This window comes from Heloderma suspectum, chromosome 5 (assembly GCF_057233095.1).
Source record: "Heloderma suspectum isolate Gila_16-S chromosome 5, 16-S_ref, whole genome shotgun sequence".
Taxonomy (NCBI): Eukaryota; Metazoa; Chordata; class Lepidosauria; order Squamata; family Helodermatidae; genus Heloderma; species Heloderma suspectum.
In genome coordinates, this window is record NC_139462.1 from 163663896 (window position 1) to 163735984 (window position 72089).

At 44.8% G+C, this 72089-nt stretch overlaps 2 protein-coding genes across 2 annotated transcripts in view; both read right to left on the reverse strand.

Annotated features, from left to right (window-relative positions):
- Positions 1–606: 606 nt before the first annotated feature.
- Positions 607–41194, reverse strand: LOC146344767 (prostatic acid phosphatase-like). Its single transcript, XM_084860421.1, has 11 exons — positions 41001–41194; positions 28667–28762; positions 26337–26423; positions 23574–23726; positions 20443–20541; positions 18261–18365; positions 15072–15204; positions 13941–14023; positions 10495–10601; positions 3602–3785; positions 607–751 (listed from the first exon to the last, which is right to left on the reverse strand). Exons 1-10 carry the CDS (start codon positions 41124–41126, stop codon positions 3632–3634), a joined length of 1143 nt encoding a protein of 380 aa, XP_084716547.1. The 5' UTR covers positions 41127–41194; the 3' UTR covers positions 607–751; positions 3602–3631.
- Positions 41195–49508: 8314 nt separating this feature from the next.
- The window catches only part of LOC146344768 (prostatic acid phosphatase-like), a 28185-nt gene continuing 5604 nt past the window's right edge, over positions 49509–72089 (reverse strand). Inside the window, exons 4-11 of the mRNA XM_084860420.1 lie at positions 71938–72089; positions 66781–66879; positions 60707–60811; positions 58366–58498; positions 55410–55492; positions 52444–52550; positions 51154–51323; positions 49509–50527 (exon numbers count right to left, since the gene is read on the reverse strand). The exon at positions 71938–72089 is cut by the window's right edge and continues 1 nt beyond it. Coding sequence (XP_084716546.1) covers positions 50190–50527; positions 51154–51323; positions 52444–52550; positions 55410–55492; positions 58366–58498; positions 60707–60811; positions 66781–66879; positions 71938–72089 — 1187 coding nt within the window. The 3' untranslated portion in view covers positions 49509–50189. The remainder of the gene's footprint in view (positions 50528–51153; positions 51324–52443; positions 52551–55409; positions 55493–58365; positions 58499–60706; positions 60812–66780; positions 66880–71937) is intronic.

Below are 72089 nucleotides of genomic sequence, written 5' to 3' on the forward strand. Positions count from 1 at the left end.
TTACAGAGGCTGCACACTGGGTTGACATGTTCACTGAGCTGTCCACCACAACCCCAAGATCTCTTTCTTGGTTGGTCACTGCTACCTCAGATCCCATCAGGTTATACTTGAAGTGGGGATTTTTTGCCCCAACATGCATCACTTTACACTTGCTTACAATGAAATGCATTTGCCATTTGGTTGCCCATTCTCCCAGTTTGGAGAGATCCTTTCGGAGCTCCTCACAATCCCTTTTTGTTTTGACCACCCTAAATAATTTGGTGTCATCAGCAAACCTGGCCACTTCACTGCTCACTCCTAATTCCATATCATCTGTGAAGAAGCACTGGTCCCAATACAGACCTCAGTGGGACCCCACTATTTACAATAGGAGAATCTACCATTCATTCCTACTCTCTACTTTCTGTTCTTGAACCAGTTACCAATCCATAAGAGGTGGATACCACATGTCTTCTAAAACAATAAAAATAAAACCCTAACCCTGATTTATCAGTACTGCTGCAAAATGAGTCCCTGTGCACCCAAGCTTTTTCAGTGTTCATGTTGTAGTGCAGGCACACATTAGCTATTGCATTTTCCCCTTGATTTTTATATTTTTATTTTGTTGGAAGGAAAACAATCTTGATGGTGAGGACCATATGAAAGCGCCATCTAGTATCCCTGCTGTTTTGTGATTTATTTGCCATCCTGTTTCCTTCCAGCCACGGTGTTGACTTGCTGTTCCATCCTTTCTTTGACTTCAGTCTTCATTCTGATCAGTGATGAAACACAACAGCAACATGTTAATAAGCCGCCAGCACTGTCAACATTTAGGAATATATCTTCAGGAAACATGAATACAGTTATTACAAGTTATGTATGCATTTGCATACTTTTTAGATCTATGTCTAAAAATACAGTAAATCTGAGAGCCAGCTCTGGCTGCTCCTGACAAATTCCCTTAGCAGGAATATAGCCCTTGAGTGGAAAAAGATAGCCTTGGTTGTTAATGTGATGGAAGACAAAGAAGAGGAGAAAAAAGCCACAATCCAGGGCATATTGAGCTGGGAGTAAACCGCACTGAACACAGTGGGATTCTCTTCTGAGTAGACATGCATAGGATAGCACTGCACATTTCTCAGCTGAGGGTTACCTTTCTGGAGGCTGGGAAAGAAACCCCATCTCTCCCCCACTTTATACCCTCCTCAGCTGATCCCATGAATGATGCTGGGTGGAAGAGAAAGTAACTTGACCCTGCCCACCCCCTCCGGCCTCCCCAAAGTGGAGTGAGAAGATTGGAGCCACATAAGAGGATAAAAGAAGGTCCCCTCCAAATTGTTCCAAGCCTTGTGTTCAATTGTGAGATGCATGGGGAGCATCTTTGCTCACCAAGCCACGAAGCCTGATGATAACAGGGAAGGCCAGTGGCCTTCCAGGATGTCAAGGGTGATGAGGGGAGCTATATTCCTTAAGTCTGAACCTTAAAGATCTGAGACAGAAGCAGCAGCCCAAACCCACTAAGTAGTAGTAGTAGTTGATGATGATGATGTTGTTAGTAATAATAAGAATAATTTAATTTCTTAGTCAACTTTCTCTTAAAAAGACCCAGTGCAACTTACAACAAAATGATTAAAACATACCATATACAAAACAGCTAAAAACAATTCCCATTAAAATACAAAAACATAATAAAACAACTAAAACATTAGTACAGGCCATAGCCCAAGCCACTAATGCATAAAAAGCCCATCATATGCCTTCAATGCCTAGGAGTACAAGGAAGTCTTGACCTGGTGCCAAAAAAGATGACAATGTTGGTGTCAGGTGGGCATCACTGGGGGAAACATTCCACAGTCCAGGGCGGGGGGCGGGGACCCCACTGAAAAGGCCCCTTTCATTAAGCTTGAATAATGTCATGTCAGTTTTATGTCTGTTTGTTTTTAAATACCACTTCTACCACCACCCCTACTAAAACACCAGAAAGACAGATGGATAGACAGAGGTATCACCAGGGCCAGTGCATGATTGGCATGATTGGTAGGCATGATTAGGCACCTGATGAGGGCCCACAGCTCAGCAGGGGCCCCTGGACTTGCTCCTCCTCTTCACCATTGCAATCTGCTTGCTCACCTGCCCCTTAATCTGGCCCAGACAACAGTGGTGGTGTGAAGGAGGAGCAGCAGATGCCACTGCCTACTTGCTCATTGCCTCTGCCTGGCAAGCGAGCTGCTGGTAGCAATGAGGAGAAAGAACAACAGCGGCAGCAGGTGACAATTCTGGTGAGAAAGTAGAGCCACCGAGGGAGAGGGCCCATTGAGGGTGTCTTTCCCAAGGGTCTTCCAAAACCTGGAGCCAGGACTGGGCATAGCACTACTACCGTACGTCTCATTCATTACATTTATTTAATAATATTATGTAATGGCATTACATCATCATTCCCTAGAAATGATATTGTGCAATGTCACAAATTGTGCTTGCTTACAACTTACCTGCTATGCACCCACATTTTCCCTTGGTCTTTTTTTTTTTTTTACTAAAACATAGGAGCATGGGATCTAATATAGATCAGGACCCTAGAGTACGGGGATAGGGGGCTTTGGCCTCGGTCTGCAATGTACGTAGTAATGTAGAGAGAGGCAGGCAAAGGTGACCTCAGAGCCTGCTCCTGCTGGACTCCACAGGGCTATCTGCTACCAGTTGTCCCCTGGGAAGAATTCCAGGATAGAGAGGGAGAGAGGCAGATGAAGAAGACCTCAGGGCTTGCCCCATCTTGTCTCCCCTCCCCACCCCCCACAAGGCCATCCACCATCAACCAACCTGTAGGAAGAATTCCAGGAGACAGGTAGGTAGGCAGGTGAGGATGACACCAGACCTGCTCCTGTTCCAGCTGGACTCTCCCTGCTTTGAAGGAGGCCATCTTCCACCAACTGCCCTGAGGGAAGGATCCTGATTATTTATTTCTTAAATGGTTAATATTGTTTATTGTGATCGTATTATTGTTATGTTACTTGTACACGGTCTTGGTAAGATTTGTATCCTGAGAGGCAGCATATAAATAAAGGGTAATAAATAAAGCGTAGCCTGACCTTGTAAGGCACACATTCCATAACTAAAGAAATAAGCATTGCGAATACAGTATATTTCTTCTGCAATATAACCCTTTGAAAACATTGGAGTACTGGCAGCATTTTAGCTTCAGGATGCTAAACTGAGCTTACACAACATAACTTTGCCAACAGTTACTCTCATAGGCTTTAATGGGGAAGGAAAACCTTAATAACTTTTGAAAGACTGGTCAGACCATCACCAAACCAATGAAAGGCATGCCTCCTCGACAAGCCTGAATAAAGTTCATCCGTACTTTTCACCAACATTTGAAAGAAATATGCCTTCCTGCAAATTGGAGTAAAAGGGGTAAATGTGTCAATTTTCAGCACTTTTTAACTTGCTGTACCTGTGGCAATCTTTATCTGAACAGTTTGAAATTTTGTGTAATTGTAGATGTCATCATGTAGATCGTGGATGCCCAAGTTTCAAGTTATTAGTTCAACAGGTGTCATTTTATAAGCAATAGAATTTTGACACTTATAATGGCAGAACCCTTTCCCCCCCTGAGACTCACCTTAACTAAAGGGGTATTCCCATGCCCCTTTTAACTATTACATTCTTTGTCCCGGTCATCTGGTATGATAGGGGAAACCAGTTCTCTAAACTTCTGCAGAGGGCAAGCCCTTGAGCAGCCTGGCATAGTGAGCGGATGGGGTATGGAACTGCTATTCCGATAGTACATCTCCACGGTGTGGTCGCTGATTTCATGGCACCCAAAAGAAGAAGACAGTTAGGTCATTGTCTTACAAGAGCATTCTCCAGTCATTTTCATAAATCCAGTTTATATTACAGAGGCTTAGTTAGCACATATTATTCTGAAATGAATGCTTTGAAAACTCTTTTAAATAAGATGCATGGAGTGCTATGTTGCTAACAAGAGGAACGCTGAAGGTGACCTTCTGATCTTGGGTGAACACAAATAGCCTTGCAGGGATTTAACTGGAGGACGTTATTTACTTAAAACAAGAACACCCAGCGCTTTGTCAACATACTGCGATGCTGTGTAGATTTAACATATACATGTTTATTTGGAAGTGAGCCCCACTGATTTCAATGGGGCATACACTGAAGTAAGTATGCAAAGGATTCCGTCATTAGAGAGCAATCCTATGCAGAATTGGATGAGTTTAAACCCATTGAAATCAAGGGACAGAGGTTAATTAATTCTGCACAGGATTGTAGCCTAACATTGCAATCCTATGTGTATTGATTTAGAAGTAAATCTTGCTGTATTTCATGGGGCTTACTGCCTAGTAAGTGTGTTTGGGATTGAAGTCTGTGGGAAAAATCCTATAGTAATCTACCTCACAACTGACTCCATCTCAGGGCAATGCTGACCACTCTGCCTTTGTCAGAGCCTTTCTTCCTTATATGGCAAGGAATGCTGGCAGCCTTCCAAAGGGCGCTGGCCGCCCACAGTGCGCATGCCTGGTAATGCAGCAAAGGACAGCCAATCAGCATTCGCCAAGTCAATCTTTTTTTGTATCTCTGTATAAAAGCGGTGTTGGTGCTTTAAAAGAGGCGGTAATCAGATCACTCCTGAAAAAGCCTAACCTGCACTCGGAGGATGTTAACAATAATAGACCAGTGGCCAACATCCCCTTCCTGAGCAAGGTGCTTGAGCGGGTGGTTGCAGGACAGCTCCAGGCACTCTTGAATGAAATGGATTATCTAGATCCATTTCAGTCGGGCTTCAGGCCTGGTTTTGGAACGGAAACTGCCTTGGTCGCCCTGTGGGATGACCTCTGCCAGGAGATGGACAAGGGCAGTGTGACCCTGTTGATTCTCCTGGACCTCTCAGCGGCTTTCGATACCATCGACCATGGTATCCTTCTGGATAGGTTGTCTGGGTTGGGAGTTGGAGGCAATGCACTGCAGTGGTTCCGCTCCTACTTGGATGGCCGATTCCAGAAGGTGGTGCTGTGGGATTATTGCTCTGTGCCATGGCAATTGTGTCATGGGGTTCCACAGGGCTCTATTTTATCCTCCATGCTGTTTAACGTCTCCATGAAACCGCCGGAGGAGGTTATCCAGAGGTGTGGGCTGAGGTGCCATCAATATGCGGATGACTACCTCTCTTTCTCATCAAATCCAGGTGAGGCAGTGCCTGTTCTGAATCAGTGCCTGGGCATGGTAATGGACTGGATGAGGACCAATAAACTGAAACTTAATCCAGACAAGATGGAGGTATTGTTAGTGGGTGGTTCGTCTGCCCGGCTAGGTGATATTCAACCTGTTCTGGACGGGGTTGCATTCCCCCTAAAGGATCACATTCGTAGTTTGGGGGTGCTCTTGGATCCACAACTGTCACTTGAGGCACAGGTGAACTCAGTGGCATGGAGCACTTTTTATCAGCTTAGGCTAGTATACCAAATACGCCCTTATCTGGACAGAGATAGCCTAGCTATCCATGCTCTGACAACTTCTCATCTGGATTACTGCAATGCGTTATATGTGGGGCTGCCTCTGAAAATGGTCCGGAAACTTCAGCTGGTCCAAAATAGGGCAGCAAGATTGTTAACAGGGACTGGCCAGCGAGCTCATATTATATTATCCCAGTACTTTTCCAGCTGCACTGGCTGTCAGTCCATTTCTGGGCCCAATTCAAAGTGTTGGTATTAACGTTCAAAGCCCTTAACGGCTTGGGGCCAGGTAATCTGAAGGATCGCGTCCTCCCATATGTGCCTGCCCAGACCTTAAGATCATTCTCAGCGGCCCTTCTCCGTGAGCCCCTGCCAAAGGAAGTGAGGCGGGTGGCTACTAGGAGGAAGGCCTTTTCTGCTGTGGCACCCCAGCTGTGGAATGAGCTCCCTAGTGAGGTTCGCCTGGCACCTACACTGTATTCTTTCCGGCGCCAGGTGAAAACCTTTTTATTTTCCCAGGCATTTTATCATTTTAGCTTTCTAGACTTTTAGCTTTGCTGTTTTAAATCTGTATTTTAAATCCCTGCACTGCTGCTAGGTTTTATTCTGGTTGTATTGTTATACTATGGTTTTAATGTTTTATATATTTTATATTGTTTTATTGTGTGCTCTTTGGTTTTAATTTTTGTGAACCGCCCAGAAAGCCTCGGCTATTGGGTGGTATAGAAAATAAATAAATAAATAAATAAATTTCGAAGATGCAGTCTTCTTGGCATCCAATCTGAGCCATTTTGACTGTACCACATCTTGGTGTTTTTATAATAAAGCCATCCTCTCAAATCTTGTCTCTGGTCCATGACCAAGAGCCCGACAGAAGGGTAAAATTCTGCAGCAAGTCTTACAATACAATCCTATACAACAGGGGTAAGGAGCCTCAGGCCTGCAGGCCGAGTTTCGCCTTCCCCAGATGACCACCGCCCCTTTTCCTGGCCACACCACCTCCTGGTGGTTTTCCAGCTTTTGCATGTCCCCCCACCCCCATGCTTCTCCATTCTAAAAGGGTTAGAGTGCCTCTCCTAAAGCTTAGTTACTGACAGTAAGAGCTTTAAGGTTAAATATGCTGGTCTTTTTGATATTTTGACCCCATCTCTTTTGCCTTTGGCCCCGCCCACCACTGGAATGCAAGCCCCAAGAGCTTCTCTGAAACTGAATTTGGTCCTCTGAAATAAGTCCCACTGAGTTCAATCAGACTTACTCTCAATTAAGTATGAAGTATTAATTAATTAATTAAAGTATTAATTAAGTATTACTTAATGCTTTAATTTCACAAAGTGGGCTCCTTCACACAGACCTTTTATCCTGCTATTGAGATTGCTCACTCATGGAAGTTTGCAGGTGCTTTTCATGACATCGTTAATTTCCAGGGCACATCCGGAGGTATTTCCCGGTTATTTCTCTCCAAAAGATCCGGAACTAACGAACCATCTTTTTAAGTCAGATTGTTACGCTATTAAAACAGCCACTAGGTGGTGCGGTTTCACTGAGTTCTATAGAACCTTGAAAATTAAATGCTTCCTCTCTCAGCAATCACGTAGTCGCTGTCTGAGAGCCCACGATAAACATGGAAAGGCTCCAGAACGGGAGGACTGCAAAGGTTTTCTTTCGTGTAAAGGCAGCCAGTAGCATTCTTGCTTTTAGTATTAGTGCATGTAAGTTGATTCATTGACTTGGTTTGGACGACGTGGCAACCCACCATGGGTGATCAACCAGGGTGGGTTGTTGTGTCGTGCGAACCCAGTGCCGTTTCTGCAGGGTGGCTTATTTTTCACAAACAAGGCACCCTGAAAACCCATGGCTTGTATTAGGGTTGTTCATACCCATGGTGGCTTGTTGTGTCATCTGAACCCAACAGGGCAATTTTATCGTGGGTGCCAGGAATGGCTAGAGAGCCACCTGACCAGAGCATAGGGATGGGGGAGAATTCCACCATGGACACCAATGAGGCCGGATTCCAAGAATCCGGCCCCACTGGGGTCCGTGGCGGAACGGAACACTCACCTCTGTGCCCCTCTGGAATCCGTGCATGTCTGCTCCGCTCCATGGCAATCCTGCGGAGCTGGCCGCCGGCTCCACTCCACTGGCGATACAGCTGGCCGCCATTGCCGTGCCGTATCGCTGAGTTAGGGTAAGTGAGTCTCCGGATGCAAATGGCATAGTGAGTGCCATTTGCGGCTGAAAAGCTGGTAGATTAGCCTAAATGCAGCTGTAAATGGCTGCATTTAGGCTAATCTACCAGCTTCACAGCCGCAAATGGCGCCCACTATGCCATTTGCGTCCGGAAACTCACTTACCTACTCTACCCCAGAGATATGGCATGGCAATGGCGGCCGGCCGTATCGCCAGCTGAGCAGAGCTGGTGGCCAGCTCCACAGGATTGCTGCAGAGCGGAGCCGGCCCGCACAGATTCTGGGGGGGAGAGACAGATCGCCTCCCCCCCCCCCAGCGGAACCCCCGCCGACTCAAGGTAAGGGGGTTTCGCACATCCCTACCAGAGCAGCAACCACCACCACCACCGCCACTCCTCGCAATCTCGCTCTTGACATTTCAGATCCAGGCCTGATTCTACATTCTAAGCCAAGGTAATAAAATCCACATAAGTGTCATGTATATTCAAATGTTGTCCTCAGAACAAGAAAATCAGTCAAATGTAAGCAAATTTGCTCATTTTGTACGTTAGTAGTGAATATGTATATTATAATTTGTCTTCAATAGTTTAGCCTTCATAGAATTTAATTTTATACTTGAGGGGCAAAAGTGTGGTGCCAGAAGGGCTTTAAGTAGCAGACGAGTATTATGGAGAAGGTGGCAGAGGATGCGGGGAGAGGTGATGATTAGAAAAGTAATGAATCTAATACAATTACAGAAGAGCTGGATATAGTCTTCATAACTGCAAGCATGTCCAAGCTAAAAACATGTTTAAGTTCCATTGACTGAAATGGGAGAAAGTTACTTAGGTTTCCGTGTGTGTTTGCTGGGGTGAGTGGGTGTCCTGCTGGATCAAGAACTGTATGGGCTAAGCCAAAACTGAATATGAATGCATGCAGATTGGGTAAAATATGCATGCATGTATGGATGCAAAACACCCACTATGATTCTCTTCTATACTACAGACTGAAGATGTACATTCCTATCTGTCTTGCAATGTGAGTGCGTATCCCACCCTCTGTCAATATGCAACTCATATGCATATTCTCACCTGCCATCTCAGGTTACCATTTGCACATGACTTCATGGATTGTAGTCTTTATGTAGTAGTGCCCAAACTCTGAGTGGATTTGCAAAAGCTTACCCAATAAATCTGGTGTGGGCAAAATGTGGTCTGCATATGGCCCACCTTGGCCATTTCTGCGGCCCCCACCCAGTCCCTGCTGCTGCCTCTGTCACCACCCCACCTAAAATTCCAGTGGTTTGACAGACTGGCAGGAGCAAAATTCTGTTGGGAAACAGGGAACCTTTCTCCTTGAGGTTTTTATCGTGCGCTCATGATTCCTCACCCATGGTAGTTTGTTGGTCCTTTACACAATGTTGTCATCTGTCAGGGGAGCTTCTCAGCACAGGGAGTGGGAGAGCAGTTCAGAGTCTGAAGAGGAGCCACCAGACATGGGGGAGGAATGTTCCCAGGCTATTCCAGAGATGGCGAGGCAGGCTCCTCAGGATTCAAAGGTGCAGCTGGAGGAAGGTCCCTCTTCACGCACCCCACACCCCATTAGAGATAGCGAACAGGGAGAGGTAGTGTTTGGCGAATCTGAATTAATAGATGCAAGGCGCAGATGCAGAGCCAAGAGGGAGATGGCCAGGGCAGAACTCAGGAGGTCTTCCTGACTGGCCCTGCGTGAACAGCGGCACTTAGAAGCCTCACGAGAGAGTGAGACCTCCCCCCACCCCTTAACTTAGGCTAGTGAGACCACCTTTCTTTCAAATGGTGGGCAACTTTTGTAGCTACCTTTTGAACCCCCTGAAGTCATTTCCTTGTGGACTGAGAGTCACTGAGAATTTGCATCTGTATGACCCTTTGTGGTAATGGAATTAAAAGCTGTAGATTGAAGCCTCTTGTCTGTGTTTGATTTGGCATTTGAAGATCAGTGGAGGCAAAGGGAAACCTGACATCATCCTCCAGGGCTTCTCCCATGCTCTGCAACCATTTTAGGGGGAGGGGGCTTCTAGCAAGGAAAGTCTAGTATATCTCTGAATGGCAGCATGAAACCTTAGTGTATTTGCATAATTCTGCTATACCACAGTGCCACCTAGTGGTTGTGGAATGGAACATTCAGAAAGGCAGAGAAAGAAAAACCAGAGAAAAAAACACGTGTAAAGGAGCCTAGTCTTAAACCTAGCAGGTTAAAAGCCATATGTACAAACCCCAGGGTGTATGCTCCCCAAGCAATCTGTTTCCAAACAGAATTGCTGTTCCTGCAGAGAATCAGGTTGTGCAGGGATTGCTCCCCTCACATACTGTGTCTCTCTGCATCAGGGCCAGCCCAAGATATGTTGCTGCCTGAGGCAAAGAACAAGATGGTGCCCCTCCCATTTCATGTACAAAAGCTGACTGGACTGACAGTTGAATCTTTCTTCAATACAGGCAATGGGTCAGCATCCTCCATCTCAATTAAAGGCAGCAGGCTAGCTTAGGGAGCACACAGCTCTGTCCTCAACACCTTGCTGCCACCTCCCAGTATCTGCTGCCTGAGGCGACCACTTCCCTCTGCTTAATGGTAGGGCCGGCCCTGTTCTGAAGAATGGGGCTCTCAACAGCCCACCAAACAACTGGTGGGCTGTCAGGAGCCCGAGTCTGCTGTGAAACAAGCTGCATGGTCCCCATATGTCTTGTTTTCCAGCAGCCACTTCCAGTTGGGGTGGGGAAGAGTGCAGCCCTGTTGGGTTCCAGGGAGCTAACGTGGCACTCCAAGCCCTGGCAGTTGCCCTCCCCTGTGATAAATTGTTGATATTATTGTTGATAATATTCCATGTATGAGTTAATACTTGCCCATCATCTTCTTTATATAATTCAATAAAGTGGCAAGCGGCATAGGGAGGCAGTTTTCCATTGAAAACATTGAGTGATTGCTGGAGGGCGGCTATTGTGGAATCGTGCTATAAAAAGAAAGAAAAGAAGACTATAAAACTCTCATGACAGAAGGTGTGCAATACTATACATGTCTGTGAGGAACTAAGCACCACTGAGTTAATTGGGACTTATTCCCAGGTATGTGTGTATGGGGTTGCAGTCTTACAAAGCACCCTTATGCTGTCAGACCGGAGTGTCTGATATCAGAAGTGTGGAGGGATGGGAGGGATCCCTCCCATTGCACAAATTCATTTAGACCAGTTCCAGACCTGGTCTAAATGTTCCCCTGTGTTGGGGGGGAGGTGATGGGGAGGCTGTGGATCCCCCACCTCTCCCTTCTCTCCCACAGGTATGCCCCGAACTTGCCCCTTTCCCAACCTGCCCCTTCCCTGAGGTTGGAGTTCTAACCCTGGAGAGGAAACCATCATGGAGATTTCCATGGTGGCTAGGAGGGGAGACCCATGCTTGGATTTTCCTCTCCAAGGTTGGAGCTCAGAAAGGAAAATCCACACAATTCCATGGGCCCCAAGACCCCCCCCCAAGACCATAGGATTGCTCTCTAAATAAATAGATCACTCTTGCAAGGTTATCTGAAGGAGGAGCTGAAGGAGAAAGAAATGTAAAACCACGTGAACGTAAGATCCTTAGATTAGTTCCCCATAGTCTTATTATCCAGCCATTAACACATCATTGCACATCCCTCTCAAAGAAATAGTTGTTGCAACTCATACTTCCACATATGAACTGAGGGCTATATGTGTACATTACATTGTATACAAACTATACCCCACACACAATCCCATCTGCCATAAAAAGGGTGGATGGATGGCACAGGCAGGCCTATATTTATTCAAGGGTAGATGCACTTTGCATACAGCGACATTGCAGGGAGAGCAATCCTGTGACCCGTAGACAGAGTCTGGGGGGCCTCAGGATAGTTCGGATTCCTGGATCCGAGATTGTAGACCGAGCTCCCTGCCCCTCCCTGCTGGCACGGAGAGAACCACAGCAGCTGCCTCTCTGAGGTCGCAAAAGTGACCTTGGAGGGATGGGGAAAGGGACATGCTGGTGGGCAGGGAGGGGACTGGGGAGGCCGGCTTACGCCATATTCAGAACCCAGCCCAGCCTCCTTCCCTCCCCCTCCTGGATGCCTAGGCTAGATGAGCAGAAAGGGCCATCTAGCTAAAATGCAGAGCAGGGGAGCACGGAGGTGACGATGGCCTCCGTCCCTCTTCCTGCCTGCTTTTTGGATGGCCATAAACCTCCAAATTCAGAGGTTTATGGCCATCCCCACAGGCCTGTGCCCTAACTGGTTCAATCTCTGGAAGCTCCAGACAAAGTGAGCCTCCTGGGACTCCAATCTGGGGCTCCAATCTGGCCCTCCAGGATTCCTCAGTCAGCCACACTCCCTTCCCATGGCCCCGTCCCCTTTCCCTTGACCACTGATCACTGGGTGGTGTCCCAGCATTTGCACAGTTTTTCCAATTTTCCCTCATTCCAAAAGGTTGAAATATATTTCCTAAGGCTTAGTTGTTGGCAGTAAGAGCTTTAAACTAACATATGATGGATTTTTTGGACATTTTGGCCCAGCCCACCACTGCAATACAATCCCAAACTTTTCCAAAACTGAATTTGGCCCTCAGGCTGAAAGAGGTTCAGCACCCCTGCTGTAGACCATGGGATGGACAGATCAGTCTGTATCACTTTCTCATGTGTTTGTTCATAATCCATTCTGTCTTGTCTCCACACTAATCTATGCTTCCAAAAAAACAAAACAAAAAAAAGAAACCCTGCATGAAAATGCACATTTAATAGGTATTTAAATATCTATTTTGGAATTAATTTTCCCACAAATACATTTTGAAAGGATTTTATTGCAAAATACACATTTCTAGATGGCTTTTACCTCAAAATGCACATTTTGATACGTATGTCTTTTTGAGCCTAGTGGTGTCACTCAGCCTTGCTATGAATCTTGCATTTTTGTGGTTTCTAAGGCTATATTCATGAGACTTGAGAATTGCCCTGAGGTTGCCTTCAATATCAGAGGGAACTAAGGCAAATTGCATGTCATGTTAATCACACTTTTGAAAAAGGGTGTTTCATGCTGCCATTTTCATTTTATAGGAAAAGCATCTGTGTGGGGTCCTGATCCAGCATTGCACACCCAGTCCAGATCAGGGGAACATATCAATTTCCTGCCAAAACCCTTCCCCAGCTGCTATTTTCTCCCAGTGATGCTGTTTATGGTGCAAGGCCCCAGTGGAGATCAGGAGTGCTGTCAGTGGTGCAGCCAGGTAATTTTAGACCCTGCACTTAATGACCCTGCACTTCCCCCTCGGGGGAGGGGCCATACCTCAGTGTGACGGAGCACATTCTTTGCACATAGAAGGTCCCAGGTTCGATCCTCAGCTTCTCTAGGTAGGGCGAGGAAAGAATCTTGCCTGAAACCCTGGACAGCCACTGCCAGTCAGTGTCAACCATACTGGGCTAGATGGGCCAATGGCCAGACTCAGTATTAGGCACCTTATTGGTCCTATGTACCTTATGGGGTGCCCTTTAGAGGGCCATGCTTATTACTTCAGTTGTGAAGCACACAACTAACATTTCTCATCTCCCTCCCTGCCCTTCCATGCTTCACAACTGCTTCTACATTCCTGACAAAAATACCCCCCCCCCTCACTCAAGCCCTATTTGTCAACCTTGATAAAAAGAAAAGGAATACTCTAAGCATGTGCTGGTCTGCATTTTAAACTCACTTAAACCACAGCATTATCGTGTCTACAGGAATAAAATGGAGTCTGCTTCCACTGCCCAGATGCTGAACACACTTACTTGGGAAGAAGTGCCATTTTGTTGTAGAAGAGGATAATATATATTTAAAGTAAAAATAATTAAATGAGCATCAGGAATGTACGTGCCCACCCAGCTACCTCCTAACTCTGAAATATTTAAAAATAAGAAGAAAAGATTCTGTGGTGAGCAGCATCAGACGAGCTGGGTCCCATATGCCCATGCCAGCCTAGGTTTTGATGCAGGGCCTGTTTGCCACTGCCCCCATCACCTGCTGCTCCCTGGATGGTCATTTGGGTCACTGTGGGCTGTGGGGGCCTTGGATTTCGGCCCTAAGTCCAATCCTAGCTGCACCACTGATTGCAGTGCCTTCCTGGGGCTCTGCACAGCTGTTTTTCCTTCGATGTAAAAATGGCACTGTTAAGCATGTGTGTGTTTTAGGTCTGATTAACATACCATGTAGCTTGACTCTAAACTGACAAGAGACATTTCCAAAGCCAATACTGGCCATTTAGGATGGAGGGGCTAGAAAGCGGCAGGAGGTTTGATCAATTTAAAATGTTAGTACTTACTGCTGAATACATCATCATTTTTGTTTCATCCCCAGACTGAGTGACGTTTGTGAATTTCTCCAGAATAGCTTTCACAAGGGCACCTTAATGAAAAAGAGAAAGAATACAAACACTGGAGAAACCAAGAAGCATTCTAAAATGTACTGGTGCCATTTACTTCCAAAAATAAATCCAAAGATTTATTTTTCCCCTAGGGATGGGAAGGCCTAACTTATTTCTTATTCAAAGTAATACTGAATTCTAACAATGCCTTCCAGTCATAATCAATGTGTCAATAAGAATAATGCTATCAGTAGATGTCAGGGCTGGCCCAAGGTATTTTCCTGCCTGAGCCAATGGCAAGATGGTGCCCGGCCACCATTCAACCTACAGAAGTTGATTGGAGTGGCAGCTGAAGCTTATTTCAACACTGGCCACCTGATGGCAGCAGGATAGCTTACAGGGCCAAAGGAGAGCAGGGGCCTTGAAGTGGTCCATTGATACTTAGCACCTGGACACTGTCACAGTCTTACCCACTGTGCTGGGATGTATTGCTTCTCTTTTTAAATTATAGCAATTATTGCTAAATTTGCATTTATACATATACATCTGCATATGCAAATTTGTGTCCGCCATTTTTGATGCTGCGTAAATGGCCACACTAATGTGAGTTGACCCCCCCCCCCCATAATTATAATTCTCATCATGGCCAAATAACATCAGAGCACTATTCATGTACATGGCAAACTTTTAAAAACAAACGAACAGAATGTTATGGGCAGTCATTCCTGGCCATGTCTTCCTTTTTGTTAGGCAGAATGCTGGCTAATTGCTCAGGATGGGTGGTGGATGCTTTTACAATACAGAGACCTCTCTGGGGTAAAACACTTATTCCTGCTGTGCTCTGCCCTGCTCCCCTGCTAGGATGAAGTAATCAAACCCATGTTTGAAAACAACAACAGAAATATCTTTTTCGGGCTGAGTGAAGGGTTTTCCAAATGCATATAAATCGAGCGTGGAGCATGCGGCCATGATGATAATGTGCCCTCCACTATGCATCTATTGTAAGTTTTAATAACTTCCAGAAATGGTTTCAGAGAAACAAACATACATATCATAGTGAAAGGTGCTATTTCTTTTTGGGTGGCTCACCTCCTTGTAGTCGTGATTTCTCTTCGTGTTTGTATCCCCCGAATACAGCATTTAAGGCAAGCTCCATTAGCTTTCTCAACTTAGCCATGGCATGTGCACCGGCCCAGTATGGTGTAGAAAGTTTATGCAATTTCTACAGTAAAAAAAAAAGAGAAACAGACAACTCTATAAGCCATTCCCTTTCCCCTCACATTCCCATCTCTTCTACTGTTTCATAGACCTTTATCTATATATCTTTTTAAAAACACCTTTCTATCCCACTTTTTGGGCCAACACAGTGTGCATAAGATGGCTCACAAGCACAGACTAAAAATATGACACAAGAGAACTTAAAAAAAAAAAGAAGAAGAAGCTAAAACCAGAGCCAATTAAAACATACAACAGCTATGGAGGGAAACTCAGATCAACCAAAAGTATGGCAAAATTAGAAAGTCTTGGCAGCACCTTGAAAAGCCAATGAGGCATCCTGAGGAAGGGAGTTCCACAACCTGAGGAAGGGAGTTCCACAGCCATCCTGAGGAAGGATGGTGCAGCCAAGAAGGCATCGAAGCCAGCTGAGCCTCCAACGGCAGTGAGAGCAAAGCCTTGGCTGAAGAAGACAGTGAGCCAGCCAGCTTATGTGGGAGGAACAGGACCTTCAAATGGTCTCAGATCCATTTAGGGGTTTGTTTGCTCAGAAATGATCTGGTAATCAGTGTAGCCTGAAGAAAAATCCGCGAGTTACTAAGAGATGGTAAACCCCAAATTGGAATGGAATGGAATACCTGTATTGACTACTGTGAGACAAATTACAGTTTGGAAACTGATACACGTCTTTTGGGGTTGGCAATGTGGTGCCCATTGGTGCCACAGGGCCCCTGACACTGAATCCTCCTGCCCCTCCTGTATTTTTTTAAATTTTTAATTATGTAATTAAACATGTAATTGGAAATCTCCAAAGCAGCCAACTGAAGAGCACTGGGTTGATAAAATTCGGGAGACTATATGTATAAACTTACTCAGAAAGTGCAGCAAGCAAGCAATCCTAACTTTAAGAAAGGTATTATAGCAACATGGTTTCCATTTATTTCCTGTGCTGAAGTTCTTCAAACTTTTGATCAAATTCCAACTAAGTGCAGTTGCCAATATATTTCCTTACTAATATAAGCATCCTCACAAAATAACATACAAACACTCGCACACATTCCTTTTATATGTTGTATGAATTGTGTGGTGCAGTGGCGCACATTCCTTTTATATGCTGTATGAGAGCCAGTGTGGTGTAGTGGCTAGAGTGTTGGACTGGGAGCCAGGAGATCCAGGTTCTGGTCTCCACTCAGCCATGGAAGCTGAGTGACTTTGGGCCAGTCACAGACTCTCAGCCCAACCTACCTCACAGGGTTGTTGTTGTGAGGATAATATAGAGAGGAGGAGGATAATGTAAGCCACCTTGGGTTCCTTGCAAGAGGAAAAAAGGGGGGATATAAATGCAATAAATAAATAAAATAATAAATAATTGTATTTTTACTCTTTCATTAGCCTCTTTTACTGTAGGCTCTTTTACTCCTACTTGGGCTCTTTTACTGTAGATGCTCCATAAGCATATTGGTTATAAACTAATAAGTATAATTAGTGTTTGCCTTTGTTTCTTTAGTGGTTTATTAAGCCTTGATTTATTATTATGTATGTTCTCCTTTTTGTTGCCTTTATTTTGTTAACTTTATTTTGAAATAAATAAAATTCCATGAGTGAAAAAAAAAGTTTTTTTTTAATTTACACTGGATGGCTGGAAGACAGAGCTTTCACCTCTAGCCACCCTGCCCTCTAATTTCCTCACCCTAGAATGCCTCTTGGCCACACATAGGCCCAGGCTATTCTTCAGAAACGAAAGGAAGAGGGTAGGGAAGCTGGAGGCCAGAGCTCTGTCAGGCAACTAAAGACTTAAAAACAAAATGGAAAGAAAGGGACCTCTGCCTCTGCCTGGTAAGCTTGGGGGAGAGTGCGGGCTTGTCAAGGGGTGGGGGAAGCAGCAACTGGTGGTATTTGTGGGGGCAAATAAGTGGTTTGGCATTTGGGGTTCAGACCCAGTCTCTGTCTTTTTTGAGGAAATTATTTGTCCTTTGTGAATAGCCCCAAATGGCATCCATTTGATGTCCATGACAGTTTCTCAGATTTACAAATGTGCCCATGGGTCCAAAAAGTTTGGAGATTCCTTTCACAAAGCTTAATAGTGTATCAAGATTTTTTCGTATAATTTTAAAAAATGGATTGTATATGAAGCATAGATCTTTAGACGGTGTTTATTTTTCTACTTATATTTAATGATGATGACAATAAATATAACTTCATTAAAAATTAAAGATTGCAGTGGGCAAGGGGAACACATGTGGGAGAAAGCAGTCCTTCAGCTATCCCCAGGCCCAGGCCCCTTTAGAGCTTTGTGTCAGGAAATGAACTGATAACCAGTGCAGATTGAACAAAACCAGGCTTACACGCTCTGAAAAACAAACCCCAGATGACACCTTGGAGGCTGCATTTTGCACCAATGGAAATTTCCAAACAGTTTTCAGAGGCAGTTCCATGTAGATTGCATTGCCAGGCCTCTTAGTGAAGGCCTTGGAGCTGAGGTAGTGTGCTTCCTCCCTCAGGGTGTGACGTAGTTCTTCAGAAGTTAGTGTTCCTTACATTTGGGAGGAACGCGTTTCTTTAAGTCACCAGAATTTCTTGTGTGTTCCTGGAGAGCAGAGCCAAGGGTGGACTGCAAGCTGACTAGATCATCTTCCCATCCCAGCCTACCTGGAGGGCCACTGGTTGATTTAATTCTACCTGCCTAAGGAAGCCAGTCACAGCCACGTGAGCTGTTGTCATCAGCTTTATGAGATTTTTGGTCATGTGACATAGGGTCCTTCCAGATGGACAGCTCCTACCCTTATGAATCCAAAGACCTTGTGCAGCTATTCTGTCTGTCCTTCCTTAATGGATTTTATGTGGTAACGAAAAAGATGGAAGAAATGGTGGGAAAACATGGGAGGGTGACAGATGGAAGATGACAATGCCTGGACACCTCATAAAATTCTGTGAATGAGGCAGGGCAATTGCACAATAAAAGCCTCATCTGATAGCACAGTCCTGAATGGCATTATTATTATTATTATTATTATTATTATTATTATTGGAGCTGGATGTGTTATAATAGTTTCTTTCAAGTACCTGAACTAATAAAGCATCATACGCATTCCAGAGTTTGTAATCGTTAAGATCCAGTAATGTCTTTATATCATATCCCATGTTAGTTGCCATTTGACTTAGAAATGTCTGAAAGATAAAAGCAGAAGGATCAAATAGTCCATAAATGCAAATCAATCTGCATAGACAGGGAGGGCCTCTCCCTGCGTTAGCTGACGTGTGATTTATCTGGCATATTTTTAACCTATTCTTCAAGACTCAATTCTCAAGGAAAGGAACAAAGTAAAAAAGCAATATCGAAACATAATACAATGCCAACATAAATAAACTGAATAAGGAAGCAATCCTATGGCTGCTAGACAGCGGCTAGATGGCCATAGGATTGTTTGGTCCTGGGAATCAACCTCAGCTGGGAATTGACCTCGGAACCCGAGCTTCGAGGTCAGTTCTCAGAAAACCGCCTCCCCACCCCTGTGGCCTTGCAGGTGGTGTGGATTGTCCCCAATTCCGTGCTCAGAAGAGCAGCACAGAGTGGGGCAAACGGGGCTGTTCCCAGGGTGGGGAGGGGCAGGAAGTGCGGAAGTGCCAGTATGACACTTCCTATACATCATCTGCCCCCCCCGCTCCAAAGTCCTGTGGCTAGACAGCCAAAATCGGCCATCTAGCTGCAAATGCAGGGTGGCTGGAGCGCAGAGGAGAGGTTCCCCTCCATGCTCTGCCTGCCCTGCATTGGATAGTCGGTCGCCTCTGAGTTTGGAGGCAGCTGACTATCTGCATAGGATTGTGTCTTAAAAGGATTAGCAATGTATAACAACCAATAAAATCAGCTAATAAATCAGCCACAAAAGGACCAAATAAACAGGTCCATCCCATAGGACCACAGTCCCAAAACCATGCAGTAACTACTAATGTAATGGAGGGCAGAACCGCAAATCTGATGGAGCCCTTCTGTTGCAGCTACAGATCCACAATCAATATCCTAGTGGGGTGGGGGTGGGGGTGGTAAGGCAAGTGCAAGATGGGGCAAGGACTACGAAGTTAGCTCCAGCAGTACCACTGACAGAAGGAGTGCTTAACCCTCTCCCTGCTGGGCATCTTTGCAAACAGAATCCTCATCACCTCTCTGTAGTACCCTTCGTTTGCTTAACCCTTCCCCCTGCTCATCACTTTTCAACTGCTTAACTCTTCCAGCTGCTTCTACCCATCTAGAGTTGCAGATGTGTGTTTCTCATTCCATTGAACAAAGAGACCGGGTGGGTGAGAGGAGGTTGCAGAGAAAAAACACATACAGGAGAAGGATTAAACACCCTCTCCTGCCCTCTGCGACTCCCCTTCAAATCACACCGGTCTCCTGCTACTTTGTAGCTGTTTTTTGGAAACCCAGGTTCTCAGTCCTGACTCTAGTTTGGCCTTCATGCTATGTGACATGGTGGCACTGTTGACTGTGTGGACATTTCCACCTAACATGTTTAGCATTAGGGTTTTGAGGTGCCACTGTCTCAGTTTCAGTGAAGTAATCAACTTAGGGCACAATCCTATAGGGATAGGTGACCGCCTATCCAATGCAGGGCAGGAAAAGCATGGAAGGGATTGTTCCCTCCGTGCTTCTCCTGCCCTGCATTTGTGGCTAGACAGGCGATTTCGGCTGTCTAGCTGCAGGACGGCGGAGCAGGGGAGGAGGCTGCCAGACGACACATAGGATGTGTTGTACTAGCATTTCCGCCTTCCCCACCTCGCAATGCCCTGTTTTGGCCGCTCCACGCTCCTCTTCGGAGTGTGGAGCTGTTCCGTGCTGCCTGTGAGGCAGTGTGGAACGGGGGGAAGGTTGGTTCCTGGAAAACCAGATATCCCATGGCTGTCTACCTGCTGACTAGCAGCCATAGGATCACTCCCTTAATTAATGAAACAGGCTTCATCCTGCACAAAGAGACGTATGGTAAATCTCTTCATTTTCCCTTTTGTGTCAGTCAGCCTAATTTCATCTAGGCCATGGAAGAAACTTTTATTTGCAGAGTGAATAAAAAGATTTGGAAACATCATCTTCATCATCTTTATCATCATCATCTTCTTCTTCTACTACTACTACTATAGTAGCATTGTGAAGAAACAGACTTATAATTTCTGGCAATGTAAATGTCACTTCAGGAAATAGAAGATATTTGGCTGTCAAATCAGACATTTAACATTAATTCTTTCCTTTTCTTACCATTTGCCCCTTCAGTGAACCCTGGAATGTTTTTTCTGCCAGGGTTTCCTTTAAAATGTTGTACAAACGCGGACAGCGTTTAACAGAATATTTCAACAACTAAAATAAAAATAATAAAATGTGTTAACTAATCAGAAATGCCTCCCAATACAGTCTGCTACCTGTCTCCTGACCATAATTCATCCTAACTAGGATTATTATCATTACTAGTATGGGGTCCTCTTCACACATTATGTATTTTGGGGGGATGTAAATGTAGACTCATTTTCCCTACCAGCAATCCTGTGGGGACCTGGGTTAATACCATGGGACCTGGGCTAATACAGTAGCGGGATGTGCGAGGAAGAAAAATTCTGATCCCCAAACTAGCACGCGCTGCCTCCAGTCCACTGAGACCCCTGTTCCTGAAAAAGGATAGGGGAAACCCAGTGGACAACTTATAAACCAAGAACCAGGATTTATTTAACAAGGAAGGGAAAAAGGGGTAGGCAGCAAAACAAACATCTGAATGAATAAACGATTTAGGGGGCAATCCTATGGCCCCTAGACATCATCTGGGGGGCCATGGGATATTTTGGGTTTCCGAATCTGAGGTCAGAGACAGTGCTCTGACCTCAGAGGGGGGAATCCATGATCTGACACACACCCCTTGCAGCTTGCACAGAAAGACCTGTGCTGGCTGCTCTCTGTGGTTGGGAACTTGACCTTGGAGAAAGGACGAAGGGGATGTTTCATGGGGGCGGGGACTGGAGAGGCCAGGATACAAACTATCTTGAGGCCTCTCCAGCCTCCTTCCTGCCCCCTCTGCAATGCCCCAGCTAGATGGGCAAAAAAGCCCATTTAGCAAAAATGCAGAGCAGGAGGACAGGGAGGTGAAGATCATCTGTGCTGCGCCTCCCACTATGCATTGGAAGATCATAAGCATCTGAGTTTAGAGGCTTACGATCCTCGAGGGCAGAAACAATAGAATTGCACCCTTAAAGGAAGCCTCTAAACAATAAAATAAAATGGAGGGAAGATAGTTGAATAGTGATATATTCTCTAAAGGTAGGTTATTTCTTAAAATAAAACCTGCCTCTACCTGTGTAGTCCAGGACTCAGAAGTAACTGTAGGCCTCAGTTACTGACAGTTGGTTATCAAGCATCTACTGATTGGTAACTATGAAGGGGCAGAATGCTGCTGCTGGTTTTTTCTTAGCCTCCTTGGGAACTCTCTTCCATCTCTGTCTTCCCAGTTTAATCAGAACCTTTCTTCACAATCGGTCTCTCCTTTTCCCTCATTCCCCTCAGAACCCTTCTCCCATAGTTCATCAGGGATCAAAAAGGGCTGAACTGGTGGCATTCCACAGGAGGGCTGCCGCCCCACAGGGTGACATCAAGATGCCCCAAGTACACCTAATTAGTTCTGTGAGTGGAACTCCCAATGTCGTTTTCTCATCTCTGACTTCTATGAATGCAATCATGGTGGTGGGGGTGGGCATGTCATGAGATCCCTCATCTAGTGGAGAAGATGTGGAGTTCTGTGATGCTACAATATCTTGCTAGGGATTTCAAGAGACCCAACTATTCCACCTAATAGCCCACTGTATGTCTGAGATGTGGCTGTAGATGGCACTCATGATCTAGCCCAGGGGTTTCAAACCTCTTTCATCCCAAGGGCCAAGGATTATCCTGAGGGGACAAGATCTCCTTGACCACCCCACAAAAAATCAGGGGGCACCTTATCTTATCCATGGAGATTTGAAGAGAACAAATGAGAGGAAGTGGTAAGAGTCCTTGGTCCTAGTTCTCTCCATCCTTCCCACTCACTAAGCATTGTATGATGTAGTTCCAGAAAGGTTAGCTGCCATCAGAAATATCATGTACTTCCTGGGGCTCTTACCACCTCAGAGTGCAGGTGGAGGATCACATATTCTCTGTTCTTGGAAAGCAGCATGTTAGGGACAAAGATAGAATAAAGCCTTTCTTTCTGTCATGCTAGCTTCCCACATCTAGGAACATTCAAGGATTCTGTTCTTACTTGCATTCTCAAATGGTACAGTCCAGCAAGACTGTTCAATATGCTAGTTTTGAATGTGTAGATATTGACCCTGTTCAGACACACATTGGGGAAGGGTGGTTAGGCTAATGATGCTGCAGGGTGGTTAGTGCTAACCACTGCGAGAACGCCTGCCACACGTGCAGCTAATTATGGCCCGCAGCATGGTTAGCGTAACCACTCTCTAACTACCTACCATCTTGCAGTCCTCCAACCGCTCTGTCACACATCCCAGCAGCCTCTATGGCTCACACGGCCATTACAGGAGTGGTGCTTCTGATGGCCATTGGCCATCAGCGTGTCCATATGCGCATGTGTGAAAAATTGCTACATCATGATATAGCGATTTTGCACATGTGCGCAAATGTGTGTTTTAGTGATATATGGGGATAATGCGTGTTTTAGCTATATATGGCAATTTTTGCACAATTTTCCGCCACTTTTATTTATTGTTTGCTTTTTTTCTGAAAGGGGAGCAGAAAGAAGGAAGAGAATGGCCGCCAATGGCTGTCAGCAGCACCGATCCTGTAATGGCTGTTTTCAGCCACTTTTGCCACAGAGCTCTATGGAAGCACTCTGTTAACTGTGGAGCCTGTTCAGACATTACGTTAAGCCATGGTTAGCACCGCTAACCATCCTGCAGCAGGTGGTTAGTGAGTGTGGATTGTGTGTAGTTAACAAACCACCATGACTGGGTCTGACCCCTGCTCAGATGTCACACTAAGCCACCATGGTTAGCTCAAAATTCCTAACCATCATGGCTTAGCGTGATGTCTGAACAGGCTCAAGCTCTTAGCAGCCTTCTACTGATCTCCTCTCTTCTTAATCTTGACTACATATAAATAATTCCACATTAACTTCCAGCTCTTTCCTGAATTACATATTAACAGATAATCAAGGCTCGATTCTTGCATCCCTGCCATTTCTTTGTCTTCTTGCTTGTTTTTGCTGGAATTATTGCTCCAAGCCTCTAGCCGCTGTTGTGAGCCTCCTCTTCTCCAGGTAGGAGCTGGATTTCTGCCACCACCTCCTACCCTGCATCACGGATCCAAGACTTAAAAAAAAAAGAAACAAAGATAATATGCTTTCTTGCCTTTTCATCTGACTTAGGCACAGTATGAACTGGAATAGGTTGCCAAAGGATTTTAGGGTTCCAGATCTGGTTGTCTGTAGGAGGAAAGAGACCAGCCAGATTGGCTTGAGCACTCATAATGGTTCGATCATAATCTGTACTTCGGACATAAATCTAGAAAAGAAAAAGAAAATTGAGTAGCACAGGGTGTTGTTTCCATTTTTGTCCTACAGCTCTCTTTGCCACAACAGAAGACACAAAGGCTGAGTTTGCACATCATGACAAGCCATGAATCCTGGTTTATTAAACCATGACATGCACTAGCTCCTCCCTTCATGTGAGCAAGTGACCAAACGAGGAAGCCACAATTAAGCATAGCTTTCCATTTCATATGGACCCAGAACCATGGCTAACAGATAGATACTAAACATACCTGGGATGGAAGCCAGCTTTAAATCAGGTTTTGATGCCAGCTTATGAATCCTGACTTGACTGGGAGCAATTTACTGTAGTCCTGGGCTCAGACATAATGGGAAGTTGTGGCTTCCTAGTTTGTTTACCCACTCGCACAGAAGGAGAATGGAAAAGGCTGAATACACCAAATGCTGCATGCGCACGTGATGGTTTTAGAAGCCTGGATTCATGGCCCGTTGTGATGTGTGAATGTGGCCACCGCTGAGTGTTGACTTGAATCCCAGTAGGATATTCTCTTGGGGAGACTTGTTGGATACATTTCAGTTGAATAAATCTGTTCAAATCTGTGAAACTGAGCTTCTTAGATAAGGAGCGTGTTCCCTTGGGTATAGCTGTGTTATTGCATATGTAACCTAAAGAAAAATATAACAATGAAGTTTTGGCATCTCTCACAGAATTTTGAGAATCATTGTATAAGTGAATGTCTATGGCCAATAGGTTCCTCATACACCTTGATTAAACTGTGTAGGCCAAATTCTTTCATGAGCCAGATTGGGTTTACAGGCCACCTGTTGGCCAACCCTGATCCAAATTCTCCACATTAAATCTGTTGAGCAGGCTGATGAGCTCATGCATGATTCATTGTCTGTAGAGATGGCACCCAGCTTTGTAAGTACTTGGCTCCAAATACAAACCTTGCCAGGTCATAATGCATGCCTTAAAAAGGGGTGAGCATTAGAACCCAAGTTCTTCTCCAGCCTTTCTTTTTATCTTCTCCCTCTCTTCCCATACAAATACACACACCATTACTGACTCTAAAAACAAAGGTAGCCATGATGACCATATGTAAAATTCCAAAACCGTATCAGTGTAATACCTTTATTAGGCCAGTCAAAAGATCACAGCTGCAGGGCCTTCCTGTAACCATCACATAACCTGCTGAGCCTAATTTGAATGTTTGCAGATTCCACCCCACCCCCACCCCATTCCTTCTTGGGACTCTGAAAGTGCAGACACTGTGCTGGAATTCACACAATTGCAGGGGGAAATCACACATTATGTGTTGTTTCCCCCTCCCCTATGCATGCCAATCGCACACTTGGCATTTGCTCAGTTCCCTGCGCCATGTCGCAGGTTGGCGTGTCATCCAAAGCTGGTGTGCGGTGTGGTGGGGCTGGCTTCTAACCCACCCCATGACCCCTACTACCCTGGATTGCAGGGTGGGTTAGAAGCTCCCCTGCCATGACCCATGCGAGCTCAGATGACACAGCAACCCATGACACAGCACAGGAAAGTAAACAAATGGTGGGCACACATGGTGGGGGGGAGACAACCCACATGGCATGATTTCCCCTGCTGATCATGCGAACCCAGCCTGTGACTTCAGCATCAAGTCAGATCCTACCTCCCCCACTTCACCTGCTGTTTATAACATCTTGCCTGATGAAGAGATTCAGGGATCTCAAAAGCTTGCACATTATTGGTGATCATTTGGTTGGCCGGGTAAAGGTATTACACTAAGGGCCCAAACAGACATGACTTTAAATGTTTGTCTAGCAGCTACATCTTCTTTTTTTCATTTTTACTCTAGAGTAGGAGCAGGGCACCCAATCTGAGCTGGGGCCCTAGCTGGGGAGGCGAGAGTTTTAAAAATCCAGGTCAGAGGCCCTGAACCAACTCTAATGAAAGAAAATATAGCTGCTACACATTTGAATACCTGTTTTGGCCCTAATATGGGTTTTGGAACATTCCTTACATGTGCATGCTCTGGTGTCAGCTGATGCTGTTCTAGTGGCAGTAGAGATGATGGTGGTGGTCATTAGAGGGAGGAAGGTGCAAGTCTCTCTCACTCATTCTTTCTTTCTTTTTACCTCTCCTCCCCTTCTTCTTCTCTTTGCCCCTCCCCAGCATGTGGAATGCTGGGAAGTGTCAACAACATGAGGTGCCTGGGAAAATTGCATTTCCCAGTGTCCCATGCACTGGATGGGGGCCAGAAAGAGAAACGGAGGAAGAGAAGGTGGAGGAAAGGGGAAGAGAGGGAAAGAGAAAGTTCCTGACCTTTCCTCTTTGCCACCATGGTCATAGCAGCCATTGTGGAGTGGAAGAGGGAAGGAGAGACATTCAGCAACAGCCACTGCCACCAGGTAAGGAGGTTTGGGGCTCAAGGGGTTCACAATATGGGCAAATTCAGAACTCCTGGAAAAATAACGACACCCCTCCCCTTTTTGCTTGTAATTGTTTCTCCCAATCCAAAGAGGAGAATCCCCCAATCCTCACCCATCACCAGCTGTTTGACTCTAATTTCATCTTTCTGTAAATGCTATTTCTCGGTGAACAGGAAAATGGTGTCTTGTTAGTTCCAGTACTTGCCTCTTTCCATTTGTACGCAGCACTTAAGAAGTTCTTATATCTGCTTTTGATGAATTGCCCAAGTTTGTATTGCTGCAGCATTCCAATCTGTGAGAGCAACAATATAAATCTTTATATATATTTGCTGCCTCTAGGAGCTGTCTCTGCACAAAGGGTGAATACATTGTGTATCCTATGATAACACTGTTGATTGTAAGCATTATGGAATCACAAAAGGGCTGAGCTCAGAATTTTGGTTTCACCGCCCCAGGAGGGCAATACCTTTATGTTGACTTTTGGCAATCAGGCTTATCAGAAGCAGTGGCTGGAGTAGTTTTTCCTCCCCCCGCCACCCTTTCCCCCTTCTTTTAAATAAAGTTTGTTTTGTCACCCTTGCATGTAGCAGTAATCTGTTACTTCCAACAGCGCCCCTGGAACAAGAACATGTCGTGATGCAGGGCCCTTCTGGGGGCTCATTGTTAAGGGGGGAAGGTGACAACCAGGAGTGCCTAGGGATGTCAGAGAATTTCTCCACGAATCTCGGGGAGGCCGAATGCCAGCGCATTTGGCCCCCCGAAATTGGTGGAGAAACGCTCTGCCCCCCCGCCCCCCCCCAGGACAGGACTTACCTTGTGCAAATGTCCCTGGCGGCAGCGGCTCCAGCAGTGGTTCAGCGGCGGTTCAGCGGCAGCGGTGGCCAGTCTTCCGACCGGCCGCCACCGCTGCCATTTCCAAGTTTAAAAAAAAAACGTGATAGGCTACGTAAAGATTTACGTAGCCTATCACGGCTAGATTTTTAAAAAACACCGTGATAGGCTACGTAAATGTTTACGTAGCCTATCACGGCTGAGTAGGGAAAAAAACCCACGCGTACGCAAATGGCGGCGCCCATGGGCGCCGCCATTTGCGTATGTGCGGTTTTGTTTTTTCACTCAGCCGTGATAGGCTACGTAAACATTTACGTAGCCTATCACAGCTGACTGCAGGGACGCAAATGGCGGCGGCTATGGCCACCGCCATTTGCATCCCGGCAGGACAGGATTCGCAGCGGGAGGGACGGAGCGCCTCCCCTCCGGCCAGAATTTGGGGGGGGAGGGACGGGGCGCCTCCCCCCCGGCCAGAATTTCAGGGGGGAGGGATGGGGCGCCTCCCCCCCAGCCAGAATTTCGGGGGGAGGGACAGAGCGCCTCCTCCCCCACAAATCAACTTTCGGGTTCAGGTAAGTGACTTTCGTACATCCCTAGTGCTGTCGCAGCAAAACAGAAGAAAGGAAAAGCCATCCTGCCACTGCTCCCGTTAAGCCCCCACCCCAACATTTATTTAGAACACCCCCCTACCCCAGCCCCCACAGTTTTACAGCTCCCACCCCCACTTCTCATGATTTCAGAGAATTGCTCCTAATAATCCACGGACACGCTATTCCTGTTTATACCTGGCCAAAGATGGGGTTATCATTTGGTGCTGTCAATTGCTGATGCCAAGAGACCCTATTCCTTTGCACTGGCTACTCTGCTTTTAGCCAGTGCAATTGTGGCTAAAGATGAATCTTCCTTAGCCCCTTACCGCACAGGCTTCTTGTCTGCCCACACTCCAGTTTTTTTCCTAAAATCCAGATTAAACACATCCTGCTCTCTGCTCGGTTGCCGGGTGGGCAGCAACTTTGTATGATGCCATGACACTGCCTCTGGTCATTGTGGGCATTGTGAGTGTAACCCATAACACGTCTGCTTGTGACAGGGCGGTGGTGAAGCAATACAACCCATCCTGTCTATGGCAGCTTACTTACACTGTCAACATGAAGCCAACAGCGTTCCTCTGTCTAGTTTTTAGGTATGCTGATTTTACAGATCGTATATGCTGCTGACATCCCATGGTAGTGAAAAGGCAGTGTCAGGACGAGGAGGAGGATGCAATGTGAATGACATTATTTATACTTTGCCACTGAATAAACAATGAACAACAATACTATATGTCAGAGGTGGACAACCTTGTTCTTCTTCCATATGTGGTTGGACTCCAGTTCCCAACAGCCCCAGCCAGCATAGCCAGTGGGCAGAATTGATGGGAGTTGTAGTCCAGCAATATCTGGAAGGCCAAGGTTTTCACCACCATCTGCTATCTGCCATTCACTAAGGACGTTTAGAAGAGATTACAGAAATTCTTTAAAACAAGTAGGAATGTAGAAACTGAAACTGTATGAATGCATGTTGGGGCTTGAATCGAGGGTGCAATCTTGAGTCCATTGTATCAAAACTGATATGCATATTAATGGAGCCTGAGAGAACGACAACACTTTTATAATATATTTTGATTAATGAGTATGTTTTCATTTTGAGAAGTAACTATCAAACCTTGGTGAGTTGTCCATATCCCTGCGGCCAACTGTCTTCCTTGATCGTATTGGTGGGAAAAGATGAAACAGGGCTTCTGTCGCCATGTCGGAAAACCTAATAAAATGTTTTGAAGACTGTATTAGCTTTCAGAGTAATTAGAATTTGATGTAAAGAAATTTATCTGAGTTAAACTGCAGTATCTCTAGACCTGGAGTATGCAGTCCTCCTACAGTGAACTCTTATGTATGTCTACTCATAAGTAAGCCTCAGTGAGTTCAATGGGGCTTACTCCCAGTTAAGTGTGTATAGAATTACAACCTCAATCTATCACAGGGGTGGGCAGCTTGTGGCCCTCCAGATGTCGTTGAACTGCAGCTCCCATCATCCATCACCATTGGCTATGATGGCCAGGTCACAACTCAGTATTAACTGAAGAACCATTTGAAGAATAAATGACTTGGATAAGGAGGTGCAGGGAATGCTTATCAATTTTGCAGATGACACAAAATTGGGCAGGATAGCTAATATCTTGGAAGCAAAAACAAAATTCAAAGTGATCTTTATAGACTGGAGCGCTGGGCAGAAAACAATAGGGATGTCAGAGAAATCCGCCCGAAAGTTAAATGGGATCGAATTCTGACAAATCCAGTCCATGGAATCCTCCCCGGAACGGGGCACCCCAGTCTACCCGAACTGGAGCTCACGCGGACCCTTTTTTTTTTCTCCGCCGAAGGGCGGATTTTACTAAAGTATTTACGAAAGAAACTCCGCAAATCGGAACGAAAGGAATAGACCACGAAAGGGATTTTACGGAAGTATTTAATAAATACTCAGTTTCCTGCGATGACGTGGCTTTCTTTCGCTGGGAGGGATGGAGTCACGAAGTGCACGTAGCCTGACTGAGTCACGAAGTGCACGTAGCCTCATCTTTTTTTTAATTGTCTGTGAAGGTGAGGTGAGGTCAGGTCAGGTGATTGAGATCCCTCCAGGCCACCCCCCCCACCCCCCTAGGAAGATAACGTCATTGAGGGGAGGGAACTCACCAACCATTTTTCCCGCCTTCACACATATGATGGCGGTGTGGGAGTGTCCAGCCTCAGTTGTTCCAGTCCAGACTCAGAGACCAGAGGCGCTTCTGCTGCAGACAAGAGTGTCCGTGTCCAGCAGCTGCAAGGAGTGTGTGTGTATGTCCACATTCTACGGCATTGCAGTTCAACCTTTATTACAGTGAAGGTATGTTCTTTGATATATTTACTTAACCTGAATGTGCCTCTATATTTAGTGATTTTGGGGTGGGTCGGTGGGAAATGGGCAGGCATCCTCCAGCAGCCTGTGTTTAGGCCTGCTGAGAAGGACTCCATCCTCCTGGGCTTTTCAGGCTTCACAGGAATGTGGATGTGCCCCTATGTTTAGTGATTTTTGGGTGGGTGGGGGGAAACTCGGAAGGCATTCTCCAGCAGCCTGTGTTTAGGCCTGCTGAGAAGGACTCCATCCTCCATCCTCCTGGGCTTTTCAGGCTTTTCAGGCTTTCCAGGATTAATTAATGTGCTTTACAACCCCAAGAGTCATGTGCCCCTATGTACTTAGTATTTCTTAGTGATTTGGAGGAGGGCCTGGGCAGCCAGGCCAGGCCAGCAGCCTGTGTTTAGGCCTGCTGAGAAGGACTCCATCCCTCAGCATCCTGTGTGTACTGTAGGCTTGTGTTTTTCAGGTCGCATGGATGGACTACAACTTCCATCATCCCTGACCAGCATGGGCATTGACCAGGCTGGCAGAGGATATGGAGATGCAGGCCAACACATCTGGAGGGCGCCTGGTTAGGGAAAGCTGTTCCCAGCATAATAATAAAAAGACTGATGCACTGGATTACTGAAGTCCCATAAAAATAAATGGGACTTGGCTTATCCACCTTTGCACCCTAATCATAAGGGTCATGACAAATCTCGCAAATTATAATAGAACTGGAAGAATAATCCTATGTCAGCAGGGTTGTGGGGGACAAATCCACCACTTTTGAAGCCTGGCCAGCTCATGCTGGCAAAGGTAGGAGATGCAGGGCAGCAGCTTTACTGGATTTTTTGGCCTGGCAGATATTCATTTTTTGAAATTCTCCCCTCTCCAGGAGGGCGGGGGGGGGATTAGCTATGACACCTTCAAACTGGTGTAGGGATGTACGAAAGTCCCTTACCTGCTCCCGAAGCTTGATTCGCGGTGAGGGGAAGGCGCTCTGTCCCTCCCCCCGAAATTCTGAAATTCTGCTACTGTCCTGCCGGGACGCAAATGGCGGCGGCCATAGCTGCCGCTGTTTGCGTCCCTGCAGTCAGCCGTGATAGGCTACGTAAATGTTTACGTAGCCTATCACGGCTGAGTAAATAACAAAACAAAACACCGTGCGTATGCAAATGGCGGCGCCCATGGGCGCCGCCATTTGCGTTCCTTATTTTGTAGTCTATGTAAACATTTACGTTGACTACGACGAAAATAAGGGGAACGCAAATAGCGTTTTCTTTATTTTCGCCGTAGTCTACGTAAATGTTTACGTAGACTACACGTGCCAAAATAAGGAAAGCAAATGGCGGCGCCCATGGGAGCCACCATTTACGTACGCGCGGTTTTGATTTGTTTTTTTCACTCAGCTGTGATAGGCTACATAAACATTTACGTAGCCTATCACGGTGTTTTTTAAAAATCTAGCCGTGATAGGCTACGTAAATCTTTACGTAGCCTATCACGTTTGTTTGTTTGTTTGTTTTTTTAACTTGGAAATGGCGGTGGTGGCAGCCGGTCGGAAGACCGGCCACTGCCGCCGCTCCGCCGCCGGAGCCGCCGCCGCCGCCGCCAGGGACATTCGCACAAGGTAAGTCCCATCCGGGGGGGGGGCGGCGGGCAGACCGTTTTTCCACCAATTTCGGCAGGCCGAATGTGCTGGCATTCGGCCTCCCTGAGATTCGTGGAGAAATTCTCTGACATCCCTAAGCTGGTGAAGCTGAGAGGCCCAATCTGGAGGCCTCTCTGGGGAACAGACCGGCTTTGTATATAGTAGATCCAAAGCCTCCCTGCCCATGGAAAGCCCCCATTTGGGACCTACCACTAGCAGGAATAGTGTCTGTGGCAGAGCTGTGCCTGCTTGGGTTGTCATGTATATTTGATTTTAAAATGGCATTAAAGGATTATTACTTAATATCTTTTAAAGTAATGTTTTAAATAATTTTTAGAACGTCGTTCAGTAAAAATGTCCTGTGTAGTACACAACAATAGATTTAAAAACATAACAGTAACATGTTTGAGACTAAGGTTGCAATCCTGTTCACAGATACATGGGAGTATACCTCTCTGGGGAGAGGTAACGAGCGGGGTACCGCAGGGCTCAGTCCTGGGCCCAGTGCTCTTCAGCATTTTTATTAATGACTTGGAGGAGGAGGTGCAGGGAATGCTGATCAAATTTGCAGATGACACAAAATTGGGCGGGATAGCTAATACTTAGGAAGTCAGAAACAAAATTCAAAGTGATCTTGATAGACTGGAGTGCTGGGCAGAAAACAACAGAATGTCATTTAATAGGGATAAATGCCAAGTTCTGCACCTAGGAAAAACCAAATGCAGAGTTACAAGATGGGGGATATGTGGCTCAACAACACGACAAGTGAGAAGGATCTTGGAATTGTTGTCGATCACAAGCTGAATATGAGCCAACAATGTGATGTGGCTGCAAAAAAGGCAAATGCTATTTTGGGCTGCATTAATAGAAACATAGCTTCCAAATCCCGGGAAGTACTAGTTCCCCTCTACTCAGCACTGGTTAAGCCTCAACTGGAGTACTGTGTCCAGTTTTGGGTACCACACTTTAAGAAGGATGCAGACAAACTGGAGAGGTTTCAGAGGAGGACAATGAAGAAGATCAGAGGGCTGGAAACAAAGCCCTATGAGGAGAGACTGAAAGAACTGGGCATGTTTAGCCTTGAGGAGAGAAGACTGAGGGGAGATATGATAGCGCTCTTCAAGTACTTGAAAGGCTGACACAGAGAGGAAGGCCAGGATCTCTTCTCGATCATCCCAGAGTGCAGGACACGGAATCGTGGGCTCAAGTTACAGGAAGCCAGATTCCGGCTGAACATCAGGAAAAACTTCCTGACTGTTGGAGCAATACAACAATGGAACCAATTACCTAGGGAGGTGGTGGGCTCTCCCACACCGGAGGCCTTCAAGATGAGGCTGGACAGCCATCTGTCAGGGATGCTCTGACCTGGATTCCTGCACTGAGCAGGGTATTGGACTCGATGGCCTTGTAGGCCCCTTCCAACCCTACTATTCTAAGATTCTATGAACCCAAACACAGTTCGAGCTAAAACAGCTAATAGTTTTCTGCCGAAGTGCGTCATTCAGTTGAATGAAACCTGTGCCGATAGAATGGCTGATGACAGATCTAGATGAGAAATATCTGGCATGTGCCTCTATGGTTACAGTGGGTCACATGTTTTCTCAGTGTCTATCAATAAGGACCTATTTTGGAAATATAAATGAAATAAGTTTATTTCTAGCAATATGTTTCTGTGGTACGATCAATAAACTCAATATTTCAGCGTATGGGACAAGATTCCAAAAATCAGAAGGAAGATTATCGTTGAGAACACTGTTTTGTGCTACACATAATAAACCCCATGCATCATTATTAGTAATGGATGTGATATAATGACTGGGGTGTATCTTCCTTAATTACTGCTGTTGCTTCATAAAAAAGAGTAAAACCTTTTCTCATACTCAGATTTAAAATACATATATATACTGCAAAATCTGTTGAGCATTAAAACTCATTTTCCAAGTGGAAGATTTTATGTATTAAAAGTGTACGAGCCTGCTGTGTATTCTTCATAAAGCAAGCCAGAGATACCTAGGTTTGATTCAAGTAGCAATTCATTTTTGATCAAGCTCTTTTGTTTAGAGAATTGATATCCTGGGGTTGGATCCAGGATCTGCCTTCCATGAACAGAAGGGCTCTACTCACAAAGGTGCCTGTGCCCAGTTTTCAGGGATCTCCCTCCCAGCTCATCCCATTCATTCAATAGGGTTCCCAGCCCTCTGTGTAGCATTTTCAGGGGCAGAGGGGCTGCCCTGAGAAGGGAGGGGTGAGGATGTCTGCTTCCAACCTCAGGTCTTCAGATGAAAGACTGTTTTCATAATAGTACCAAACCACAGCATTACATCATCAGCCTGCTCCTTCCTCCCTTCTACTTCACCAGTGGGCCATGAGGAAAGATTGGAAACATTTGCTTCCATTCCTAACTAATTACAGTTTGTCATTATGGCTAAACTTGGAAGTGCAGTTAGTTTTAACTATGCTATGTCTAAACAAGCCAGGATCATAAATTATGTTTTGAAGTTGGCTTGTTCAGACAAACCATAGTTAAAACTAGCCACAGTTTGTTCTGGATTGGACATAACAATAAACCATGGTTAGAGAAAACAGAAGCAAATGCTCCCAATCTCTTCCTTGTGGTTGTGCTGAAGAAGAAAAGTGGAGGGGGGAGAGCAGAAGCCTGAGACTCATTAATGTAGCACTCAACTATAGTTTGATGCATCTAATGTTTCGAAGGCAGCTAACATGAACATTTGTTGTTGTTCAGTCTTTCAGTCGTGTCCGACTCTTCGTGACCCCATGGACCACGCCAGGCCTTCCTGTCCTGCGCTCTCTCCCGGAGCGTGCTCAAGTCCATATTCATTGCATCAGTGATGCTATCTAGCCATCTCATCCTCTGCCGTCCCCTTCTCCTTTTGCCTTCAGTCTTTCCCAGCACCAGGGTCTTTTCCAGAGAGTTTTCTCTTCGCATTACGTGGCCAAAATATTTGAGCTTCAGCTTCAGTATCTGTCCTTCCAGTGAGCACTCAGGGTTGATTTCCTTTAGGATGGACTGATTTGACCTCCTTGCAGTACAGGGGACTCGTAAGAATCTTCTCCAGCACCACAGTTCGAAAGCATCAATTCTACGGCGCTCAGCCTTCCTTATAGTCCAGCTCTCACAGCCATACGTTACTACTGGGAAAACCAAAGCACAGAACCCTTTTCACCAGCTGAGGCTGCTACCCCTCCTGGACAGAGAAAGCTTGGCCACAGGTATCCATACTCTAAGAAACCTCCAGGTTAGAGTACTGCAGTGCATTGTACATGGGGTTGCCTTTGAAGACTGCTTGGACACCGCAGTCCGGAATACAGCTGCTTGGTTACTAACTGGGACCGGCCATTGGAAACGCATCTCTTTGGAAGCTAAAGAACTCCACCAGCTATCAATCCATTTTTGAGCCAATTCAGAGTGTCATGGCTTATCTTTAAAGGCATACCAAGCTCAGGATAGGAGCAAATGAAGGACATAAACACCCACATCAACTTGTCCCTTCACTGAGTTTATTTCTGGAGGCCCTCCTTGGGTGCCCCGCTGCCTGAAGTGAGGCAGGTGGCAACTGGAAAGAGGGCCATCTGAGTTGTGGTGGCCCACTTATGGAGGGGTGGGCAACTTGTGGTCGTCCAGATCTTTTGGCCTACTACTCCTATGATTCCCCCACCATCAACTATGCTGGCTAGGCCTGAGTGGAGTTGTAGGTCAAAAGGTCTGGAGGGCCCCAAGTTGCCCACCTGTGCACTTACAGAATTCTCTTCCTAGGGAGGCTCACCTGGCAACTACTTCAGTGTCTTTTGGGTGACAGACGAAGACCTTAAAAAAAACTTTCCCAGGTATCTGGTGTCATTTAACTTTGCCATTTTAGTTGTTTTTATTTATTGTTTTTATTTATTGTGTTTATATGGTTATATTATTTTTATTTTTGCCTTTTTAAAGCACCCTGGATTTGTTTTCTAACTGAAGGGTGGTCTATAATTTTTATTTTAAAAATATTTTATTTAAAAATATGAATAAATGCCCTAGGGTGGCCATGTGGCCCCTTTTACAGAGGACAGCCCTCTATCAGCCAAACTGCCAGAGGACCATCCTCTATATGAAGGCATCCTCCATTTGAAGGGCTGTCCTGTTCAGTTTCTGCTTAAAAATAGAGAATCAAATGGACTGATGCCCATCAACCGTTAGCAGCTGGACAGCAGACTGAATAGGCAGGTACACAGGTCACCTGGTTAGAGTCTTCCACATTATGATGAGAGTCGCTGTATTTCTATTAAATTATAATAATTATTTTTAAATTTGTATCTTTACATATAAATTAGCATAGGCAAATGATATGCAAATTTGTGTTCTCTTTTGTCCTCTTTTCATAGAATCATAGAATCATAGAATAGTAGGGTTGGAAGGGGCCTACAAGGCCATCGAGTCCAACCCCCTGCTCAATGCAGGAATCCAAGTCAGAGCATCCCTGACAAATGGCTGTCCAGCCTCGTCTTGAAGGCCTCCAGTGTGGGAGAGCCCACCACCTCCCCAGGTAATTGGTTCCATTGCCGTATTGCTCTGACACTCAGGAAGATAATGATAATTTTTGATAATGCATTTCCTCTTTTTTGGTGATTCATAACAATCAAGGAACAATAATGATATGAGTAGGCTCTGGATAGGGGTGAATGCTCCTTCCTTGCTCTTCTCGACCTCTCAGCGGCTTTTGATACCATTGACCATGGTATCCTCTTGGACCGCCTGGAGGGGTTGGGCATTGGGGACACCATATTGTGGTGGTTCCGGTCCTTCCTCTCCGGCAGGTACCAGAGGGTAGCACTGGGAGAGGAGGTTTCGGACCCGTGGCCACTTACTTGTGGGGTGCCACAGGGTTCCATCCTCTCCCCGATGCTATTTAACATCTATGTGAAGCCGCTGGGGGCTATCATCAGGAGGTTTGGGGTGCAGTGTCATCAATATGCGGATGACACGCAGCTCTACCTCTCGTTCAAATCTTCACCAAGGTTGGCCGTAGAATCCCTGTCCAAATGTCTAGAGATGGTGAGTGGCTGGATGGGGAGGAATAAGCTGAAGCTGAACCCTGACAAGACCGAGGTACTTTTGGTGGGAGACAAGAGGAGGCTAGGGGATGTTGACCTGGTGTTGAATGGGGTACGGCTACCCTTGAAAGACCAGGTCCGCAGCCTGGGGGTCATTTTGGACTCCCAGCTGTCCATGGAGGCTCAGGTGTCATCTGTGAGCCGGACAGCGCTGTATCAACTCCATCTGATACGGCGGCTGCGCCCCTTCCTTCCCGACCATCTGCTCCCATCAGTAGTACATGCCCTGGTCTCCTCTCGTTTAGACTACTGTAATGCGCTCTACGTGGGGTTACCCTTGAAGATGGTTCGGAAACTGCAGCTGGTACAGAACGCGGCGGCTCGCCTGATTAAAGGCAGCCGCCGGCGAGATCACATCACTCCAGTACTGAAGGAGTTGCACTGGTTACCAGTTGTTTTCTGGGCCAAATTCAAGGTGTTGGTTTTGACCTTTAAAATCCTATATGGTTCCGGCCCAGCCTATCTTAAGGAGCGCCTCCAGCAGCACCAGACAGGCGGCTTAACAAGATCAGCCTCTGATGGCCTTCTCTCTGTCCCATCAGCCAGGCCAGCTAGACTGGTGGGGACGAGGGAGAGGGCCTTTTCTGTGGTGGCCCCCACTCTGTGGAACTCCCTCCCTAGGGAACTCCGTCATGCCCCCTCTTTAATGAGCTTCCATCGTGCATTAAAAATGTGGTTGTTCAGGCAGGCATTTGGGGTGGGTTAGGGTATTTTAGGAAATGTTTTTATTGTAGAATTTTATTGTTTTAAACTGTTTTATTGTATGTTGTACATCGTCCAGAGTGGCTGGGTGACCAGCCAGATGGGCGATTAATAAATTTAATAATAATAAATAAATAAATAAATAAAAATAATAATAATAATTGCATAAAATAAGTTTAAAATAGATCAGCAGGGATCCCCCCCCCGCCCCAGTAAAGGCCGTATTAAAGAAATGCGCACAAGTTCGAGAGATCTAAAAAGACTGGGCAAATATAAAAGTCTCCACGCAGATCTCGACATTGGAATGTTAGAACCAATTAGGGAGTTTTATGATTCAGTCATTCAAACTCAAACAGAAATATCAGGATCTGGCAAAGGGGCATCACAACTCGAGGGAGAAAAACAATAACCCACTATTGCCGGGTGCATCTGAGGCTCATTTGAACATGCCATTTTTCCTACCTGGAGATGCAAAAGATACTTGCAATAAAATAAACCCTGCTATTACATACGTTTTACAAGTGACGATGTGTGTGTGTGTGTGTGTGTGTGTGTGTGTGTATCCCTACAGAAAGACTACCTGCATGTTCAAACAACAGAAAATGTGACGTGGCTTTGGTACAGAATGTCACAATTGTAAATATAAGATTTCTGTTTTGACTGTTTATCTACTCCATCGTATAGTTCTGTATATTCAATAGCTATGTAGGAAAGATCAGTAAACCATTCCATTCTACAAAAGGCAACTGAGGGAGCAATCCTATGGCTGCTAGACAGCAGCTAGACGGCCGTAGGATATCTTGTTTTCCGGGAACCGATCTCGGAGCCCACACTCTGAGGCTGGCTCCTGGAGAACTGACCTCTCCCCACTTCCATGCTTCCTCTGTGGCAGTGTGGAACAGCCCTGTCCTCCGCTCTCACAAGAGAGCGCAGAGCGGACAAAAAGCGACATTCTGGGGGGCATTCCAGGGCGGGGGGTGGAAATGCCTGTACGACACATCCAATGTGTTGTACAGCAGCCTCCTCCCCCACTCAGCCCTCCTGCAGCTAGACAGCGCAAGTGACTGTCTAGCCAAAAAAGCAGGTCAGGAGAAGTGCGGAGCGAACAATCCCCTCCGTGCTTCTCCTGCCCTACATTGGATAGGCAGTCACCTCCGAGTTCGGCCGTCTATCTGAATAGAATTATGCCCTAATAGCTCCATCTTTAAACTCGCTGACCCTCTATCCGATGAGAGGGGTTTCCTGTGAAACAAGTACAATGTCATTAATCATGCTGTTCCACAAACACTACAGGAATTCTCTGTGGCTTGGAGATAGATATGGCAGCACCAATGTTTAGCATTGGGGCGGAGAGCAATCTAGAGTATTCAATATGGATGCAGAGCAATCTAGAGTAAGTTAAGCAAACAAGTTGTATTGAAATCAACAAGGCTCAAGCGCTCTGTAGCTCAAGTTTTATCATGTGTACTCAGAAGTCCCACAGTTTCAGTTTTCAGTGCTGAGTGCTATGTCCATCAGATACAACTCAAAACTGTGAAAGTCAATGAGCCTCATTCGGCAGCTGCTGATGGGCTCAGAATCCAAATCTCCTGATTGTTCTTCAGGTTCATTTACTAAAAATACTTTGATCCAGCAAGTGGAAGCACTTCTACATGAGTATTTGCTTGCTGGATCAGGAAGTATCCATGCAAACTGGATGCACATCTGCGGTTGGATCCAGAATCTGCCTTCCTCAGGAGGGAGGCTTCTGCTCACTGAAGGTCCCTCCATGCAAGTTTTAAGGGATCCTCCTCTCCCCAGCACCACAGCTCACCCCATTCAGCAGGGTCTCCTGATTCTCTGACCTGGTTCACACATAATGCTAAACCATGGTTTATTTTACCCGTGGTTTGTTGCCCTACCCAGGCTGGCAGATGATCGAACAAACTGTGGTTTGTTTGCTTAGTCTCTTGCTTGTTTGTTACTCTCCTTCACGTGCTGAGTCCCTACATCCCAAATGCCCTTGTAGCAGTGTAGTATTGGCATGTAGAGCAGCTGGTTGTTGTTGTTGTTTTACTGCTCTTGCCCACTGGCTCTGTAGCCTGGTGAAACAACCCACAGTTCTGGGTTTGCACATAATGGCAACCCATGGTTTAAACAACCCAAAGTTCACAACCCAAGAACAAACCATGGATTCTCTTTCTAGGTTGTTTGTGGTTAACAAACCATGGTTTGTTAGTGCAGCTGGGTTTGCACTTCATGACACCCCAGAATTCAACCACCCATGGATTAAATAAACCATGGGTTGGCATTATGTGTGAACCAGTAGCATTTTCAGGGGGCTGGAGGGCTGCCATGGGAAGGAGGGGGTGGGGAAGTTAACTTCCACCAGTGTAGTTGCTCCTGCACTGCAACATGCATCAGATGTGACTTCTTTGAGGGCACTTTGATTCACACTATGTGGTGCAGCCTTCCTATCCTGGTGCATCTCCAAGGACAGACCCGTGCATTGTTGTGCACAGCTGTCTCTGGACTGTCGCCAAAATGGTCTGTGGCAACAACATAGAAATATACTGGCTTGTGAGTGCAAGACTTAGCATGTAGCTACAACTGACTTCATCGGGTTCAGGAAGTGCTCTGCACAGTTGGTACAAAGCACATATCATTTGGTTGAGCTATACTGGAGGATAAGCCAAAGTTAACAAAGTGAGATTAACTAAAATTAATGGGAATGTGAAGATAGGTCCTAATTGCTGGAGTGCTTAACACAAATATAACACCAGATATTACACAAATATTTGCCAGAGCATTAAACAAATTTAAACTAACAAATTTGGTAGCACTAAATAGGAGTAGAAAAGACAGCAAAATGGTGAACAGGCATTTTCTCTAGTGAGAGAAAAAACCAGGAATCTTATTCAAATCGTGAGAATCACAAATCTGATGTATTGATAATTTTTAAATTCTGCACAGGTTTGCCAACTTTTTTTCCCTGGAATTGCTCCTGAATTTTTAACTGCAGGCTGTCATGCAGAAATTTGATGATGGAAGATTTTCCAATCACATTCTCTCTCCCTGTCAAGAAAAGTTTCACCTTCTAACTTTTGTATGTCAGGCTACTGGTTGTTTTTTTTAATGTTTAGTTGTAAAGATGGTTTAAACAATTTTGCCGCAAATCAAATGTTTTAAAAAACATAAAAATATACCTAACATAGCATAAATGTGGACAGTAAAAAAAATAAAATAATTAGAGCCTATACATAAAATAGGAAACAAAATCTATGGCACAGTCAATGGAAGCAGTGTCATCCATATAAACAAAGGACATTTACGGACCAATGATAAATAATGTATGGTGAATACTTTGGACAGAGAAAGTAAACTACAAAAGTACATCAGAAGCTGAAATTACAGGGACCAGTAAAAAGTAATTATAATAATAATATTTGGTAACCCTGATTCTGCAGCCTCTCATTCTAAATGTCTCTTGAATATTGTTTCCTTGTTTGGGGAATTATCTTCCATTACCTTGCACGAACATGGAACAGGAAATGGAAACAAATCTTTTCAGCCACACAGAAATGTACAAGGTTAGGTTACTCGCAGGAGCGGGCTACAGGAGGAAGAACTGCTGATCTAAATGGCAAAGATAATTTCAGCAGTGAGAAGAAACCTTATACTTACTACAGCCACATGCCTTAGCTCCCTCCCTGTGGCACTTTGGAGAAGCAGACCAAAGAGGAGGCTAAGGAAGAAGAAGCCCAAACAATTGAAGCTGTGCACTAGGTACTTCGCTGACATGTCCATCATGACAGCAGGATGAAAAAGCTTTCTAGTGACAACTGCCCATGAGGAAAAAGCTGCCCTTTATACAGAGCAAAGAAAGGGGTGGAGACTCTAGCTGTATATTTAATCTTGAAGTTTTATTTGATCATCATGGCTCCTGCTCTGTTTCTTTGTCATTTAGATGTGTGCAGAGAAGTGGTGGATGACTACAGTTGCCACACAGCAGATGCCTGGAGGCTGCGCTGATTTCTTTCTTCTCCTCCAAAACTGTCAGCTTACATCAGGCACTGGTGGAACATTGTGGTGAAGGGCATATATATATATATATATATATATATATATATATATATATATAGCATAAGCTATCAGGTGGTACTCTCCTGTTCAAATCTAAGCTCCGTGGGTGGCTTTGGATAAGCCTCTTTCTTAGGCAAGCATCCTGTTGGCCTAATTTTCAGGGCTATTGTAAGAACATGAAAAGAGCCCTGCTGCATCACATCCATGTCCCACCTAGCCCATCATCCCGTTTCTCACCATTGCCAACCAAATGCCTATGGGAAGCCCATACGTTGGAATGGACCGTTGCCATCCAATAGTCACAGATCATCACCAACTGCCTGACCACACACTGGGTCTTCCCTTAACCACCAGAGATTCCTCTTTGAGGACATTCTGGCCCGAGGACTCTATGCCTCTGCTTCAGCCTTCCACAAGTGATTCTACCCACAGATGTGTTGCTTCTAAAGCCCCTGGTGACCTTCTGAGTTGCAAGTGAATGTGAGGTCACCCCAGAATACAAAATCACAATGGCAGTAATGATTTTGTGCTGGTTCTAGATCAACCTTCCCCAGCCTGGTGTCCTCCAGATGTTTTGGACTACAACTCCCAGGATTCCTGACCATTGGACATGCTGACTGGGGCCGATGGGAGCTGAGCCATTATTGATTAGCCTGTATTCCTGGCTCTGTGCTTATGCCCTGGTTCATCTACATCAGATACCCACACAGCAAGGCACAGCTGGGCTAATGTTTGCATCACCATGGAAAACAAGTGAGTAACTTGCTCCAATAAAGGCTGAAGATGGACTGAGGCCTTATGATTCCCTCTATAACCAGTCCGCCCCTCTTAATGGCCATCCTGAAGGGGGGTGCTTGTTTTCCTTTCTGGGGCCTATTGCCTGGCGATGTCAGGGTTGTTTCTGAGCGCAGGGAGTGGGATAGCAGTTCAGATTCTGAAAGAGAACCACCAGACATGGGGGAGGTGTTTTCCCAGGCTAGTCCAGACATGACTGGGCTGGCTTCTCAGGTTACAAACGCCCAGCTGGCTGAGGGTAAGGGTTCCTCTTCACACACCCCTGTGAGAGGCAACGAACAGAAGGGGCGGGGTTGGAGAGTCTGATCTAATAGACACCAGGCGCAGATGCAGAGCAAAGAAAGAGAAGGCAGGGGTGGAACTTAGATGGTCTACCCAATTGGCGTTGCGTGAGAAGCTGCGCTCAGAAGCCTCACAAGAGAGGGGGTCCTCTCCCCCACTTTATCTTATCATCCCAACAAAAACTCTTTTTCGCTGGTGTTCGACCAGTTTTGCTTCATCTCTCAAGTACGGGATTGCACCCTAAATGTAAGGCAACCATTGAAGAAGCTTGCAAGAAGAGGGTTCTGATCTGTGCGATTCCCCTACTCCACTTGCCTTTCTGTGCCATTTAAGAAAGTGTGCATTGTCTCTGTTCTGAATGAGGGTAATAGTGCATCCAGGGATAGAAGTACTGGCATGCAGGTGATTGTCCTGGGGCTAAAAATAAGGCAAATATACTGAACTTTAGTTGTATGATATTCCACATAGACATAGAATTACATGGACTTTTGAGGTATTTATGGGGGTATGTAGCCACAAATGTAATTGCTCCACAGCACAGTCAATCAGGGAGGACATCAGTACAGTACAGTCCCATTAGCTCAATAGATTATATGTTCTGTGTTCATAAAAAGGAGAGCATTAAACAATTGGGTACATGATATTATAAGAGGAGACACGAGCAGTACCCCATTAGCTATATTAGCCCTTAGCAAAACATTAAGCACAGGCATTTCAGAGTTGAGAGTCAGAGTTGCATAGGCTACAGATGTTGGGTTGGATCCAGACTTACCCTTACTTAGAGTAGACCTATTGAAATCAAGGGGACCACTTAGTCATGCCCAATGTAAGTCCCATTGATTTCAGTAGGTCTGGCCTTCCTGGGGTCCCAATCTGGCCCTACAGGGCTCCCCAAATGGCCTCACCCCCTTCCCCTGGCCCTAGCCAATTCCCCCAATGGCCAGTTGTTTACTGGCTTCTGCACAGCCCCCCCCCCAATTAAAGTGCCTAATTTGCTACCACCAGGTGTAGTGATGCCCACTACACACAAGTTTGTACTCATACATCAAATTTCTGAGCTAAACAGTCCCAGATACTGTAGCCTTTCCTTATAGTGGAGTTGCTCCAGCCCCTTGATAATTTTAGTTGCCCTTTTCTGTGCTTTTTCCAACTGCACAATATCCTTTGTTTAGGTGTGGGAACCAGAATTGTACACAGTATTACAATTGTGGGCACACCATCAATTTGTAAAAGGGCAGTATGATATTGGCTGCTTTGTTTTTGATTCCATTCCTAATTATGACTGACGTGGAATTTGCCTTTTTCACAGCAGCTGCACACTGGGTTGACATTTTCATCGAGCTGTCCACCACTATCCCAAGGTCTCTTTCTTGGTCGGTCACCATTAGCTGTGATCCGATTAGCATAAATGTGAAGTTGTTGTTTTTTGCCCCAACACGCATCACTTTACATTGGTTACATTGATCTACATTTGCCATTTGGATGCCCATTCTCCCAGTCTGGATAGATCCTTTTGGAGCTCTTCACAATCCCTGTTTGTTTTAACCATCCTAAATAATTTGGTATCACCCGCAAACTTGGGCACCTCACTGCTCACTCCTAATTCCAGTGGAGAGAGCTGGTGATTCAGCCAAGGACCTAGTCTCACTGTGGAACAGTGAGATGCAGAGCACCATCAACTTGATTGCGCTTGAGTGCCCTCTCTGGCTCTGTGGAGTCTGCTCTGCTCCTTGGTATACTGGGGAGCTGTGGTCAATGAAACAGGCTGCATGTTGGCTGGAGTGCAAATGCTGCAAACTCAGGATTTGTGGCATAAAACAGCACAAAACTAGCACCGAACTTTGGCATAGGTTTGGAAGTGATGTGAGAATGTGGAGTTTTTAGCATTCTCCAGGCCCAAGCTAAGGGTAAGCCATTTTCATGCTCTTGGTGGTGACACAAAACTTGGGTTTTGTGGCACAAACTAGAACAAAACTTTTAGCGTGCATTTGGAGGTTATATGTGAATGTTGGGTTTCTTGTGTGTTAACCAGGAACCCGCATTTGACATATCAGTACACACTTGTGCATAGTGGCACAAAACTTGGGATTTGTGGCACAAAGCAGCAAAAAACTAGCACAAAACCTTGGCATATGTTTGGAGGAGATACTAGTTAGTCGGGTTCATGGTTAACAGAGCTGGAACTAATGGCCCAGAGTAATTACAAAAATCAACGATCCACACTTTGGCCAGTCAAAGAGGACAATGGTACAATATGGTAACATTATCTCAATCGAATGAGTATATTGCACTCAATGCAAAGTGAACATTTTGGGGATTAGGGGCATGCTACCACAACAACAGCCACAAGCAGCACAACGCTGATTACATCAAGCTCTTCGCAGAACATTGAACACCGCAGTCAGACACAAAGATGATCAGCTGTTATTTCCATGGGTTAACCATTTACCTCAATACTGTTAGGAGCCATGCATGCAAAGAAACAGACTTCTCTAGATGTATTCCTAGGGTGGCCTTCCCTAGCTGGGTGCCCACCAGATGTATTGGACTATAACTCCCAGCAGCCCCAGCCAACATGTTCAGTTCAGCAGGTAGAGAAGCTAGGAATGGATATACTGGGAGGAATTATGAATGGTTTGGGTACTGATTGGTTTATTATGTTATAGTTAGTGTGCTATTTGTTGATTTATATTATGAACTCAAGCCTGTATATGTGAATTTTAGCTATGTGCTTTCAAGCCTCTACTACTACTAATAATAATATTGAAAGCCCATTGTCATCATCATAATCATAGTCATGATTATCATTATTATTATTCCCCAAACAAATGCACATAACTAGGGATGAAAGACCCCTTCATGGATCACTGCCTTGTTGTGGCAAAGGGGCTTGCGTAACTCAGTGAAGCCATAAGCTATGCCGTGCAGGGCCACCCAAGACGGACAGGTCATGGCGGAGAGTTCTGACAAAATGTGGTCTACTGGAGAAGGAAATGGCAAGCCACTCCAGTATTCTTTCCAAGAAAACCCCATGGAACGTATCACAAGGCTAAAAGAGATGACGCTGGAAGATGAGCCCCTCAGGTCGGAAGGTGTCCAATATACTACTGGGGGAAGAGCAGAGGGAATTTCCAAGTAGCACCAGAAAGAGTGAAGTGGCTGGGCCAAAGCTGAAAGGACACTCAGCTGTGGATGTGTCTGGTGGTGAAAAGAAAATCCGATGCTGTAAAGAACAATATTGTTTAGGAACCTGGAATGTAAGATCAATGAATCAAGGTAAGCTGGAGGTGGTCAAACATGAGATGGCAAGATTGAACATTGACATCTTGGGAATCAGCAAACTAAAATGGACAAGCATGGGCGAATTTACTTTAGGTTACCATCATATCTACTACTGTGGGCAAGAATCTCTTAGAAGAAATGGAGTAGCACTCGTAGTCAACAAAAGGGTGGGGAAAGCAGTACTGGGGTACAATCTCAAAAACGATAGAATGATCTCAGTACGACTCCAAGGCAAACCATTCAACATCACAGTAATTCAAGTCTATGCCCCAACCACTGATGCTGAAGAAGCTGAGGTTGATCGGTTCTATGAAGACCTACAACACCTTCTAGAACTAACACCAAAAAAAAGATCTCCTCTTCATCATAGGGGATTGGAATGCTAAAGCAGTAAGTCAAGAAATCACCGGGATAACAGGCAAGCATGGCATTGGTGTACAAAATGAAGCAGGACAAAGGCTAATAGAGTTTTGCCAAGAGAACATGCTGATCATAGCAAACACTCTTTTCCAACAGCACAAGAGGTGACTCTACACATGGACATCACCAGATGGTCAGTATCGAAATCAGATTGATTATGTCCTTTGCAGCCAAAGATGGAGAAGCTCTATACAGTCAGTCAAAACAAGATCTGGAGCTGAATGTGGCTCAGATCATGAGCTTCTTGTTGCAAAATTTTGGCTTAAATTAAAGAATGTAGGGAAAACCACTAAACCATTCAGGTATGACCTAAATTATATCCCTCATGAATATACAGTGGAGGTGAGGAATAGATTTCAAGGATTAGACCTGATAGACAGAGTGCCTGGGGAACTATGGACGGAGGTCCATAACATTGTTCAGGAGGCAGCAACGAAATCCATCCCAAAGAAAAAGAAATGCAAGAAAGCCAAGTGGCTGTCTGATGAGGCTTTACAAGTAGCTGAGGAAAGAAGGGAAGCGAAAAGCAAGGGAGAAAGGGGAAGATATATCCAACTGAATGCAGAGTTCCAGAGAATAGCAAGGAGAGACAAGAAGGCCTTCTTAAATGAACAATGCAAAGAAATCAAAGAAAACAACAGAATGGGAAAGACTAGAGATCCCTTCAAGAAAATCGGAGATCTCAAGGGAATGTTTTGTGCAAGGACGGGCATGATAAAGGACAAAGAAGGCAGGGACCTAACAGAAGCAGATGAGATTAAGAAGAGGTGGAAAGAATACACAGAAGAACTATACAGGAAAGATCTGAATGTCCCTGATAGCCATGATAGTGCGGTCACTGAACTTGAGTCGGACATCCTAGAGAGTGAAGTCAAGTGGGCCTTAGGAAGCATTACTAACAACAAAGCTAGCGGAGATGACAGTATTCCAGCTGAGCTATTTAAGAGCCTAAAAGATGATGTTGTTAAAGTGCTGCACTCAATATGCCAACAAATTTGGAACACTCAGCAGTGGCCACAAGACTGGAAAAGGTCAGTTTACATTCCAATTCCAAAGAAGGGCAACGCCAAAGAGTGTTCAAACTATCGTACAATTGCGCTCATTTCACATGCCAGCAAGGTGATGCTCAAAATCCTACAAGCAAGGCTTCAGCAGTATGTGAACCGAGAACTACCGGAAGTACAAGCTGGGTTTCGAAGAGGCAGAGGAACTAGAGATCAAATCGCAAACTTTTGCTGGATCATAGGGTTGCCGGAGAATTTCTCCCCGAAACTTCGGGGGGCCGAGCGCCAACGTGTTCGGCCCCCCGAACAAGTTTCAGGGAGAAATTCTCCGTACCCCCCCCGCACCCCCCCCCGGGACGGGACTTACCTTTGGCGAATGTCCCTCCCTGCCACAAATCGTAACTAAAGATTACGTAGACTAGGGCGAAAATAAGGGCAACGCTATTTGCGTTGCCCTTATTTTCGCCGTAGTCTGCGTAAAGATTTACGTAGACTACAGCGACCAAATAAGGAACGCGAATGGCAGCTCCCTATGGGGGCTGCCATTATCCGTACATGCTTTTTTTTTTTTAAGTCACGCGTGATAGGCTACGTGACGATTGACATAGCCTATCACGGCTGACTTTGCAGATATAGCCGTGATAGGCTACGTTAATCGTCACGTAGCCTATCACGGGGGCATTTTTTTAAAAACTTTTTAGTTCGCGGCCGGGCGAGGCGAGGCGCCTCCTCCCCGGCCTGAATTTCAGCCGGGCGAGGTGGGAAGCCTCCCCCCCGGCCTGAATTTTGGCCGGGCGAGGCGGGAAGCCTCCCCCCCCGGCCTGAACTTCGCGGGGGGAGCAGCGAAGCGCCTCCCCCCCACCACGAAAAGCTTCGAGGACAGGTAAGTGACTTTCGTGCACCCCTACTGGATCATGGAGAAGGCAAGAGAATTGCAGAAAAAAGTCTATTTCTGCTTCATTGACTACGCTAAAGCCTTTGATTGTGTGGATCACAACAAACTCTGGCAAATTCTGAAAGAGATTGGGGTACCAGACCACCTTACCTGTCTCCTGAGAAAATTGTACGAGGGTCAAGAAGCAACAGTAAGAACCAGACATGGAACAACCGATTGGTTCAAAATTGGGAAAGGAGTATGATAAGGCTGCATATTGTCGCCCTGCTTATTTAACTTATATGCAGAATACATCATGAGAAATGCCGGGTTGGAAGAATCACAAGTCAGAATTAAGATTGCCGGGAGAATTATCAACAACCTCAGATACGCAGACGATACCACCCTAATGGCAGAAAGCGAAGAGGATCTAAAGAGCCTCTTATTGAGGGTGAAAGAGGAGAGTGCAAAAGCTGGTTTGAAACTCAGCATTAAAAAAACGAAGATCATGGCATCTGGCCCCATCACTTCCTGGCATATAGAAGGGGAAGAAATGGAAGCAGTGACAGATTTTATTTTCTTGGGCTCCAAGATCACCGCAGATGGTGACTGTATTATGAAATTAAAAGATGCTCGCTCCTTGAGAGGAAAGCTATGGCAAACCTAGACAGCATAGTAAGAAGCAGAGACATCACCTTGCCGACAAAGGTCCATCTAATCAAAGCTATGGTTTTCCCAGTAGTAATGTATGGCTGTGAGAGCTGGACTATAAGGAAGGCTGAGTGCCGAAGAATTGATGCTTTCGAACTGTGGTGCTGGTTAAGACTCTTATGAGTCCCCTGGACTGCAAGGAGGTCAAATCAGTCAATCCGAAAGGAAATCAACCCTGAGTGCTCATTGGAAGGACAGATCCTGAAGCTGAAGCTCAAATATTTTGGCCACCTAATGCGAAGAGAAAAGTCACTGGAAAAGATCCTGATGCTGGGAAAGACTGAAGGCAAAAGGAGAAGGGGACGGCAGAGGATGAGATGGCTAGATAGCATCACTGATGCAATGAATATGAACTTGAGCACACTCCGGGAGAGAGCGGAGGACATGCTGTGGTCCATGGGGTCACGAAGAGTCGGACACGACTGAACGACTGAACAACAACAACAAGGGATGAAAGAACCATCCATTTTCTAGCTCACCAGAATGATCTGAAATGTAGTTTCAAACTCATTTCACCTGACTCCCATTTTTGTTTTTTAGTCTATTATTTGCCTCGTTGGAACAGGGAAAGTGCACATTTAAAAAGGAAATGGTCCATTTCTGTGTGTATTTTTCAAAAGTGCACCTTTCCCCCCCATTGACTAAAGTGTCAAAATGTGCATTTTCAATGAAAAGTGCACTTTCGAAAGTGTACACTTCCCCTCCCGCCCCCCATGGACTAAAGCATGAAATTATCATTTTCAATAAAACACAATCGCAATTTTAGTTAATTTGCTAATCCTCCTTGGACAAAAATTCTACTACTCACACTCATATTCAGGATTGTGAACACAACATTTCCAGGTGTTTTTTGAACATAAATGAAATTTTCACACATCCCTAAAAATAAGTGGATAAGATCATGTTAGAGAATAAATTGTGTAGCTAGCGCTTTCAAATCTCTGGAGTTCATCTGCTGCACAGAACCCAAAATCTCTCTGTCCAACACCTGCATCACACTTATTTTTAATTTAAAGCATTGTTTATTGTCAACATGTGTTAAGTTGCCACAGAATGCTTAGGTTTTATTATTCATCTAATACTCATTTTAGTGATACTTGGCAAGAGATCACATTAAATTTCGGATAGCTGAAATACAATATCATAAGAGTGCTCCTGAAGCTCACTTTTTTGGCCATGTTTTTTCTTTGCAGTTATGCACTGTTGAGTTTTCTTTCTTTCCATACAACTTCCATGCTGGTAGAGGAGACAGAAATATGCTGTCAGCCTGCTTGTGTCCTGTTCTGGTCCTGAGGAGGAGCCTGGGTGGCAAGGCATGTTCCTAGGACTGGACTGAAGCCTTTTATGCCTTGACACCCAAACCCTGCCCCTCAGGTTCTGCCCCTCTTACAGAAGAAGTAGAAGCCCTTAAAGAGGCAGGCCTCAGACCTGCAGCCTAGCACTCTTTTGTCTCTCCAAGAGCCCAGGCCAGGCATGATTCCTGCGTTGGCGCAATGGCTTTGTGGGTTGTGAGGCCCTTGGAGGTGAGTATGCTGGCCCCTTGTTGGATGTAGGTTCAGGGGCTGCAGTCTCTGGTTTGGGATCAGGGGTCTCAGGTTCAGGAATCTTGGATGATTTGGGCTCAAGGGTTTCTTCTCCAGCAATGGCACACAGGCCCAGAGTCTCCTCCATTGACACCACGGGTCCCTCAGCCTCTGTGTCCATGTTGGGTTCTGGGTCACTGCTGGGCTCTGGGGTCATGTCAGTTTGAGAATAATTTCCTGTGGGAAAGAATCAAGACTGAATATATTAAAGGTATTTATGCATTACCTCATCCTGTTCACCTTTTTGATCTTTGAAATGTGGTTCCCGGAAGAACAATGTAATATTGAGCAATATGCAAGATTTAGGCAGTGCTCCCCAACCTATTTGATCCAGAAGGGCATATTAAAAGCATTGGGGCAGCCCCAGAGTTGGTGAGCTGTAGCCTGATGTCCCAGCTAGGGGGAAGTGTGCACAGAAATACTCCTAATCTCTGTGTTGGAATATGCAAGTTGTATTATATGAACCTACAAATACGTCTTAATTAACAAAAAAAACAGACCTAGGTTTACTATACCAGACATTTTTCTAAACAAAATCCAAAAAGCAAAAATATTTCACCTAACAGCAGCAGCAGTGGCATGTGTGATAGAGTTCATTCTAAAAGAAAAATCTTAAATTTTAGGGGATGTGAGACTGACAGCCCTTATAACCTGTTGACCTCTTCTTTGTGTGAAGGGTCCCTCAGTGATACTCTGAAAATCACTTTCATTTGTTTTCCTCCTGGAGCGCAAGCTGTTATTATATTTGTTCTGCTAGCCCCATTTTGACCACCTTGTGTGGCTAGCTAAAGATATTATATTACCTGTCCATTTTCTGGTCTTCCCACATTCGCTGGCCCAGTCTTCTACTAGGATGGGAGAAACTAGTTCCTCAAACTTTGAGAGTGGACAAGCAGGTGAGCAGCCTGGCAAGGTGACGGGATAGGGGTCTTTCAAAGTGTCATTCCGAAAATACATTTCAATGGTGGGCTCTCTGATTTGCAGAACCCAGGAAAGGAAGGGAAGAAGAGGGGGGAAAGTTAGATTATCATATTGTGAGGCATCTTCTTCAGAAATGCATTACTGAAATCTATAGGCCTTGACAGCAACAGTTATTCTAGAACCCAGGGCAAAACGAAATGTTTTGGTATTTGTGCACAATTTAGCAGTTTGTGATAGGTTTCTTTATACTGGTATAAACACATGTGGCCCCAATTTGGATTGGGAGCACAACAATCCAGGAAAGGGGGGTGTTAAACCTTCCCCAAGTTTCCTGCCCAAATTCCACACACACCCATACTAGGGGGATTAAAAAAGAAAAAAAAATCTTGAATAATATCTCCTCTTTTGCAAAAGTAGATGTCACTGAATGAGAAAGAAAACAGCTCTTTAATCAACAGCTAACTTATATCCAGTATATTTGTACAGGCAAAATAATAAAAGCTGGTAGCTTGTAATGCCATAATTGGTTCTTACTGGCTTTGTTATAGTGCTATATTATAGGGAAGCTCAAATTTTCAAAAATCTGTTTCATCTGCATTTCATGGATTGTCAAGTAACTTTCATTCTGTCGTCCACTCATTGGGCAGAATCTGTTTTTTTTCCCATTTCCAGATTTGCATAAATTCGCACTTGCAAAACAGCATGAATCCCCCCAAACATGCAAATCCCCCCAAATACACAACCCACCCAAATATGCAATCCACCTCCAAATGCTCATTTTTTATGTATTTTCATGCTTATTTTTCTATCGGGGAAATGTGCATTTTTGGCCAGTGTTTCTTTTTATTTTACTTGTTTTTCTAAGACTAAATTTGTATAAAGTTCTGGAAAGTAGGAACAATGTTCGGCAAGTCCGTGGAATCCATGAGAATCAGGAAAAGCCAGTCCACTGCAGAAGCTGCAGGTCGGATTCACAGAAATCCAAACTCATTTGATTCCATTGCGGATTTCTCTGACATCCCTACTATGTTATGAGATAGAGATAACACAAATATAAATATATTGCAAAAGCTTTTAACTTTGAAAAAATGGGAGGTGTAAAACAGATGAATGGACACTGGTCCTTGGTAAGAAGGGAGCACTGATTGTTGATGACATGCTAAAATACTTGCCCGTTGTTTTCCTGATACAGTTCAAAAATCTGGCAGGAGGCATATGGAGGCAGCCTTTCATTGTAAACATTGAGCGCCATCTGCAGGGCACCGAGTGTGGTGTCATGCTGCAAAAGACCCAACAACATGTCAATACTATTGGTGGAGGGGACACCTTCTCCAAGCAGGCATTAGTCATATGGTTCTAACTCTTTTCATTATAGAACATTGTTAAGTAAATCTGAGGATATGTAGTGCATCCTCTTCTTTCTTCACCCATCTCCCTCTGCAGGAAACAAATGCTTCTATAAATGCACTATAAAAATCTCATCTGGAAGCACCTTTTGTCAGAGGACTGGAGCCTAAACACAGGGTCTTTGGTGCAGAAGGAAGGATTGCTTGAAGCATGCTACCAGTGACTCTCTGGGCCTGGAACATTATGGTGTACGGCCCCTGTCCTGCCAAGTCAAATTCCTTTACTGCCGTGTTCCTTTTGGGTGTTCCTTTCAGTGTCCTTTTCTGGGATCCTCAAGAGGAAGGAAAAGATCAGATTGCTTTCCAGTTCCTTCCTTCCTTCTCCTTGCACTGGGTGGGGACTGGGGAACCAGCAGGACTGCCAGAGAGAAAGGAGGAAGAACAAAGTGCTATGTCCCTACTGCAGTCCTCTCAAGTCCTCCCTATGTATGGCAGAGGCTTAAAATGGACAAATGAAACCTCTGATCCAAGGAAAAGGTCATGTACAACACGCACACAAGGTGCGTATTTTAAGTGATCTACCTCACAGGGTTGGTGTGGAGCTAATATGCTACCCTGTGCTCTGTGCAGGAGGAACGAAATACAGCCAGATCGAAATCTGAAGAACGTGTACACCCCTTGGAATCTCCCAACGGAGCAGAAGGCAAGGCAGCTCTGGCTTCTCCTGCCCTTTCACAGCCCAACCCTGCCATGAACTTCTCTGGTGCATCTGATCAGGGCACATGTGCCATGCACCAAGCCGGGGAACAGGGGACGTCACGGCCAAGGAGGGACTGGGCAGGAGAAGGAGCTGCCAGTGGCTCCTAGTGCTGCCGGATCCCTGCTCTTCCGTTGTAAACTACAAGTGCAATTGCAGTGGACTTTCCAGACTATCAAGATCATTGCACTTTTTTCTCTGTGCGCATCTCGTTGTGGTCTGTCCCAGTGCTGGTGCCACGTTTTTGAGGGCAGGACACCCTCAATGGCCCCCCTCACCCAGCGAATCTGTCTTCTCACGGCCATTGGCACCAGCTCCCCTTCCTCCTCCTCTTTATTTTTTATTTTTTTATTTAAAGCTTTGCTTGGCCACCTTTCAGGGTGGAAGCCCTGCTGGCGCACTATAGGCATGATGTGTTCAAATCACCACGCCCCCACCAGTCCTCCTTATCATTGCTCCTACCTGCTTATTTGGCAGACAGAGAGAGACCCAGCAAAGATGCCGGTGGCATCTACTGATCACTGTTCTTATCATCACTTTGCCTGGGCCAGAATGAGAAGCAGCCGAACAAGGGGGCTGCGGTGGTGAAGAGGAGAAGCAAATCCAGGGAGCCTGTACCAGTGGGCCCCTCCTGGGGCATGGGCCTTTGGCAGGAGCCCAACCATACCTACCCTTGACACCAACACTGGACTTTGTCCGCATCAGCGGGAATGACAGAGCTGCCATGGCTGAGGCATGGTGTGGCTTAGCACACATGCATTGTAACCGTTGCCCTGAGCCCCATTTTATTACCCAGTGTTTTTAAAAAATCACTTTTCATTTTCATTAAAACACTTTTGTGTCTGGAAGAGAGGTATAATGCTGTAAAACCATAATATAATCAGGTTAATCTCAAAGCAGGAAAATAAATAAATAGAAAACCCCTTTCTGGTCTCTGACACAATGGTGGTGATTGAACATTATTTAGAAATCATATTTTAGAAGCAGCGTTATTATATTACTGTGTTATAGCACTACAACCCTATAATGCAAAAATTAACATTATGATGTTATAGCATTATACCTCACCTCCCACCGCCCCCTGAAATAGAGGTACAGTGCAGCACTATGACACCATGATGCTATAATCTTAATTTTTGTGTTGTACTGCCAGAACATACAATAACATGATAATACAATAATGCAGCTGAGATTGTGCTCCTCTTCCATTTTTATGAAAAAAAGTTGCACGTTCTGTTGGATGAGAAAAGATGGAAGTACCACAGTGAAAATAGATAATGATTACGGGCAGTAACTAAATTGATACAAGTGCTAACATAAATTATGTTGCCCTCTAGCACAATGCCCTTAGTGCTGGCTGGTGCAATGGGATTTGCTGGAAAACCTGTCATGCCAGTTAATGCCAGTGTGGAAGCACTTTTTAAAGTATATGCATATTATTCAGCTTTTAACCTGGCAACTATAAGTGCAATAAATCATCCCCCAGAGAACAAACTCCTGTAGTATCAATGTAGATTATAGCAATAACTATAGCAAGCTGTTCCATCTACAACAACACTCTTTTCATGGTGGTTTGGCCATATCAAAACATGTACATTTGGCTGTTGACACTGGGCAGTATCCAACTATGTCATTCCATTAGCGCAAATGAAGTTGTGCTAGTGGAAACTAGGTTCCGAACTATGTGCAAGAAAGTTACTTTTGCACAAATGCAGTTGTATAAGTAGTTGTGCATTATGCTTGTGCAACCGGTTATGCAACTGGTTGCACAAGCATAACGGCCAACTGCTTGCACAACAGAAACTTTTGATGGAGCTCCGCTAACGCTATCTGAGTTTGCGGAATGACACCATTAGATACTGCCCATTCTAATCAATGCTGCAGAGTAGATGTCATCTCACGGTTTCAGACTTCAGAATCACTTAGATGAAGGCTGGAATCCTAAACAGACTTGAGCTGCTTAAATCCCATTCAGCTTGAGCAGCCCAACTATCCACATGTCTGCAGCCAAAGCTTTTAAGGAAAAGATACTCACTGCAGAAAAGATTAGCATTTTTCTCTTCTCTTGAAATTTGGCAGCCTTTGAGATATTTTCTAGAATAGCTTTCACAAGGAGACCTTAATGGAGGTGGAAAAGTTTGTCAGTATTGGTACACAAGAATATTATAGGGTGAATTAGGCTGCAATCATGTACCGACGTAGCTGGGAGTAAGCCCCATTGAGCTCAATGGGACTTAGTTCTGAGTATACATGTATAGGATTGCACCATAAGTACTGTTAAAGCTTAGGCAGTAATGCATCAAATGTTGAGTTTTTCCTACAGGATAGCATAAAAATGAGAAGGGGGGAATCAATTCAAGATCATTATGAATGACAAAATGTAATAATGCTATTTCCAGTGATGAAATAGCCATCCCACCAGCATTAAGCGTGTTTAAGGCCCATTGTTTAATGGGAAGGTTAAGCAGATGCTTAATTCTCTTACTGAAATAAATGGGGTTTGCAAATTGCTAGCACAATTTTGTTACACTGTCTTTGATCCATCTAACCCCACCCCTGTGAGAATGGCAACTATATCCTTCCCCATAGCAAAGAAGAGAAACACATAGATCACTCAAGTAGGGATGTATCAGGTTTTAATTACTGTTCACAAATCATGTGAGCATGTCCCATTTGCACTTCTGAATGGGAGCAGGAGTGGGCTTTTTCAAGAAATGTTTGCAAATTCCTGAATTTCTGAGCACATTTAAAAAATAAATGTTTTTTCTTAAAACGTATAGTTTGAAATGCACTTAAAATGCATTTTCATGCTTTAGTTAATGGGGAAAAGTGCACACTTTTGAAAAATACGCACAGAAGTATGGACTTTTTCCCATTCAAAATGCACATTTTTCCCATTCGAATGATCTGAACAACAGGTCGAAAACTAAAGTGGGAGCGACCTGAAACAAATTTTAAAGTGCTTTTCAGAGAATTTAGGAGAGCTTGAAAATCATTGGTTCCCCCATCCGTGCACTCAAATGATGATTTATAAAGATACTATCAGTCTCAGACCAAATCCATTCGCAATCATTGATATCGTACTATGAGCAAATACTGAACGATATACCACTTTTAAGTCCTGGTACTATTTGAAACAAGAGCCAGTGTGGTGTAGTGGTTAGAGTATTGGACTGGGACCAGGGAGAACCAGGTTCAAGTCCCCACTCAGCCATGAAGCTCACTGGATTAATTTGGGCCATTCACTGCTCTCAGACTAATCTACCTCACAGAGTTGTTGTGAGGATGAAATGGAGAGGAGGAGGAGCCGGATCATGTATGGCTCCTTGGAGAAAAGGTGGGATATAAGTGCAACAAATAGATAATAAAATCAGAACTATTCTCACTAGAAAATAGATCCATTTGCCCAGATTGTTGATCATGAGAAATCAGTGTATCAGCACATTGATTACACAGCACCCACACAGACTCATCTGCCCATAGTCTATGTGTAACTGTGTCTGTACCATTTAATAAGGTGTAACTTAAACTTTATTCATTTTCCCTGAATTGAGGAAATTACAGATCAAATGTAAACAATCACAGATGGTTTAGATTTCATAACAACAACATATTTATATTTTCTGAGCCATTTAGAGGCATAAAACAATTATTTATAATTAGGTACTCATTAGAAGTGTGATAATATAATACACCATACAGGTGTAACAGTGAAAATACAACAGAAATGTGGGCAGGAGAGGGGAGGGGCAGACTTAGATCCTTCAGACCCTGAAAACCACGCCTAAAACTGTGGAACTTTACATTGATCACAGAGCTTGTGTAAGGAAAATCCCTCTGGTTCAACTCAACGGAGAGGAAAACAAAGCAGGAAAATCCCTGCCTCTTCCGCCTCCTGTCCCAGCCACATTGCCATGGTGGAGGACAGGATACGGTGCAAATCAGCGCCCAGTACAGCGTGCTACCACCAGTCTGTAAAGCCCACACAGAGACCATAGTTCAGATAATAAGTTGTGTGTCCACATCTGTGTGTGACCTCATGTCACACACACTTGGAGCTAACAAGGGGGAACTCAGCGATGAGGAGTAGAGGAGAAAAGGGCCCTTGCACACAAAGGCAGCAATCTGCCTGGCTCCAGAACGTGCAGAGGAACTTGGGCATGTTGCTAGCAACCCTAGGAGGAACTTCGCCTTGGGACACCAGACACACGCACCCGGCAGCAACACCCCTCCACTGCCACGGCTTGGGATGCCAGGACAGAGCAACCCTCACAGGCAAGCGGAGGAAGGGGGCAATCACTCTATGCGAGATAACTCCTGCAGTCAAGACCACACTGCAGATCTAGCCATTTGGTCCATCGCATTCGGTATTCCGCTCTCTGGATAAAACGGAAACCAGACCCCTATGGCTGTAGCCTCTTTGCCAGTTTGCCCATTTCCATGAGGTATTTGGAACCCTGTTGGCACTCTGGAACCTCTTAGAAAACGGATCCGTTGACCTTGAGAACTGGGAATGAGCTATAAAAGTGACATTGACTACAGTAAAACAGCAGAACCAAAAATAGCCTCAAAATCGAAAGATGTGTTCCCTTAATTCACAGCGCTGCTAATTAAATCACAGCACTGATTAAAATTGGCCTGCACTGATTAATCAGCTAAAACTTCTGTAATTAATGTATCAATTAAACCACTTAGAAGATGCAGCCTAATACTTTCTGGTGTTATTTCGGCTAGAGTACATTGTACAAAAAGAGATGCCAGTCAACGTAATGCAGCCTTCCCCAACCTGGTACCTCTAAATGTTTTAGACTGCAACTACCATGATCCCTAGCCATTGACCATCCTGGCTGAGGCTGATGACAGATGTAATCCACATTGAAGGGCTTCAGCTATTGGGCAGTATAGAAATGTAATAAATAATCCAAAACATCTGGAGGGCGCCACGTCGGGGAAGGCGATCGTAACACTTTAGTGAAAAACGTCGTGGTTACCTCCTTGCAGTCGTGCCTTCTCTTCTCTTTTGTAAATGCCAAATAGTGATGATAAAGATAACATGGTTAGCTCTGACAGCTTGGCCCTTACATCTTCAGTAGCCCATTCAGGGAGGTTATAACTGTGAATAGACTGCAATAAAACAAAACACATTTTTATTATCTTGAGACCTTTTCAGCTCCTCTTGTCATATTTTGTTATCTGGGTGGGGTTTTGGGGGGGGGAGGGGCAGTGTATGGTTGCACTGAACAAACAAAAGCATCCCAGCAATCTTCGGCAACTATTCAAGGCATATATCAGTGCGTCCAACTCTATTAGTATTCACTGAGAAGGGAGCCCCATTATCCACCGTGGAGCTCTGAAGATGGGCAGTCCATATTTGCATCTAGTAAATCCAGTGATACCTCTATCTTGAAACTGAGTTTCTCTTTTGTCTGGGCAACAGATCTAGAGAACCCTGATTACTTTTGGGGCCTTTAATATCCTTCAGTGCTTCTTCATCTGACCCATTTCCTACTCTCCTTGGTTGCCTACCCTACATCTAGATCTCGCTTGCCTAATATCCTCTCCTGGTACTTCATCACCCATGGCCTATGTATGGCCTTACTTCTGGCCTGCCACCACCACCCTAGGGAGGTGTCCTCTTTTACTCTATTTGAAGGGCTGCCAGAGTAGCGTCCTCTGTTTTGTGGGGCTGTCCAGTCCAAATCCAATTTAAAGATAAAGAATAACTTTAAAAGAAGAGCTGAGCCTTGAATCAACAGCACCTGGACAGTAGATTGAACTGGAGGCACGCAGGTCACCTGGTCACATTCTTCCACACTCTAGTGAGATGGCCTGTATTTCTATGAAAGTATTACAATTTCTAAATTTCAATCTACACATATACATTAGCATTTGCAAATTTTATGCTAACCAGTGTCCTTCTTTCTCTTTTTTTGTGATGCATTTCCTATTTGGGGCAATTCATAAGTGGCCACCCTACTACCAGGACTTCCCTCCAATCCTTTAGATTTACTTTCTGGTGCTGGCAGAATCCCAGCAGCCCCCCTGAGTAGAACATCCTAGTACAGACTCTACCTTGCTCCCTTACACAAAATATCAGGGCTCAAAACAGACAAAAAATGTCACAAGTTGCATTGTTGATGTATTTCCCGTTTTTCAAATACAACTAGCAAGGCTCTGGGGGTCTCAAACTGGTGACTTTCACAGTGAGGCCTAGAAGCTTGCAGGCAGAGGGATCTGCAGGAGTAATGCTCCTACAGCAGATGACCATGGGGGGTACAGAAGCTTGCAAGCCCAGCAGGATCAGGTGGTCTGAGGTGCCAGTAAGGCCCCATCTGGCTTTATATAAGTGCTGCCTCTGGCCTAGATCCTCAGTCTGCGCAGTGTGTCATTCAATTCAGATTGCGCTACTACAGACTGGGGCTGCTGACATGTAATGTGAAGGCATGGTTAGTTATGGGAATGAGCCCTTAGGATCCTCAGGTTCATCATGCATTCCTTCTTTTCCTTCCCTGGTCTTCATCCCCTTGGTTGCTGTGATCATTAGTAACCTCAGACTGAGCCCTTAGGATCCTCAGGTTCATCATGCATTCCTTCTTTTCCTTCCCTGGTCTTCATCCCCTTGGTTGCTGTGATCATTAGTAACCTCAGAATCTGGTTTAACAGCAAGTGGTGGAGGCTGGTGGCTCTGATTGAGTGAGGCTCTGAATCTATTCTGAATTTTAGTCAGAACCAGCCAGAACTCTAAAGGAGCTATCCAAGGTACTGGACTCTAACCCAAAATAGGTCCAGCATCTTGGATAGCTCCTTTAGAGTTCTTACTCATTCTGACTGAAACCCAGAGTGGAGTCACTGTCCCGTCGACATCGGAGCCACCAGCCTCCACTGCAAGCCTTTCTTCACAGCGTCAAAACCTAGCTGGTTCTGACTGAAACCCAGAATGGATTCACAATCCCACTGAAATCAGAGCCACTACCTGCCAGTGATAGCAAGCCATGCTTCGCCATTTCATCCAAACAGGCATACTATGGTTTGTGCTTTCCTGCAAACCAGGATTTCAAACCAGGGGTTGCCATAAACCCAAGCAGTCAAGTTGCTAATCATGGCACAAGAGGAGATGTAGGTAGGAGTGTGTGAACCAAGACTTGTCTCATGATGCTAAACTACAGTTTGATCTTAGGTTGGACCAGCCCCACTGTATGGGGACGCTCTCTGGAAGGGAAACCCCCTCCCCAATTTTACATTTTATCTGCTATAAAATCATTGTTCTATCAAGGGGGGCATCCCAAGTAAACTTTTACAATGTTAACAATTAAAAAACTCAAAGAGAAATACCTCACAGAATAAAGTATCCTGTACATGCCAGACTTTGAAATTGCCCATATTTGTGAGAGTTCTAGGGTCATACCCTGAATAAAAAGCTATTTTTTGGAGAAATTCCTGAAAAGAAAAAAAGGACAAAAAATGCAAGTCAGTACACCAAGTTACATGCTCATATGGGCTGTGACCCTGCACACTGTTAAGTATGGAGAGGTCAAAGTAATGTAATCAGTTGCCACATAGTTTTCATCGGCTGCATGCAGGTAGCTATTCAGATCCCGTTGATGTCCGTGGGGCTTAAAGCAGCCTAATCATGGCTGAATCTGCACATAGCAGTTATACCATTATCGTAACTATTAGTGCCCATTGATGTCATTTGTACCAATAGTTATGATAACAGTATAATAACAGTATAACTGCAATGTGTAGATTCAGCCCATGTCTTTAATCTAACACCGTGGCCTGGTTTAGATAGCCATATCTTAGCCCTTGTGTCCATGTATGCAGCCCCTTCCCCCCATATTCCTTGGCATGCTGCAGTTAACCCAGGGAGCCTTCAGTTAATCATAGTTTCCCATTATTTGGAAGCTATTATGTCTGCTTGCAGGCAAAGACCTCTTTATTCAAGCAGGCCTTTGGTGTGTAAGTGGGTTAGTTGAGCTGGATGCTGTTTTTGTTCTGTTGTTGTGTTTTTAAAGGCCTTTTATTGTATTTGCATATTACTGCTTTTATCAAGTTCTGTTAGTGATTGTAAGCTGCCTTGAGTGCCATTTTTGGTAAGAAGGTGGGGTACAAATGAAATAAATTAATAAACCCAGAAATTATGAGTACAAAGTTTGGAACAATCCAAGATTTGAAAGCAACTTCAAAGCATGGCTTAAGATCCTGGCCTGTTCCAAATCTGGTAACCATAGTTTTCTGGTTTGGACATAACAGGAAAATATGATTAATTGAAAAATTCCTGGCTTATCACAGGGTGCTGAGATGGGGGGTGGGAAAGGGGTGGCACATGGACAGAGCATACAGGCAAAAGGCATGGGTATATCTCAAGAGTATATCTTGTGTATATCTCTTTTTAAACTGAGATACAATATTCCGAACCAGGCCTGTGTTTATCATTCAATGCACATAGGTCTTAACATATAAAAATGTTCCACATATTGTAGTTACTTAGGTTTAGAAACCTTGATGGATATTGCAGGAATGCAATAATTACACGCTACAATTAAAGAAGTTCAAGACGTTTTACTGAAGCCTCACAGCACACACTCTCTCAAACAATCCCAGGCAAGGTAACAAAGGATGAGAAAGAAGGTTTAAAAGGTTTAGATATGCTTTGTCTATCTATCTATCTATCTATCTATCTATCTATCTATCTATCTATCTAATCTATCAGATTTGTATACTGCCCAACTGGCAAAAGCTTTCAAGGTGGTTTACAATCCTAAAACCACCTACACTCATTTACAACTTGCTGTTGTTGTTCAGTCATTCAGTCGTGTCCGACTCTTCACGACCCCACGGACCATAGCACGCCAAGCCTTCCTGTCCTCTGCTTTCTCCCGGAGTGTACTCAAGTCCATATTCATTGCATCGGTGATGCTATCTAGCCATCTTATCCTCTGCCGTCCCCTTCTCCTTTTGCCTTCAATCCTTCCCAGCATCAGGGTCTTTTCCAGGGAGTTTTCTCTTCGCATTAGGTGGCCAAAATATTTGAGCTTCAACTTCAGGATCTGTCCTTCCAATGCCAGTCAGGGTTGATTTCCTTTAGGACGGACTGATTTGACCTCCTTGCAGTCCAGGGGACTCGTAAGAGTCTTCTCCAGCACCACAGTTCGAAAGCATCGATTCTTCGGCGCTCAGCCTTCCTTATAGTCCAGCTCTCACAGCCATACGTTGCTACTGGGAAAACCATAGCTTTGATTATATGAACCTTTGTCAGCAAGGTAATGTCTCTGCTTCTCACTATGCTGTCTAGGTTTGCCATAGCTTTCCTCCCAAGGAGCAAGCGTCTTTTAATTTCATGGCTACAGTCACCATCTGCGGTGATCTTGGAGCCCAAGAAAATAAAATCTGTCACTGCTTCCATTTCTTCCCCTTCTATATGCCAGGAAGTGATGGGGCCAGATGCCATGATCTTAGTTTTTTTAATGTTGAGTTTCAAACCAGCTTTTGCACTTTCCACTTTCACCCTCAACAAGAGGCTTTTTAGATCCTCTTCACTTTCTGCCATTAGGGTGGTATCATCTGTGTATCTGAGGTTGTTGATCATTCTCCCGGCAATCTTAATTCCGACCTGTGATTCATCCAACCCGACGTTTCTCATGATGTACTCTGCATATAAATTAAATAAGCAGGGCGACAATATACAGCATTGTCTTACTCCTTTCCCAGTTTTGAACCAATCGGTTGTTCCATGTCTGGAACAAAATCAAAATAGGATTTTGAGCATCACCTTGCTGGCATGTGAAATGAGCGCAATTGTACGGTAGTTTGAACACTCTTTGGCATTGCCCTTCTTTGGAATTGGAATGTAAACTGACCTTTTCCAATCTTGTGGCCACTGTTGAGTGTTCCAAATGTGTTGGCATATTGAGTGCAGCACTTTAACAGCATCATCTTTTAGGCTCTTAAATAGCTCAGCTGGAATACTGTCATCTCCGCTAGCTTTGTTGTTAGTAATGCTTCCTAAGACCCACTTGACTTCACTCTCTAGGATGTCTGGCTCAAGTTCAGTGACCACACTATCATGGCTATCAGGGACATTAAGATCTTTTCTGTATAGTGTATTCTGTGTATTCTTTCCACCTCTTCTTCATCTCATCTGCTTCTGTTAGGTCCCTGCCTTCTTTGTCCTTTATCTTGCCCATCTTTGCACAAAACGTTCCCTTGATATCTCCTATTTTCTTGAAGAGAACTCTAGTCTTTCCCATTCTATTATTTTCCTCGATTTCTTTACATTGTTCATTTAAGAAGGCCTTCTTGTCTCTCCTTGCTATTCTCTGGAAATCTGCATTCAGTTGGGTATATCTTCCCCTTTCTCCCTTGCGTTTCGCTTCCCTTCTTTCCTCAGCTACTTGTAAAGCCTCATCAGACAGCCACTTTGCTTTCTTGCATTTCTTTTTCTTTGGGATGGATTTCGTTGCTGCCTCCTGAACAATGTTACAGACCTCCATCCATAGTTCCTCAGGCACTCTGTCTATCAGGTCTAATCCCTTAAATCTATTCGTCACCTCCACTGTATATTCATGAGGGATATGATTGAGGTCATACCTGAATGGTTTAGTGGTTTTCCCTACGTTCTTCAATTTAAGCCGAAATTTTGCAGTAAGAAGCTCATGATCTGAGTCACAGTCAGCTCCAGGTCTTGTTTTTACTAGGGATGTATGAAACACCTATCTGGCTCCGCGCCGGGCAATCCGTGGTGGGGGGGAGGCGCTCCATCCCTCCCCCCGGAATCCTCAACGGGGGGAGGAACTCTGTCCCTCCCTCTGGAATCCTGCCTGGCTGGCTCTGCTCTGCGGCCAAGCCACGGAGCCGCCGGCTGGCTCTGGCCGCCTGCAGCCAGACATCCGGCCGCTGGGCAGCCCTGCAGGGACGCAAATGGTGGCTGTCATAGCCGCCGCCATTTGCGTCCCTGTATTGAGCCGTGATAGGCTACGTAAATATTTACGTAGCCTATCATGGCAGGGGGAAAAATCCCAGCGTACGCAAATGGCAGTAGCCATTTGTGTACACTGGGTTTTTTCCCCCCCTGCCATAATAGGCTACATAAATACTTATGTAGCCTATCACGGCCTCTGCAGGGACACAAATGGCATCCCTGCATTAGCCGCAATAGGCTACGTAAGTATTTACGTAGCCTATCACGGCTATTGAGAGGAGGGAGCGAATGGCGGCCACAGGACGACTGCCATTCACAAAGCAGCGCGGACAGGAGCAAGTAAGTGCTCCGTTTCGCGCGCCTTTCGTGGGGTGGGGGCAGCGGGAACTTCGTCCCGCGCTCCATTCGTGCAGGGGGGCGGGTGCTTTGTTCCACGACAGGTTTCAGGGGGCTGAATGCACTGGCATTCGGCCTCACTGGGATCCGTCGCGGAATTCTCTGACATCCCTAGTTTTTACTGACTGTATAGAGCTTCTCCATCTTTGGCTACAAAGTACATAATCAATCTGGTTTCGATATTGACCATTTGGTGATGTCCATGTGTAGAGTCGCCTCTTGTGTTGTTGGAAAAGAGTGTTTGCTATAATCAGTGTGTTCTCTTGGCAAAACTCCATTAGCCTTTGTCCTGCTTCATTTTGTACACCAAGGCCATGCTTGCCTGTTATCCTGGTGATTTCTTGACTTCCTACTTTAGCATTCCAATCCCCTATGATGAAGAGGACATCTTTTTTTGGTGTTAGTTCTAGAAGGTTTTGTAGGACTTCATAGAACCGATCAACCTCAGCTTCTTCAGCCTCAGTGGTTAGGGCACAGACTTGAATTACTGTGATGTTGAATGGCTTGCCTTGGATTCGTACTGAGATCATTCTATCGTTTTTGAGATTGTACCCCAGTACTGCTTTCCCCACCCTTTTGTTGACTATGAGTGCTACTCCATTTCTTCTAAGGGATTCTTGCCCACAGTAGTAGATATGATGGTCACCTGAATTAAATTCGCCCATTTTTGTCCAGTTTAGTTTGCTGATTCCCAAGATGTCAATGTTCAATCTTGCCATCTTATGTTTGACCACCTCCAGCTTACCTTGATTCATTGATCTTACATTCCAGGTTCCTAAACAATATTGTTCTTTACAGCATCGGACTTTCTTTTCACCACCAGACACATCCACAGCTGAGTGTCCTTTCGGCTTTGGCCCAGCCGCTTCACTCTTTCTGGTGCTACTTGGAAATTCCCTCTGCTCTTCCCCAGTAGTATATTGGACACCTTCCAATCTGAGGGGCTCATCTTCCGGTGTCATCTCTTTTAGCCTTGTAATACGTTCCATGGGGTTTTCTTGGCAAGAATACTGGAGTGGGTTGCCATTTCCTTCTCCAGTGGTCCACATTTTGTCAGAACTCCACCATGACCTGTCCGTCTTGGGTGGCCCTGCATGGCATAGCTTATGGTTTCACTGAGTTATGCAAGCCCCTTCGGCCTTCGCCACAACAAGGCAGTGATCCATGAAGGGGCATTTACAACTTAGAACCTGCCAAGCACAATACTCTCTAACAGCCATCTTTAGTTGCCACATTCACAAGCTTCGCAGGCCTTGTTTACAACTACAGGTGAAAATTGCCCCATGATCTTGCCCTTCTTTGGTTATCCAAATGTCTGGAGTTGGATAAATGGGTTTCTGCTTTAGCTGAGTTGGAGGTGAAGTACATCAAGGCCAGGACATTATCTTTTTCAAAAATCCCATTTTCATGCATGATGGTATAATAGGACACAAGTTCATAATGGTGCATTTTTGGCTTACATAAGTAGGTTTCTATTTCCTGTGAGGCATTTTTATACAGAGATACTTAAAACTGTCTCTTTTTTTTTTTTTTTTGGTTTTGTGCTCTCAATCATTTGATCAGATTAACCAAACTGAGAAAACCAGCTTTGTTTTGCACAGTAAAATAGACAAATTGTTCTATGCACATCATTCCTTTTCTAGGTACGTTACTTGTTGTTTTCTTTTCCTAGTGCAAATCCACTGTATAAATTAGTCTTCATATGCCAATATTTTTCTGACATGCAATGCCATTATTTATCAGAGCACTTTGAGCTATTATTATTATTCCATCCAACTGTGCTACATATCTGTCTGTAGTGCAGAAATAATGTCCCTACATAATATCATATTCTTGTAGTGTTGACCTGGTCTTGGTCTCCATCTGAAGAACATATTTCATGCAGCCCAATCTAATGCATGAGGCAGCTGTCTCATTCTGCCTAATGATAGGGCCGGTCCTGATAGGATAGTCCTATCCTGCACTGTGACATTCATTTTGAATGTAAATATGTCAGCATGGTAATATCTTAAGACAGAAACAGCCATTTCAGGAATTGTAAATTATTGTTTTTTCTGTCTCACCACTACCCTTGCCCATTTTTTATTACCCTGTATGGTTGAATTTTGGCCTGAAATCCTCTTGATGTCATCGTTTCTCTCAAGAGTTCCTTATACCGTGGACAGTCAAAAATGGGAAAACGTAATTTCTGAAACAAAAAGAATAAGAGTGATTGTAACAAGTTGATGTCTCTCTCCACGCTTCACAGTTGTGGGTTTTATGTAACAATTATCTCAAGGTAGGGTTGATATTGTTCACAATGATGCTGTATCTGCTTTATACTAGTATAGTAATCTGTAGAGGCCAATGCATTCCTTTGGAGTCACATGATTCAGTGACCTTGCTGATCTTAAGTAGGCTTGGGTCTGGTCAATGCTAGGATGGGAGACCTCTTGGGAACCCTGCATGTCACCTTGCAGCAGATGAAAGGCAGGATATAATACTGCACTCCTATATCCTGAGCTGAATGTGAACCTGAATGCAATTTGCAGTCAGAAATCTGGTACGTACATTTTCAAGTTTGCAATATATTCTCCCCACCCACCCACCAAAATAGTGTTCAACAGCATGCACACATTTGAAAACTGTGCAAGGAAAAATGTGTACATTTCTAAAATGCACACAAACATGCTGTAGTCAATGGGTGTATGTGTATGAGAATGCATACATTTGAAAAATGCATACAAAATGCATTTCTTTGCAGAAAAAATAAAAACTTTTGTACATAACTGGGACAGAATGAGCATAGCAGTGGAAAACTGAGAACCTGAACAAGACAGAGCTCAACAGATTCACCTATCTCTGCTAGCTTCTGAACAGACATGCATAAGATGGCACTATTAGGGTGCAATCCTATACACGTTTAGCAGAAAAAAGTCCTACAACTCCCAGCATTCCCCAGCCAGCCAGGTGGGGAATGCTGAGAGTTGCAGGACTTTTTTCTGTCTAAACATGCATAGGACTGCGCCCTTAATGTACTAAGTAAATAAGTTGATAATTGAACTATTTCCCAATTGCTGGAAAGATGTGATCCAGCACTGTGTTACTTTGAGACCTAGCTTGGATTCCTCTGATCCCAAGATACCATGTTTACCGTTTCTCTCCCCTAACTATTGAGTTGCTGGAAGCAAAGTTTGCTGGCTAGAATTCAGACCTGAGAGGTTAAATTCTATTTTTTATGGCTCAAATGAATCAAAATGTGCCATTCTTCTTCTGGAACAACAGCATGCTACTCAAGTTAATCTTTGATTATGTTTTTAAGTAGAAGGTGTCTTAAGAAAAAGAGGATAGAACGGATGCAGTGTAGTTGTCAAGGCTAAGAACTATTACCGCAAATATCTGCACAGTGATCCCCCCCCCCCACAATTCAGGCATGATCTTCAAAGATGCTAAAATTTGAACATTCGGAAATTCAAAGATTTGAAGCTTCAAATCTTCAGATTTTCAAATCTTCGACGATCATGCCTGAGTTAGGGGGGGAAATCACAGAGAAGCCACGATTCTTCAAAGATAATGCCTTAATTTAAAAACAAACAAACAGCCGAAGTGAGGGATAGAAGGGGGTAAAACTTAGTCTCATTTGAAGAGATAGAACAACTCCCTGCTCAACGCAGGAAGACTGCTTCCCAGGCGGTCACCCATCCAACTACGGACCCGGGCCGACCCTACTTAGCTTCCAAGATCAGACAAGCGTGTGCACATCCAGCCCTTTGCTTGTTGCTGAGGAAACATTGAGTGCTGAGGAAGCTATGCGATCAGTAGCCGGAAGACAACATGGGGCCGTCGAGAGCTGTGAGCATGGTGGGCGTGGAATCAACAGAAGTAGGAAGAGTTTCTGATCCTCCAATGAGAGCCTCCATCTTTAAGAGTGGGAAAACAGCACAGTGCTCAAGTGTGAACCGAGCTCACGCATTTGATGAAGCAACACAACGGGGGAAATGGGTGAGTGTGGATAATCACATTTTAATGCAAGAGCATTTAACCCAACAGGACACTGAATTCATTGCGATGGCAGGTGCAGTGTAGATCGGCCCTGTGTTGCTATTCTGGATAAGGGGAGGTGGCATTAGTGGTCTGAACCGCTTTTAAATTGGGGCTTTTGGGGGGGTCTTTTTTTGACCTTCATTGTACTTGCCTTAAGTTATAAACTGGGGCCCGTCCTTGGCATTCATTTTTTTGGTGCTATACACAATGCTTAGTCTGAGTTTTATCCTTTCCTTTCTTTTGGTGGTGCAAAGTAACACCTTAGAACAGACATTTCTGACTAAATTCCTCCTGTTTTCTATTTGCTGGGCAAAAATATTGTTTTAAACCCTGTGATTATGTATCCCATACTCAGCATTTACTTCAGTTGCCTGATGCCTCAGTTTTCCTATGTGTGAAATGGGTTTCTCCCCCTCCCCCTTGCTTCAATTCATTGATAAGTTGCCTTAGAACACACATTCCTGGCTAAATTCCTCCTGTTTTCTGCTTGCTGGGCCACACTTAAAAAAGAACCCTGTGATTATCTATACCAAATATTCAAGGCCAACTTTTCAATCATTTCTTCCTATAAAGGTCACCCATTAAAACAGAACTTCTGGTCACAATCCTTACTCCTATAGGTATCCTTAGCTCTGCCTCTGGTGACTCCCCCTTAGCTCCACACCCAGTGACCCCCTTGGCTCTGCCTCCAGTGACCTCCCTTGCCTCCACCTCTGGTGACCCCCACTTGGCTCTGCCTCTGGTGACCTCTTTCCACCCCACTAGTAAGATTGGCCATGAGCCTCGACTGGAAATAATGCATTATTCAGAACATGGAACCAATTAGAATGCGGAATGGTTATAATGGAGAAATTATGAAAGTAACTTAACAGATAGGAACTCTACTAGGAAAAGTAACTCTTTGGAACATCTGGAACCAACACAACATGGGTATTTTACAGTGAAGTAACTGAAGTCAGTTCCAGATGTTCCAGTGAGTCTGCAAGTTTGCACATGTCATGTAGACATCAGAGTCATGTGGCAGGAGGGGAGGAAGGAAAAACAACACTCTTAACACTAACACTCACCACCTGACCTGTAGTTGTAATTCCACAGTTTCATTTTGCACACACTCTAAATGTTATATTGGAACTGAATCTATTGAGGAACGCGTTATTTCTGAAACTGTTCCAACTTTGGAATACTGTTATTTTAGCAGTTATGGTATTTAATGCCCATCCCTACTGTGTAGTTTGACAGACTCTAATCACACATTTGTAGACAATGACATAATTAGACTCCACCCCTTCCTATTTTTGTTGAATGTAGAGACTTGCCTGAGTTGTTCCTCTTGCTTCTTCTCCTTCACGCTCTCATTGTTAAATAAATCCAGTGCTTGTTGTGTGTGTGTTTTTAAATTCCCTATAGTTCCATTCTATTAAGCTGTCTTGTTAGCTTAAAAAAAAACCTAGGGCTGGAGGGCTGGAGTCACCACCACATGGTATTTAGGGTCCCTGCCATTATTCCCCCTCATCTAACCCCATCTAGTTTGAGCTTAGGTTCCATAGTTTCCCTCCACAACAAAGAATAGCTGGTAGGGAAAGTGTAGCTGTAGACAGACAGACAGACAGACAGAGAATAAGTAGCATGAGATAGTATGTAGGGGAGGTTGGAGTAAATTTCCTTCCTCCATGGTCCCCTCAAATGGTTTTTTGAACCCATGACAATGACCACTCTTGGGCTGTTTGGGACCTGCATCATGTGAGGACCCTTTACTGTACAGGAAGGAAGGAAGGAAGTGGAGAAAGCGACACAGTCTCCTACAGGCAAAAGTTCTGGCAAATACCCCATTCTTTCTACCAATGTTGCAACTTTGGATAAGCCAGTCGGTTTAGTCATGTTCTTCCCAAGGCAGTGATGATGATGACTGATTAAACGTTCTTAGTTCATGCTGGGAAATAACCAGACTATCAGGATAGTACTGGAAATAAATGTTAAGGGAGAAGTCTGAAAAAATGTGTTGAGCAAATAATTTGAGGCTTGCAATGAAGGAACTTGCCCCTACGGTGTCGTTAAAGGAAAGCCCTCAGAATGTTCTTGGGTTTCCAAAGACATGACAGAGTCACATAGCAGATAGATTCTACATTCTTGGGAAAATAGGTATTGACTATCAAGCAGCTGAATTCTTTTCCCAGCTTTAGCTGCTGCAATGAAGCAGAGGGTTGAGTTATTCCTGTTTAAGTGATGTCCTGTTGCAAGGTAAGCTGGACAAATACATGAACTACTATAATGACTGGCAAGTGCAAAGTTATGGCATTAATAGGAGGGACTGCTTGCTCTGATAGCACATGTGACACACTTTCTTCACCCCCTTCCTTCTGCTCTGTACAGAAAAAAGGCCCTTGCAGCTCAGAGACAGCTCAAAACATGTTGCTGCTTCAGACAGAAAATCCAGTTGGTGCTCCCATTGTACTAAAAATATAATAATACCATACACTCTTTCTGTCCCTATCTACCAGGGATGATGCTGTGTGGGTGTCTATCTATCTATCTATCTATCTATCTATCTATCTATCTATCTATCTATCTATCTACCTATCTAATCATCTATCTATCTACACCCCCACCACACACACACACCCCCACACCCCCCCACACACACATGTTCCTGGTACATCACTAGTCCTTGTGATTCTTCCAGGATCTCTAGAAGAATCTGTAAGTGGAGTGTGAGGGTGTTTCTCATCTGTGAAACATTGCAGGGTACAATACCTGAAAAACTGACAAGTTGCAACCCTTTAATGGTTCCCCAAGCCTGCTGCATGAGGCAAGTGATCTCACCCAGCCTAAAGGCAGGGCTGGCCCTTGCACAGCTGCAACAGAATGCCGTAAGGAGACCAAAGGCTGGTTCCTTGCTATCTCAGCAGAGGGGAACGGGGATAGTTCACTGTGCCAGGACAAGGTCAGCTCATCCTCTTCCGCTGGCACAGGGAGCCTGGCTCCCATAACCTATGTTCTAATGTTGTTGCACAGCAGATGGTAGACAGGGCTATAAGTGAAAGAGCTAGAACAGAATGTTTGCTCCTGTCTACTGGGGAAGGCCTCTGGGGATCTTTTAAACCTCTGATTAAGGAAACAGTTTCTTTCTTTTCAATGGAAATCTGCACGCGCTTGGTTGACAGAAGATTATATTTCTGAAGAAGAGTGGAAGACAGACAGAATTGTTCATATTCCTGCTACTCACCGGATTGGCCGCCTTTGGTACAACATGGACTGGAATAGGTTGCCAAAGGAGTTCAGGATTCCAGATTTGATCACCCGTAGGGGGGAACAGACCAGCAAGATTTGCTTGGGCACTCATAATCGTTCGATCAATTTCTGTGCTCTGGATCAAAA

What these genes read in the sequence shown, in the direction of transcription:
- LOC146344767 (XM_084860421.1), bottom strand. Translation starts at nt 41,126, where the DNA reads ATGATGGACATGTCAGCGAAGTACCTAGTGCACAGCTTCAATTGTTTG. An exon ending in GTTCACTGAAGGGGCAAATG is followed by an intron (nt 18,366 to 20,442) that starts GTAAGAAAAGGA and finishes TTTATCTTTCAG; the next exon opens with ACATTTCTAAGTCAAATGGC. An exon ending in TTATATAAAGAAGATGATGG is followed by an intron (nt 3,786 to 10,494) that starts GCAAGTATTAAC and finishes CCATGAAATCAG; the next exon opens with CGACCACACCGTGGAGATGT.